Source organism: Vulpes lagopus, chromosome 11 (assembly GCF_018345385.1).
Source record: "Vulpes lagopus strain Blue_001 chromosome 11, ASM1834538v1, whole genome shotgun sequence".
NCBI classification, from domain to species: Eukaryota; Metazoa; Chordata; class Mammalia; order Carnivora; family Canidae; genus Vulpes; species Vulpes lagopus.
In genome coordinates this window covers 11900632-11961579 of record NC_054834.1, presented here as the reverse complement: position 1 = coordinate 11961579, position 60948 = coordinate 11900632, and the positions used below count along the sequence as shown (strand labels likewise).

Sequence of the window (60948 nt, the reverse complement as noted above, 5' to 3'; positions counted from 1 at the left end):
AAAGGCAGACGCTCAACGACTGAGCTACCAGGAGCCCCAAAGTCAACCAGTCTTTTTTTAAAAATATTTTATTTATTTATTCATGAGAGACACACACACAGAGAGTGAGACAGGCAGAGACACAGGCAGAGGGAGAAGCAGGCTCCATGCAGGGAGCCCGACGTGGGACTTGATCCCAGGTCTCCAGGATCACGCCCTGGGCTGAAGGAGCCACCTGGGCTGCCCCAAAGTCAACCAATCCTAAACTGACTTGTCTTCTTTGCTCATTCATGATTGAACTCCCAGTGGCCCAAACCAGAAAGTTCTGCTGCATAGCGCCCTTTCTGATCCACCGTCGCCCACTGCCACCACCTCAGTTCAGATTCCAGTGTCTGTTACCTGGATTATAACAGCATCTTCCTCCTCCTGCTCCCTGCCCAATCTCTGCACTCACACCTCAGGGAGCTTCCTAAGGCTTCTGCCTCATGGTGCCCCTCCCTGGTTTTCAAGACCCCGCTTGATCAGGCTCAAAATTACTCTCCTTAAACCCCAGCACTACACCCATTTTCCCTTGTCCCCATGTCCTTTATGTGGGAATGTTCCCTCCTGCTTTCATCTGTTCACGTCCTCATTCTTGAAACACAGATCAACTGTAAAGATACCATAAATTTGGAAAGCAAGTGTCTTTTTTTAAAAGTTGCTTCTTTTTTTTTTTTGATTCCATATGGTACATCCTAATATTACGAAATATTCCATATGGTACATCCTAATATTATGAAACATAAACCCAATAAACTTTGTTCTTGATGCTAAACTCCCAGACTCACACGCGCCTGGAGTTGTGGTGTTGTCAGGTGATGGATGAGGGTGGAAGTGTCACTGCAAGTGTGGCCTCAGGGCTCCGTCCCTGGGTCCTCCGCCCAAGGACAAAAGGGCTAATCCTCTGGTCCTCCGGGCTCTGTTGGAAGAGCAGGGGCTTGGACACGGTCATGGTGGATGACCAAGACCCTTTCCTTCTACTCTGGGGGAAGAAGGTGTCAGTGTCGGCAAGGGGGGGCAGCTCTGCGGGGCCCAGCCAGCGGGAGCATTGCCTTCCCGACCTCTCCTGGTAGGTGGTGACCCGCCGCACACTTCACACTTGGGTCAGTCCCTGTTCCTTCTCGCCATCCTGCTCCGCACCCCGCCCCCCTTGAAGACGCGGTGCCCTTCAGGATGCTAGTGGCCCCACTGCCACTGCATTTCCTGTTGGCAGCAGAGAGCAAGCGAAAACCAGGCGCAGCGGGCAGCGGCCCTGCAGCGGCAGCTCCCGCCGGTGGCCGCGCCTCCCAGGCCCGGGCCGAGGCTCCCCTCCCGCACCTCGGCACCTCGCACGGGGCCCAACCGCCTCGGCGACCGCGGCCGGCGGGGGGGTCACCGCGGGTCACCGCACTCGGCCGCGGTCGCGGGGCCCGGGGGCGGCGGGCGCTGCGCGGCGATGGCGGGGCGCGCTCGGCTGGGCGCGGCCCGGGGGGCCCTGCGCGCCTGGCTGCTGGGCGGCCTCTGGGTCTGCGCGCTGGGCGGCCTCGGCGCCCCGGGGACCCCGCGGCCGTGCCGGGCGCCGCAGCAGTGGGAGGGCCGCCAGGTTGTGTTCCGGCAGAGCAGCGGCCGCAACAGCCGCGCCCTGCTGTCCTACGACGGCCTCAACCGGCGCGTGCGGGTGCTGGACGAGCGGAAGGCGCTGATCCCCTGCAGGAGGTGCGCGGGCCGCGGGGCGCCGAGGTCGGGGGGGGGCGAGGTCGCGGGGCGCCGAGGTCGGGGGGGGGCGCGAGGTCGCGGGTGGGGGGGATCCCAGGTCGCGGGGGGCCGAGGTCGTGGGGGGAGCCCCAGGTCGCGGGGGGCCGAGGTCGCGGCGGGCGGGGGCGGCGGGGCGGGCGGCCGAGGTCGCGGGGGGAGCCCCAGGTCGCGGGAGGCCGAGGTCGCGGGGGGGGGGGGGCGAGGTCGCGGGGGGGAGCCCTAGGTCGCAGGGGGCCGAGGTCGCGGGTGGGGGGGAGCCCAGGTCGCGGGGGGCCGAGGTCGCGGGGGGAGCCCTAGGTCGCGGGGGGCCGAGGTCGCGGCGGGGGAGGCGGGGCGGGGGGCCGAGGTCGCGGGGGTGGAGCCCTAGGTCGCGGGGGGCCCGAGGTCCGGGGGGCGAGGTCGCGGGGGGGGGGGCGAGGTCACAGGGAGGAGCCCAAGGTCGCGGGGGACCCGAGGTCCGGGGGTGGGGCCGAGGTGGCGGGGAGGGAGGCGGGGCCCGCGGGGTCGGGCGGGGTCCGGGCGGGGCGGGGCGCTGGGGGCGGCAGGGCGGGGCGGCCGCGGGGTCGCGCACCGGGTCCGCCCGCTCCGCCGGGTCCGCCCGCTCCGCCCGCCCGGGGCTGCGGCGAGGGCCCCGCTCCTGGAGCCCCGCAGCCTGGGCGCGCCCCCAGGGCCCCTCCGGCCAGGAGCCGTCGCGACCGAGGCACGCAGAACCGATATATTTTAAGAATTACAAGAATAGGACGGCACCGCAGGGGGTGTGGGGGCCACGGAGAATACCGCTCACAAACCCCTCACCCCGCTACAACCATTGAAATCGCGGTTTACTCCCTGAAAAGCTTCCAAGCAGGCTGCCCTACTGTGATCACAAAAGTTACCCTCTCTCCGTACGCCCCTCTTAGGCTTGGGGAGCTCCGCCGGTGTTCACGACCGCTTGTCCCATGATTGACCTTTCCACAGCTGCTGTGACCAGGGGAGTCCTCTTTCTGAGGCCTGATTTCTATTTTGGGGTCACCACCTGTCAATTCCACTGGCTTTCCTGTGGAATTCCTGCGTGTGCTCCTCTGGGGGTTATGCTGGCCTCTCTGTGTGGCATTTGGGCGATGAGGAGGTGCCCCGTGATGTCCAGGGTTAAGGCTCTGAGCTGTAAGATCAGGGGCAGATCTCCTTGTCCTGTCACCTAAAGCTTTTGTTGAAGTGTGAGGCGTCTTGGAGAAAGTGCTGGAGGGACAGAACCTTTCAGTGCAGTGTATTAGAGGATGGACGCTCATGCGTTTGGAAAGGTAAACCTCGAGTGCTGAGGAGCGGGAGCTGGAGCAGCCAAGTCATCGTGGGGGCCTGGGAGGATCTCCCGGGCCTCAAAGGACATAGTAACAATAGCAAACAACAACAACCCGTGTTTGAGCACTTAGGATACCCTGGGCCTAGTGCTGAGGGCTTTCTGCACATTACAGGGAAGCCTCACAACAGTGTGACAGGGGACATTATAGGATCTCTGTTAGAGACAGGGAATCTGAGGTCCGGGGAGATTCGGCACTTTTTTCCAGGCCACACAGCCCGGACGTGAGGAAGCCAGGTGGCATCTGACCCCTGTGCTATTACCATGCTCTCATGCATTCATTCATCACGCATTTTTTTTCATGGCAGGCGCTTTGTATAAATAGAGTGGGTCCTGGGCCTCAGGGAGGTAGGGGTCTGTGGGTGGAGTCACAGGAAGGAGAATTCTCACCCGGTGAGATGAAGGGTGTGCTGAGTGTGACGAGCACTTCAGATGGGCAGGTAACCCAGGCTTCCTGGAGGAGCTGAAACGTGGGTGAGACCCAAAGCCTTGCACCAGTGACCAGGGGAGGAAGCCAGCTGCCGAGGGGTGCGGGTCTGTTCCAGGACATCCTGGAGCAAACAGGGTGGGGACCAGCCACTGTTAGGGCTACAGCACAGAGGACGTACGTGCAAAGGTTGGCATCTGCTGAAGGATTTCCCTGCAGTTGGAAGGTCATGATTGGGCTGTGGAGCGGGCAGTGGGTGTACGGTTGCGAATAAAGGAGAGCAAGAGGGGAAGGGAACACGTGATCTGGGACACTTGAGCAAGGTCTAGGGGAAGGGTGGGGAGTGGCCATGGTGATGGTGAGAAGCGGACCTGGAAGGGAAGTGTTGAAGAGGTTTATTGACAGTGGAGGTGAGAGGAGGGAAGAGTCAAGGGGAGGCCCTCATTTTTGGCTTCTGATGGCATGATAGAGATGGTGACACTGTTCACTGAGGTAGGGTTGGCTTTGTGCACTTCTTTTTTATGTATGTATGTATGTATTTATTATATTTATTTTTAAGGATTTTATTTATTTATTCATGAGAAACACAGAGAGAGGCAGAGACGCAGGCAGAGGGAGAAGCAGGCTCCCTGCGGGGAGCCCGATGTGGGACTCAATCCCAGGACCCTGGGATCACCTCCTGAGCCAAAGGCAGATGCTCAATCGCTGAGCCACCAAGGTGTCCCCCCCACTTATTTTTTTTAAAGATTTTATTTATTTATTCATGAGAGACACAGACAGAGAGGCAGAAACACAGGCCGAAGGAGAAGCAGGGTCCCTGTGGGGACCCCGGGATCACCCCCTGAGCCGGAGGCAGACACTCACCCACTGAGCCACCCGGGTGTCCTGGCTTCGTGCACTCCCGATCGATGACACATTGCTAACGTTTACGTGCCGCGACGCGAAGGCTGGCGCAGTGGTGGCGTATTGAACAATCGTGCGGCACACGGGCTGGAATGGCCCAGAGCGCCCTGCCGAAGCAGAGGAGCGTAGCCAGGAGGAAGGTAAGGGTCGATCCCCCCAGAGGTCAGGTCTTCACAATGTAAGAGATCACCTGTTAGAGTTGGACAAATCTGGGTCTGAGCGCAGAATCCTAGTGTGGGCCTTTGGGAGAAGGGCTACAGCTTTCTGAGCCTCAGTTTCCCTGTTTACAAAACGAGTATATAATAGCATCTAATGTACTGGATTGTGGTGGGGACTGGCGGAGTCTGAGTGCGGACAGCACGGGGTGCGTGTCTGACACCGAGAACGTGCTCAGTACCCAGCTGCCGTGGCCACCGTGGCCACCACCATGGTCACCATCCTGGCGCATTTCCCACAGCCCCGAGCCTCGCTGCCAGCCTGTGGGCCCAGAAACGTGGTCCAGCAGGGCACTCGAGGGCCCTTCCCCCCGGAGCTGCCTGCGGGGCTGCAGGCTCAGCAGCGAGCACGCCTGTTTCAGTGGGCGCCGTGGCTGGCACGGAGGCCCGGATTCTCAGGTCCACAAGACTAGATCATTCTCTCCCTGTCGGCAGAACCACGTGGGGAGCCAAATTATAATCAGGAGGTTGTGAGCAAAGAGTTGGAGCAAAATCACTGACTCTAATGCTTGCTTGCTCGAGGCCAGGCTGCATGCTCAGTGCTGAGCTTTCCATCGTGAGTAAGACAGGCCAGCCCAGGGGAATGGGGCTGAGAGGCAGCGATGCGCTCATTTCCCCCAGACAGATGCCTTGTCACTGGTTCCGTGCTCCCCATCTGTGCTCCCCCAGCCCTGCTGGTCCAGACTCCCTCCACTCTGCCTGGAGGCGCCGTGAGTCCTGTTCCGGCTCTTAGCAACCCTTCTTCGTCGAGGAGTCCACGATCAATTACTATGGTCTTTATATGTGTGCATTAGGTCTTCAGCAGGGTCACGGCCAAATTTTGCTGGCCTAGACGGTTTTTTGTCCCCATGTGGTGATTTCTCATTTCTTTGTCCTGACCCATCAAGTGTTGATTTCACAGCTCAGATTTTCGAAGGCAGTTTTATTCCCCTCCTTCCCGGTTTCTTGGCAAGGTTCTGCCTCCAGTCCCATCTCTCTGGCCCTAACTCAGAGGTAGAAAAGAATGTTTAGCGCATAAGTGCATTTTTTAAGCTCTTTAAATGTAGATTTGCTGGCACAGACTCAGAAGCTTTTTCAGGTATTAACAGGTCTGGCCAAGAAACCAGATGTTATTTGCAGAAAATATGGATGGGTTGTCTCTTCATATTTATTAGTAAGTTGAGAAGTAAGTTTTAGAATTGGATCAACTTCTTAAGATTTTTATTTTGCATCCAGATTGTTATGGAAAATCCCACTGATAGTTACTGTGGAATGACTAGGACTTTCCAGGCTCTCTTTTCCCTGAGATGATGGAAAAGATTAAACAACTTTACAAGCTTCAGATAAGGCAGCCTTAGCAGAGAATGGGGAATATTAGTAATTGATACTATTTTGTTTTCTGGTTCCAACCATCTTTCCTGACTCTTTGACCAAACTCACAAGTATTACATTTGGAAGACCGAGGAAAAGCGAGAAGATTATTTTCATGTTTCCGCGAACATGTTGAACTTTGTGGGAGAGGTGATGCCGAATGAACTTGGTTAGGCCACCGGTAGGCTTACTGCTCCCACTTACAAAATGGTGGCTTGGGGGTTGGAATTAATGGCTCTAATGACCCAGAGTGAGCAGAGAGGCATCAGGAGAATATGCATGGGGACGTTAGGGATGATATCTTAGAAGACTGATCCCACATGAGTGGGGATCTTTGGGAGGTAGAAGGTAAAAAGAGAAAATAGGTCTTGAATGGCGTGGCAAGTGGATTCTCCTTCAAATTCTGATCAGTTCATGTCTGTCTCTGTTTTCCTTGGGCATTCTATTTCTTGGAGAACAGAATATCATTTCTCTTCTGTATTTTTAGAGAAGGCCACCGGGTGTAGTGGAGAGAGCACGGACATCCACTGAGAGAGTCATGGGACGTCAGACATGGCTTCTAGTCCTGGCTTCGCCACGGCAAGATCCTCACTTCTCAGGATATCAGTTTTTCATCTTTGAATTTAATTTTAATGACCAACAGTGTTTACACTAACTAGCATTTAGGATAGGTCTTCTTCCTTAAAGATGAAATGATGCCAAGGAAGCACTAACTGTGCTTTTATTATATCAGACAGATTCCTGTTTCTTCTATGATGTAATGCACGTAATATGGATTTCTGCATTTTTCTTCTCAGTGTGTGTCTTCGTGTTGATAGAAATCAAAATGCTTTCTCTTCCTTCTTCTTTTCACCTACACTTGTGCTCATGGGGAGAGATAAGAGGGTCCCCCCTTACGTGCTTTGGCTGCAGGCTCAGAAGGCTCCCCCCCGTGTGGTGGCCCTGAGTGTTCCAGGGCATGAACAGCACTGCTTACCCATGCTCTCCCAGTGTGTCTGCTGTGGAAGATTAATTCCAAGGGCTGTTATCACACTAGGTAACTTCAACAATCGTTGTGTTTGAACAACAGGATAAGGCCGTTTTCCCCTCCAAACACAGCATTTTATTTTACTTTGAGACTATCTCATCCTTGCAGACAGTTAAGTACAGGCCCCCCCCCCGGCCCCCCCACCAGATCATTTGAGAGAGTTGCCAACTTGATAGCCCCACAACCCCGGAGACGTCTGCGTGCATTTCCTGCAAACAGGGCTATGCTCCGGCGTGACTGCAGTGTGGCCATAAAAATTGGGAAATTAACAGGATTCATTTCTACCATCTGAAATGTGGGTCTCATTCAAGTTCTGCCACTTGTTCATTTATGTGCTTTAGAGCAAAAGGACCCAGTTTATATTCAAGCATTGCATTTTGGTGTCCGGTCTTTTCCAGAGGGTTTTTTTTTTTTTTTTTTTCTGGCTGGAACATTCCCTCAGTCTTTCTTGCATTTTGATACTTTTGAAGATTACAAAGCACTTATTTAGTGGAATGCTCCTTGATTTGGGTTTGTTTCATGTCTCATTGCGATGAGCTTCTAGTTTTTCACCTGTGGTAGGAATACCACGGACATAGTCTGTTGTTCTTACTGCATTGTGATGTTCACGCGGATCCCCTGATGGAGGGATGGCAGGCTGCAAGTTTCTCCAGTGTGAGGTGACACTTTTTAACTTTGTAATCAATAAGTATTTTGTAGGGAGGTTTTGTTTTTTGTTTTTTGTTTTTTTTTTTTTGTTTCTTTTTTCCTTAGAGAAAAAAAGAGGGAGAGAGAGAGAGGAGCAGCAGAGGGAGAGGGGGAGAGAGAAACTTAAGCAGGTTCCACGCCCAGGGCGGAGCTGGACACAGGGCTTAATCTCATGACCCTGAGATCATGACCTGAGCCAATATACAGAGTCAGATGCTCAGCTGATGGAGCCACCCAGGCACCTCCGTAGGGAGATATTTTAAAACCACGTACACATCCCATTTTTCACGAAACTGAATTTATTCATTTATTTATATCAGCAAGGACTCAAGGATTCTCACTGGATTGCATTTGTTCTCATTGTTTTGATATTCACATTATCCCAGATCTGGCCAGTGGGAACCTCTTTATGTTGGCTTTATGTTCTTTAAAGATGTATCTCTTATTCTTTGAGCACTTCTTTGCTTTTTGCCTCAATAAAATGTCCCAAAATCATCTGTACTTTCTCTGCTAGAGTGTTGGAATGAGCCATTCTCAACTAGAAGCTCTGGTTCCTTTTACTGGAGAATATTTAGAAGCTAAGATCTCTGCTCTAGTTGTGCTCATAGCTAGTAGATGGCGTTGCTCCCAGATCCTTTCAATGGACAAAGCAAGGGTATGACATAGGTTTGAAGACACATGGTCACTTACTCATAACATATACATACAAATTTATGTGTACGTACATTGCTAATCAATATATATATTTAAACCAGAACCTCCGATTCCATTCCTCTACCTCATGGTTCATTTTTGTAGTTCCCTTCTCAGAGAAAATTAGCTCTCGTTATTCAGTTGCAGCAGGTAACCAATTGTGCACTGCTCTGATGCCCCCTCCCTACATGAGTGGGCCCCCTCACCTGGACTTCGGCTCCACACCCTAGGCCAGGCCATGCAGATGCCTACCTTGCTTGGCCCTACCTAGGGATTTTAGATTACACTGTTGAACGAGAGGAAAGGGAAGATGAGCTTCTGTTTTTTTTGTGTGTGTGTGTGTGTATATTTGTCTTCTTTTGGATTTCTCAGGGTTATATCATTGTAAATCCTCAGACTGCATCTATGTGGCCGGGGGAGGTAAATTAGTATGAATTGCTCAACAAATCGACCCATCTATTGATTTTTAAAGATTTTATTTACTTATTTGAGAGAGAAAGAGACAGAGCATGCGCGGGGGCAGGGGAGGGCAGAGGGAGAGGGAGAAGCAGATTCCCTGTTGAGCAGGGAGCCCACTGGGGGTGGGGTGGGGGGGAGTGGGGCTTGATCCCAGGATCCCAAGTTCATGACCTGAGCAAAAGGTAGATGCTTAAGGGACTGAGCCACCGAAGTGCCCCTCCAGAAATTAAGTAAATCACAACCCTGTTTTGCGTGGATCGGGCTTCCATTTTAAGAAATCACGACTTTCAGAATTTCAGGCGAATGACTCTTTTTGCCTTGACTCCCTCTTGATCTCTCTGATGGCTAGAGCCAGCATTTTCTTTTATTATTAGCTCAGGAAGTCTGGCTGCTTGGGGCCTTTTGATCCTCAAAAATGAACATGCTGATTTGCAAAATTGAGTTTTTCTTCAAGAAAGAGATTTTCTTGGAAGCCTGTAAAGTTTGCTTTGAGTCTTAATTCGGTGGGTCTGTTGACCCTGGACTTCAGAGCGTTGATGCTGGGATGCCGAGGAGAAGCAGGCAGTGAGGAGCGTCAGTGCCAAGGAAGACAAGGCCACGGAGTATCAGGACTGCTGGGGTGTAAGACTAACTCATAACTAAAAGCCAGAGGTGGTCGCCAAACTGCTCTGAAAACATCTTTACTCCTCTCTGTCAACCTCGAGCTCTTTCTTCCTGATTCTGTCCTCGAAGATGGCGGTCAGGGGCAGGGTGCCCAAAGATCTGAAAATATTCCACCAATTAGTGGTTTGTTTTTCCTGGAATAAATGCGATAGTGTTATATTTCCCCAATTCCAGTAAAAATCTTCTATTTTCCCCTTCATAATTTCTTTTATTTTACCCATCTTCAAAGAAAAAAATTCCTCTCTTGATCCCACCAGCCGGAATGCCATTCTTCCCTTCTATTTAAAGCAAATCTCAAGCTCAGTCCAGTTTCTGACCCTCATGCTCCCTCGAACCCCCTCCAATCAAACGTTGAGCGTCACAGCTCTGCTGAGCGGACTCTGCTCACGTTCCTGACCCAGTGACCCTCTATCTCCTTGTTCTGTGGGGCTCGTTTCCCCCATCTCGGTGTCTTCATGGGGTCTTTGGGACACCACATTCTTCTGATGTCCGTCCTTCCACCTCATTTCCCTTCCTTCTCAGCTCCCTTTGCCCTTCCTCCTCCTCCTCCTCATGCTGCTAATGGTAGAATGTGCCGGGGCTTGGCTTGCCACCCCTTTACTGTTCTGTCTACACCCCTGTCCTGGTGCCCTCAGCTCAGTCATGTCTCCAGATGGCATCTGTGCTTGGAGGACTCTGCACTCCTATGTCCAAACGCTGAGTTGAGCTCTTCCTTTGGATCTCTGGTTGTCCTCTCAGACTCCGCTTACCCCAAACTAATGCCTCCCCTGCAAACCAACAAATATTATTCATCATGCAGGTTTCTGAGGTTCAGCTAATAGCAGCTCCAGTTGCTCAGGATCAGCTCTTAGAGTCATACTTGAGTTGTCCCACTTGCCACAAGTAGTCCCTAAGCGGATCCTGTCAACTCCAATTTTGATAGAGACTCAGAGTCTGACCACACGTTCACTGTCATGTTGGAGGCCCAATCCCTCATCATTCTTGCCAGGGCTTTTTGCATGAGCCTCCTAACGGGTCGTCCTCCTTCTATCCCTGCTCACTTTCGTCTGTTGTCAACGTAGCAGCTTGAATGATTTGCTAGAAATACTGTGTCACGTCGCTCATCCGCTTAAAACCCTCCAGTGCCTTTCTGTCCGTCAGAGGGAGGGTCCTTACAAGGGCCTGGCCACCCTAGGGTCCCTTAGGATCTGCTGCCCACCCCCTCCATATCCTGTCTCCGATCACGCAGAGGCCCCTCACTTCCAGCTCCCTCCAGCCTCCGGCTCAGCAAGCTTCCCCCATTGCTGGCACTTGGGTTTTTGTTTCCTGTGCACAGAACACTTTTCCCCTAAAAAGCTGCATGGCCTCCTCCCAAATTAGGCTGTCTCTCCTCCCAACATTCTCATACATCCCACCTCACCACCTTACGTCAACATACTTACCACTATCTGACGTACTATTTAGTGCTTTTTAAACCCGGTCCCTCATCTCCTCTGCTTTCCCTTGCCCAAAGCAAGACTCCACCATTAGGAATTTTTATCTGGTTGTTGCTGTTCCCTCCAGCAACACGAATTAGATTTATTTTTTGAATAACTGAATGAGGGAATGAGTAATAATGGTGACATCTTATTCATTGTAGAAGGATCCCAAAATACAGGTGTGCAAAGAGAAAGAAGGTAAAAATTATCCATAATTGCTCAACCATATTGGTTACTCTTAATGTCTTCTGAATAGCCGAGATTATTTTTTTGAAAGACTTATTTATTTGAGAGAAAGAGGTGGAGAGGGGCTGAGGGGCAGGGAGAGGGACAAGCAGACTCCCTGCTGAGTGCAGAGCCTGATGCAGGGCTTGATCCCACAACCCTGAGATTATGACCTGAGCTGAAACCAAGAGTCAGGTATTCAACCCCTGCACCACCCAGGCGCCCCATCCTAGGTGGTCCTGAGATTCCCAGCACGCATACTGAAGCTCATACTGGTTCACGTTGGGCTTTTTTTTCCCCCTTAACACTACACTCTGCAAGCTCATCCACACTGACTAGCCCACTTCTATCATCTTCAAAGTCAAAGCCATCTTCAGAGGGCTTCTCCTCATTCATGTCTCAGCTCATTGTCTCCTCAGAGGGACCTCCTGCGACTCCCCACCATCCACTCCCCAACACACCTCAGTCTGTTTTCCTTAGGACATGATCCCTGGGTGACATTGTCTGGTCGGTTCATTTTTCTGGTGTTGATTGTCTGTCTCTCCTCCTTGAGGGAAGGAACGTTATCAGTTTGTTTTATCACCAAAACCCCAGCACCTAGAAGAGCTTGGTACATAATATGACTCAGTAAATGTGTGTCGAGTGAATAAATTCCATTTTCATGGCTTTTGGACTACTAGCATTGTCCCTGTTCATGGTGGAAAATCTGAATGACACAGAAAAGCAACTTAGGGTCAGGATCTCTCATCATCCTGCTGTATGGGACTAAGAATCCTGAAGTATACGCTTCTGGATTTCTTTTTCCCGTACTAGTGTATGTAATTTAATTTATTTTTTTAAAAAAGATTTTATTTATTTACTTATTCATGAGAGACACAAAGGGGGAGGCAGAGACATAGGCAGAGGGAGAAGCAGGCTCCCTACGGGGACTCGATGGGGGATGCGGGACTCGATCCCGGGACCCCAGGATCACGACCTGAGCCAAAGGCAGACCTTAATCACTGAACTACCCAGGTGCCCCCTATGTATGTAATTTTAAAATTACAATGGAAAACTGCTCTGCATTTTTTTTTTCTTAACAAAATATTGTGCACCTTTCTCAGGCTACTAAGTAGCCATTAGCAAAGCCATTTCTAGGGACTGTGTGGTAATCCAGCCAATGGGTAGAACCTAGCTTCTGTGAGCGGTGCCTTGTTCTGGGATAGTCCTGTTTCTTTCTCCTCTATTTCCCACGAGTCTAGACTCCTACACACATCACCTTGGATTTGTGCGCAATTGGATGTGTACCACTTTTTAAATATATTTTGTATACATGCCTAGATAAGAAAGTGATAGAAAAGGGATTTGCACATTCTTAAGGTGTGACACCTTTGCCCTTTGGGAAGGTTTCTCCAACTGACAGACATTTCAGCCTGCAGACTGTGATTGTTCCTGCTGCCCGCGTCATGGCGATATGGAGTCTGATTATTTTTGGTGATTTTTTTTCTTTTTTTTTTTTTTTAATTTATTTTTGGTGATTTCTAATATGATAAAGAAAACGGAAAGGCAAAATGACACGTCTCCAGTGATGTCACACCCCCTTGTGATTCTCACTCTGTTGTCACTATCTTTAATTCTCCACAGGGGAAAAAAAAAATACTCCACAGGGAAGGCCCCTATGGGCTGTTGGTTTAGCAAAGATACTCCATCATGTTCAGTGAATATTTTTGGACACTTGACGGGATGAGCACTGGGTGTTATTCTGTATGTTGGTAAACTGAACACCAATAAAAATTAATTTATTAAAAAAAAGAATTTCTTCTAATGATGGATATTAAACTTCAGCAACCTAGTGATTTATACTAATGGATTGCTTTATGTTAAACCACTTTGCACTCTTAAATAAATTCTAATTTATTATGATATCTTTTGATAGTCTGGTTTGGCTCACTGACATTTTATTTTTAAGATTTGTTTTTAATCAATAGCTGCAGTGGAGCTTATCCTTTAGTTTTTATTTTTCTGCTTTCTATATTTTAAAGTAGAAAAAGTTTTGTGAAATTATAAAAGAATTGGCAAGCTTCTTCCAGCCTTGAGGTTGGAAGAAAATTAATTCCTGAAGCTATTTGGACCTAACTCCTTTTGAAGAAGGAACATTGTAAGAATTTTTTTTTCCTTCTGGTTATCGATCAACTTAACTTTCTGCTTCATTCTGTGTTAGTTTTGATTATTTATATTTTCCTAGAAAAGCTCCCATTTCATCAAGATTATATTATCATCATCATCAGTTTGTATGTGATCTTCTCTGAACTCTGAAACTCCTTCACTTTATCTACATACATCTTTTTTTTTCTTCTCAATTTTCTTTTTCTGCATGATTATGTTTTTAACAATCAACTCGTGGATTTAAGGTATGGCTTTATGGTTTATTAAGTATTTATATTCTACACCGTGTATCTGCTTTGTTAAGAACAATTGCTGACATCACATGGCACTGCCTACCTAAATTTTGAAAAGTTTTTAGGCAGGCTTGTAGTGGAGCCCCCCTAAGAAGGCATACCACGACCTCCAGAAATGGATCCCCAGGTTCCTTTCATCCCCACGCTACTCCCCCTGCTCTTCCCTCATCAAACAGTATCTTCAATGTTTCTCTGGATCCTCAGTCCCAATTTTAGAGAATATCTCCCAATATGGGCATTGCAAGTTTCCCAAGTACCAATGGTTTCCTTGAGAAGCAGTGCCTGTGTGAAGAATCAGACCCCCAGCAGGGTGCCTCCATGGCCCTCAGATCCTCCCAAGAATGGAGAACTCATGGACAGATGGCACCTAAACAGAAGGCAGCTGCCCCTGGATGAAAAGGCTGTGATGCTCCTTCATGGAAGGCTGCTTTTCTTGTGCTAAAGTTAGATTGACTGGGAAAGTTCCAGAGTGTGAGTTGTGCCAATGAGTGGGAGCTGTCAGCCTGCCCTAAAAGGCGCACCAAAGTAACCCCTCGGAGCTCCCCCAATGTCTTAGTCTTTTGAGTCTGTTGTAACAAATACCAGAGACTGGGTAGCTGATAAGCAACAGAAGTTCACTGTTCAGTTCTGGAAGCTGGAAGTCTGACATCAGGGTGCCAGCATGGTTGTGTAAGGGCCCTCTTCTGGTCATAGACTTCTCATTGTGTCTTCACATGGGGGAAGGGGCCAGCTAGCTGTCTGGGGCCTCTTGTATCAGGGCACGAATCCGATTCGTGAAGGCTCCACCCTCATGACCTAATCACCTCCCAAAGACCTCACTTGTAACGCCATCACCTTGGGCGTTAAGTTTTCAACATATGAATTTGATAGGGTTGGGGGAGGGACACTGACCCTCAGATCGTAGCACCCGGAGAAACATCTCAGGAATCACCAAGGAAGATGCTGTCAGATGGGAAGATGGTGGCCCAGGGCCAAAAGGCACATCAGTTCTTGGGCTGACATAGCATTATCATATTATCACATCCTGAGTGATAGCTTAGGAGGAATGTATGAGGCACCACGAACCACCAGACTAGTTGGTGTGGCGTCCAGCTTCAGCCATGATGGATGCAAGGCCTTCTGAGGTTGCTTGAAAATACTTGCAGGGAGGACTGTGGTGAGCCGGATCATCTGCCCTGATTCCAGAGCCTCTGAAGCACCACCCCCTGCCCTGTGCCCCCCACCCCACATACTCACCAAGTCCCTTACTGAGGTACGTCTTCTATTCTCTAGAACTATAAGTCTTCCTTCCCAGAATGTGTCATCAAGAAGCTGATGATCCATGATGTCAAGTTGGGAAAGGCAGACATGCCTCTGAGGAAGACGCCCAGGGGCCACCATGGAGCTATCTGAGTTGATTGAAGTCAAGAGGGAGCTGTACCTCCTTAGGAATCCCAGGGACCACTCTTGGCAGAGGGCCCTGGGAGAAGCGAGGAGGCAGTGGCAGCAAATGTAGGGAAAGCACAAGAGGATGGAGCTCTTATTCCAGAAGGAACAGGGCAGTGGAGAATTTTACCAGCTTGCCTTCTGGGGAGCAGAGGGGCTGGGAAGAGAATTTGTTTCAGATTTAATATGTACCTAATACCTAAATGTCATGTCAAGTGCTGTGTTCTGATGTGGTTTATGTGTTTCCTCTGGTTGTGGGAACCCTCTCTCGCCTGAATCGAATGCTCTCCCTGTCCCCTTTGTCGCACACTCTATTTTGGACAGTGCCCCCCGCCCCCCACCAGCTCCAGGTATTGGGTGGCTTGCCCTTGGGACCCCTCTCCTCCCGAGAGCCTCCCTCGTGATGTGTCAGTTTATCCTAAGGAGTAAGGGGATGAAGCTTGGGAATCCACTTTTCCGTCACCGCAACACGACTTCTGCAAAGGACAAGTATTCATTTAGGTCCCACTTGGTAGGTTGAAAAGAATTTCAAGTGTTTGGATGGTTCTAGTGCTCCTTCTTTCACCGCGCTGAGCCTCCATGAGGTCAACTTCTTCACTTGTTAAACACAGAGGGATTTTTTATTGTGTGAGTGTTTGTAACCAACTTCTAAGTAGTGTTGCCGCAAAAAGAAACATAAATTATTTTACTCCTTTCATTATTCACTGCAGGAGCTTTAATGCTGATTTGCTTATCCATCTGAATATTTTGATTAATGTTTCAGCCAGCTGGAACAATCGATTTTCTTCAGAGAGGATACTGTGCAGCAGGAAACTTCCAGAGATTGTGAATGCCGGAGAACATCCACCCGTTGCTGTTTTGCATAAAGCTAATTTTGAGGTGTACACAAGTCACTGGGTAATACTAGTGTTTGGTGCTCATGGCACTTAGAGCTCTAGAAGAGAAGTCTGAGACCAAACTAATTTCGGGTTAGTTCTAATAAATGTCTTTCTGCCCTAGGTTTTGCAGGTTGCTTCTGCATCCTGGAACATTATTAACATCTCCAGGTTACATCTGGCTTTGCGGAGATGCCATCGGCTGTTTCTGGAGGCTTGATGCCCTGTCTTCTCTCTTTGTTCCTTGTTGAATATCTCTCTGCTTACATGTCTGGGTTCTCTTACCTCTGCTCCCCCAGATTTCTTATCTTCCCGTTAGCCCTTTTGTCACTTTCTACTTTTTTTTTCTCCTCAGGTTCTGGAATCATACCTTTTAATTCACTTCTTCTGTTTTGGGTTGGTTGGTTTGTTTCCAAGAGCCACAGCATCCTGTACCACCTCCACTGCATTTTCTATTTTGAGGACCATATTTTTCACGAGAGAGCTTTCTCTGTGGTCACCCATTATTCTTTGTTTCTTAAATTCAGTATGATGCCGAATCCCAGTGAAAGTAAAAAATAAGATTTACCTTGTACAGTCATTAACGGTTAGCTGCAAGGGTGTCTGTGTTTATATTTACACACGGTGGCAACTGATGTTTCTCCTGAGAAGTGCAGTATTGGCCGTGTGAACCTGACTCCCCTTGTACCTTCCAACCTTCTTTTTTTTTTTAAGATTTTATTTATTTATTCATTAGAGACACAGAGACAGGCAGAGACACAGGCAGAGGGAGAAGCAGGCTCCATGCAGGGAGCCCGATGCGGGATTCGATCCCAGGACTCCAGGATCACACCCTAAGCTGAAGGCAGATGCTCAACCACTGAGCCACCCAGGCATCCCAACCTTCCAACCTCCTTAATAACCACTGTGTACCATGGCAACGCGGGTATCCTGGCACTAATGAGGCTCTTCCTTCTAATGGTGAGAAAGAGACAGCCTGAACTATTGCTCATGAGACATTTGTTTTATTATCTTCCATCAGATGAAAGAGTATATGGCTACACGTTGCCAGTAGTCATCCTGAAACATTTTTGGAAAAAAAGAAATCTCTTCAGTTTCTTGAGCAGCCTTTTCTTCTTTTGAACTCTAATCCAAGTGGTTGGAGGCTCATCACCTTACAGCTCCTTAAATTGCACACATAATTATTCTTCGATTTCACTTTTCCTAGGGCTGCATTCTCAAGCAGCTTAATTTCCCTTTTGTTATATGTGGTTGGTATCAGCCTACACAATGAGTTTGTGTCTGACCCAACAATTTTGAAATAGTGTTCTCCTTTTATGTCTCATAATTACTGTAGGGTGTAACTCAATCTTGGTATACGCCAGAATGGCAAGTGGCTGCCGCTCAATTCTTCCTGCTAAGAGTCAGAGGGCTGGCATGCATTACTAATCTATTATATTGCATATTAGACAAATCCAAAGGTTGTCCAGTTTCTCCCATAAAAGCCAAAGGCCTTTTGTAATCACAATATAATATTTGCCCACTCCCTTTTCTGCAATTTAAGATATCTTGGATGGCCTAGCAGTTATCTTACCCCTGTGGAAGGAGGGGAAGGACAACAGTGTTAGTGACTTAGAACGAGTCTGGTAGGAGATCAGACCTTGAGTCCATTATTTGCTACTTAGTTATGCTCCGAGCCTCATATTTTCACATCTGTTAAAAAAAAAAAAAAAAAAAAAAAAAGCTAATACAGTGTCAGCCAACTGAATTTGCCAGTCTGTTACCTCTGCCTTAGACTGTTTTTTTTTTTTTCTTTTTTCTTTTTTCTTTTTTCCTCCCCTTGACTACTCTGATTCAAGACAGAAAAACAGTTGCCTCTTGGCTATCCAGGCAGTAGCTGTTCAAGTTTCTCTGCGCCTAGCCAGGCTACCTTGTGGGTTCAGGCATTAGCCAAATCCGTGGGCCCTGCTCACTCTGGAACAAAAGGCTCTCAGAGAGCCGTTTAAAAGCATTTGATAGATCATAAGTATAGAGCAGTGGATTTCACTTATTTTATCTAGGGTGCTTTCAACTGTACGTGTCAGGAAATCTGACTAACAGAGGCTTAAAACTATAAGGCTGTGTGTAGTTTGCTTCCAAATTCTGGTGATGCATGTTCCTAGGTCTGTCTCAACAATATCTCCAAGGCTCCTGCCATTCTCAGAGAAAGTTGGCTCATGGTTGCAAGACGGCATGCTGACGTGTTGCTCCATGGCTCCAAGGTGGCTATCCTCTTCCCACCCTTACGTCCAAAGACAGGAAATGAAGGAACGTAGAGCAGGACAGGGACTCTGCCTTTTGGAGAGAAGAGAAATCTCTGGCGGGAAGTGGGGGGTGTCTCTTCCTCCAATAGACTTCCTTTTCGATCTCCAAGGTCAGAACCAACTATACCCCTAGCTCCAAGGGACACTGAGGAAGTGAGTAGATGAGAATACTTTCTCAGCCACTGCATTGAGAGGCAGGCCAGAGACAAAGGGTGAGATGCTCCGGGCCTGCTAGAGAAGGGTCCACCGTAGCACTCAGACTGTTCTCTCCTTCATCCTCAATCTGCCTGGATGCACTAGCCCTTCTTCATCACACAGCCGAGCACGTCTTATGTGCACAGGTGAAACCAGCAGCTTCCTTGTCAAATGTTAACTGGTGATGGTAAACGTAAGCACTGGCAGGCTTCCTACAAAGCCACAATCCCTGCATTTGTATAACAATTATGTGTCTGCTGTGTCAAATCATCTTCGTAATAATGCTTTGAGCTTCAAAATTTTGGTCTCTCTTTACATATGAGAAATAGGAGATTAAAGTTATGGTCACACAGCTCACCAGTCGTAGACTGGGAACCTCGATTTCTTGACCTGAGCTTTTTTACAGTGCTGTTGATGCTGTCTGTAAGCTTTATCCTAAAGTAGGAAAACTAGACCGAAAGATTTTCTCCTGCCTTACTATAGTTGGGTAAACGTTTAGTACCTTTCTAAAGGAAGGAAATGAATGAAGCTCTACATCCAGTTAAAAATTCTTTTGTTTCTGGGGCACCTGGGTGGCTCAGTCAGGTAGGCATCTGACTCTTGATTTTGATTCAGGTCATGATCTCAGGGTCATGGGATTGAGCCCCGTGTTGGTCTCTGCACTCAGCGTGGAGTCGGCTTGAGATTCTCTCTCTCCCTCTTCCTTCACCCCTCCCTTCCTCCTCTCTCTAAAAAATAATATCCTAGTGTTCCCTTTGGGCAACAGTAGTATCTTGTAAAATATAAAAGAGGAATTTCCTTTGATCCAACAATTCCAGTTTATAAACTTTTCATAGCGTTGTAAACACAGAAAGGCAAAAGGGTTTATCTTCAATTTATATTCAGCTTTGTTAATATTAACAAATTGTGAAAATAATCTAAGTAGCCACCGAAGCAAAGCGTGGTGTGTGTGTATGCATGTATGTGTGTATCTTTACACACACAAGGTGTATATATGATGTATGTATATATATGATATATGATGTGCATATATATCTCACATCTCAAACACTAACAGGGCCATGTCAAAGCCACAAATACCAGCAGTATGGAGTTCCCACTGATGGAACATGGGACAATCTGTGCATTAAATGGCGTAATGACTTTAATTGTCATATACCGAATATATAAAAATTCTTGAGCTGAGGGTGATGACTGATAGATAAGTAGATGGATGTCATTTGTTATACCACTGGTACTATTATCCCAATCTCCAGTGAAATAATTGATTCAGGAAATGGTTTTACCCAGAACCATTAGGTGACAGTTACTAACAGGCTCTTCCCAGCATCACTAAGTATTCCTGACCAATTATCTGCTAACTGTAAAGGAAACGCCTTCATGATGGAGACATGTGGAGGAACCACATAACCGGGTGATCAAAGTTAGTAGCGTTAATAGTGCAACGGGACATCGTCTGTCTTCTGCTGTGATGCACCATGCCTTTATGAATTTCTTTCCAAAAGTCTTTAATCAAATCATGTCAAGCCTTTAGAATTCAGATCTAGTTTGGAGGAATGACAGGAGCTAGAAGAACAAAATTAAATGAGGAAACTGACAAAACTCTAGAATGGGGAATTTGTGCAGACCTGGAGTCTTCGGGGGAGTCAAGGCCATGATAAAAATTAAAAACGATAGGAGTAGTGTTCCAGATTTTTAAAACAGAAGAGACGTAACAACCCACTGTAATGTTTGAAATATGATTGGATTCTGGTTATAAAAGAACTTTAAAATATATATTTGGGGAACAATTGAATATGGACCAAATATTAGCTGGCATTAGGGAGTGAATTTTAATTTCCTAGGTGTGATAATGGTAGTGGCAGGGGGAGGCACAAAGTCCTTGTTTTTAGTAAATATAGAATATAGATAAAGCAAACATAGCAAAATGTCACAATTATTGAATCTAAGTGGTAGATACAGAGGTGATCATTCAACTCTTCTGCATTTTAAAAACATTTCATTGTAAATTAGGAAAAACTGATGTTATAAATCTGTATTTTTTGACCTGGAAGGAAATCACAGACAAATTGTTGAATTTAAAACATAGGTTAGGGCATCTGGGTGGCTTAGTTGGTTAAGTGTCTGCCTTCGTCTCAGGTCATGATCCCAGGCTCCTGGAATTGAGCCCTGAGTTGGGAAGCCCTGCTCAGCAGGGAGTCTGCTTCTCCCTCTGCCTCTGGCCTTTCCCCATGCCTATGTTTTGTCTCTCCCTCAAATAAACAAACAAAATCTTAAAAAAGTAAAACATAGGGTAAAAAACATCATATTTACTCATTTTTATGAATGTGTCCAGTACGCATAATGACAAATCAGTAGGGTATTTGCACAACATGTTCTAGCAGCGTTATCCATAATAGCCAGAAAGTGGAAACAACCCAGGGTCTGTACACAGATGAACAGATAAGCAGAATGTGGTCTATACATTCAGTGGAATATTAGCCTTACAAAGGCAGGGAATTCTGACGTGTGCTGCAGCACGGAAGAACCTGGAGGACGTCATGCTGAGTGAGATAAGCTGGTCATGAAAGGGCAACTACTGGGACACCTGGGCGGCTCAGTGGTTGGGCGCCTGCCTTTGGCTCAGGGCATGATCCCAGGGTCCCGGGATCGAGTCCTGCCTTGGGCTCCCTGCACGGAGCCTGCTTCTCCCTCTGCCTGTGTCTCTGCCTCTCTCTCTCTGTCTCTCATGAATAAATAAATACAATCTTAAAAAAACAAAAAACAAAAAACCCCAAGAGGACAACTACTCTATGATTCCACTTAGATGAGGTACCTGGAGCGGTCAAGTTCATAGGGATAGAAGTAGAATGCTGCTTGCCAGGAGCTGGCGGTGGGGGAGAAATGAGGAGTCAGTTAATGGGCCTAGAGTTTCAGTTTTGCAAAATGAAAAGAATTCTGGAGATCGGTTGCACAATAATACAATACAAATGCACTTAGCACTTTTGAACTATATATTTAAACATGGTTAAGATGATAAAGCTTGCGTTATGTGTACTTTACCACAGTTGAAAGAAATTTAAACAAAAAGATCAATCTGTGTTTAGACACAGATGCACAGAGCTGTTATTTCTATATGTTTGAGTTTCTGGGTAATTTTTACTTCATTTTCCATTTCTGTACTGTTTGGATTTTTTTTTTTTTTTTTACTTTGAACATGAATTGATTTTACATAGCCCAGAAGATATAAAACTTCTGCAGGTTTTCAGTGTTTTGGTAGAGCCTGAATTTTAAGGAAATTGGATTTTTGGGAAACCAGGGACATGGTCAGGGCAGCCTGAGAATTTTGTCAAAAGCAACCGGGACCCTTGGTCCCACAGGGAGGGGGCAAGAGGGCCGGATGGGGCAAGGCTTCTGCAGGCAGCACGGCGGGAAGCTCAGCCTGCTGACCCGCTTGGGGCCGGGGGTTCGCAGGCTCCTGCTGACCGCGGCCTGCCCCGCTGCGTTGCCCTCCAGGCCGGGCCCAGCACCTCACCTTGCACCCCGGGGTGTGGTTAGTGGCTCCGGTCCTCCCAGCTTCCTCGGCTGCAGCGCCAGGCCTTGATCTTGCTGCCGGATCGGGTTTCTGTTGGAGGCGTCGCGGCCCTTCCCGCCGCATCGCAGGCAGATGATTCATTTCGACCCTGGCTGAGCTCTGCGCTTCCACCTCGGGGCTCCGTCGGGCTCCAGCCTGTGTCCCCTTGGCCATGGAGGACCTTCGTCCTCGCTGTGACTGACGCTCGCAGCCAGGCCCGGGGTATATGCAGCTGCAGCAGCGGCCCGAAAGCTGCTTTTCGGAAACTTCGAGTCGAGCCCTCCGTCCTCGCCTTCAGATCCATTCGGGAGTTTGAGGAAAGCAAACAATCGTCCGGTCGTCTTTGGTTTCCCACCAGGTTACTGTTTTCTCTTGCACCCGAGGCCCTGTCACCATAAGCCCAGTTTCAGGTTATGGCCTCGTGTTCAAGAGTGAAATATCGTGAAAATGGGCAAGTACAGCGAAGGCTGCAGCGAACACCTGCGCTCCGGCCACCCAGCAGGAGTAAAGGGTGACGTTGGTGAGGACGCTTGCAAGGCCAGCATCCTCGTCTTGATGAGACTGTCCCTCTGGGTGCGGGCAGAGGCGGCCTCAGGGCAGCAGCCAGGTGACCCTCCCCGTGCCCCGCTGGTGGCCGGCCGCCCCCCCCCCCCCCCCCCCCCCCGCCACGGATCGCTGGGCCCGCGTGTCTCTGCCAGGACAGCTGTGCTGGCAGCTGGCCTCCGGGCCCGGGCGGGGCGGCGGCGGCCTCGGCTGTGTTAGAGACCAGTCCTGGTGATGATGAGTCACGCAAAAAGTTCCAGGCGGGAGAGGAAACTTCATTACAAGGAAGGCAACCTCGTGGCTCTGCAGGGGGATCTGCGGACACCGGGCCTCGGAAAGGAAGGGCATCCCGCAAATGCCCGCTGTTGGCCTCCCAGCACGTTCTTCCTCGTGCTCAGGTCGCATGTTGCAAACAGCCTCCCACAGCCTGTGGTTTGCATAGGACATGTCCAGACCTGTGAGGAGACTGCCTCGAGGTCCCCGCTTGGCAACTCCACATGCTCATGGGACAGAATCAATCTGATTGTGTCACCCTGGGTCGCATGCCCACCTCGGGTCCAGTAAGGCCTGCGAGGGTGGCCCGCTCCTGGATGGCCAGGATGGCTGCCCGGCTCCCACTGCTGTGACCCGTGGATTCGGGAGGCTGAGGGCTGTTCTCGGGAAGGAAGCCCCCCCGCCCCATGGTGCATATCTCCTGCGGTTGGAGAAGCACACCACTGGAGGTTCTGCAAGAATGACGAATGCCCGTCTAGGCCAGACACTTGGGACTTGGGAGGCTGCAGGCGGCCAGTGCTGATGGTGAGGAGAGTCGAGAAGAGAGCCACCCCGAGGGCACACAGTGCAGATGTTTTGTGGGACCTGCTGTCACCGAAAGGATCGGGGAACAGGATTAATGTACAGAGTCCCGTATTGATGGATGAATGGACAGTCCTCTGAAGTCGATAGTAGTGTGTCTGTACTCCTATGTGATGTGCCAGGAACTGCACTGGGCAAGGGCCGCGGGGACAGGCCAACCCCGGCTCCTGCAGAGGGCTCACAGTAGAAGAGGTGGCTCCACTCTCCTGTGAGCACTATCGCAGCAAACGAACTCTTCCTTTTCCTCCTGCAATTGCTCCCACTTCTAAAAGGAGAGAGTTTTACCCTCATAAGCCATTTTTATTTCCTAGAATGAAGCAGGATAGATATATCTAAAGATATAAAATGAGGTCATGTTTATGTTTTCACACTGGCTTGTAACCCTAGTGGTGGTGCTATTATGACCATGTAGGCAGTGATCATTTATAAGTTTTTCTTTTCTTTTTTTTAAAAAAGATGTTATTTATTTATTCATGAGAGACACACAGAGAGAGAGAGAGAGAGGCAGAGACACAGGCAGAGGGAGGAGCAGGCTTCCCGTGGGGAGCCTGATGCAGGACTCCGTCCCCAGACCCCAGGATCACACCCTGAGCCCAAAGCAGATGCTCAGCCACTGAGCCACCCAGGTGTCCCTGAAGGTTTGTCTGAAGAAAAGTCTTTTTAAGCTTCAACCTGGAATGGCAGACATTTGCCCTGGAGGCAAGTGGAGGATGTGGGGTGCAGTGAGTCTCACCTGGTGGCTATCTTAGTTTGCTCAGGAAAAGCACCCTCCCACCCCAGGTGTTGGGAATTTCACTGTGTGAGGTCAGGGTCGCAGCTTCACTCTGCTGGGCCAGCCGCAGTGACCTGAGGTTTGGACTGACAGTCAAACACACAGAAGTCCAACTTGCTCACCCAAGATTGCTTAGCTTTGAGATCCACACAGGACTGGGGACAACTCAGTGTTCAGCATCATGGGGGGAGGGTGTTTGCAGACTCCCCGCCCAGCCTGGGAATACCTTTGGCTTGCTCCACACATGGGATGTACTCAGGAGACATGAGGCCAAGAGCATGTGGACAAACTACATGGGAAACCAGTCGCTCTGGGGTCCCCTCACTTTTGTTTGCTCATCTCAGCCTCCTCCAGTTAATGGGAGGGGGGCCCTCATTCTCATATAGCTGTGGGGCTCAGGTGTGTGGTCTGACCTCAGCAGTTTCTTGATGTGCTCCATTCAGTGTACCCCAATGATTCGTGATTTAGTGCTGCAAGGAGAGCTCAACCAAGCCAAGGGGCAAATCCTCCTAGGTCCCTGTGGCTAAAAGGTCACACACCAGCCATTGACCCAGGGCCGTGTCTTTCTCATGTTTGTAGCCAAAGCACAGGATCTGGCATATAGTAGGTACTCAGTTATTCAATATTCAATTTTGAACTCTGAATTTTTAATTATTTCGTGTTTAGGTCGTCAATGTGTCTAGTGCTCATAAATAAGTAAATGATTGCCTAGCAAGCAAAACTATTTTTTCCAGCTTGTTCCATTCTAAGAGTAATTTATATCGAAGGCCTTTGGGCTGTATGCTGATAAAAGACATGATGATTGTAACCTGAAGTCCTGATCCACTCTCTTTATATCTGTCTTTCAGATTATTTGAATATATTTTGCTCTATAAGGATGGAGTGATGTTTCAGATTGAACAAGCCACCAAGCAGTGCTCCAAGATCACCCTGACGGACCCCTGGGACCCTCTAGACATTCCTCAGAATTCCACGTTTGAGGACCAGTACTCCATAGGGGGGCCCCAGGAGCAGATCACGGTCCAAGAATGGTCCGACAGAAAGTCAGCTAGATCATGTAAGGCTTCATAAAATAGCCAAGTGCTACATCTCAGGAAGCATGATGGGAAAAGAGTTTAAGTCCATCAAGGAAGGTAGTTAGGGCAATGCATAAGCTTAATTAGATTGTTTGGCATCCCCTGCACCTACTTGGAAGTCCCCACGTGTACTCGGCTAGTTGTTTAGCTCCAGGATCTAAGCATCATATTTGAATGTGGGAAATAGTGCAAACCCGTGTAAAAACTGTTCCCCCAAAGTTAGCATAAAATTATCATATGACCTAGCAGTTCTGCGTACAGGTATATATCCAAGAGAATTTAGAGCAAGGATTCAAAAAGATATTTGTGCACCCATGTTCATAACAGCACTAATCATAACAGCTAGATGCTAGAAACAGCCCAAGCGTTCATCGGCTGGTAAATGAATACCCACAATGTGGTGTAAACAAACAATGGAATATTATTCAGCCACGGATAATATAGGATGAACCTTGAGGATGTTATGCTGAGTGAAATAAGCCAGTCACTAAAGGACAAATACTCTGTAATTCCACTTATCTGAGGTCCCTAGCGTAGTCCCGTTCATAGAGACAGAAAATGGATGGGGGCTGGGGGGGCGGGCAGGCAGGGGAATGGGGAGTTCGTGTCAGAGGGCACAGAATTTCCACTGAGGAAGATGACCAAGTTCTGGAGACGGATGGTGGCGATGGTTTCAGAACAACATGAACGTACTTAATGCTGCCGAACCTTACTTTATTTTTTATTTTTAAAGATTTTATTTATTTATTCATGAGAGACACACAGAGAGAGGCAGAAACACAGGCAGAGGGAGAAACAGGCTCCATGCAGGGAGCCCGAAGTGGGCCTCGATCCTGGCACTCTGGGATCGCGCCCTGGGCCGAAGGCAGACGCTCAACCACTGAGCCACCCAGGTGCCCCTGAAACATACTTTAAAATAGTGAAAAGGGTGAATTTTATGTATATTTTACCCCCAGGATAAAAGTACAGGTATTTTGCCCACCTTCTATGTTAAAAAGTCAACTTCCCTTCCTCTTGCAGACGAAACCTGGATTGGCATTTACACGGTCAAGGATTGTTACCCCGTCCAGGAAACCTTCACCAGAAATTACAGTGTGCTGCTGTCCACGCGGTTCTTCGACATCCAGCTGGGCATTAAAGACCCCTCCGTGTTCACCCCGCCCAGCACCTGCCAGACGGCCCAGCCGGAGCCGATGAGCGAGAACTGCTCCTGGCAGTAGGCCCGTGGGCGCCCCCACGGGGTTCGGGGCTTTCGAGAAGTGACCACCTTGGCTCAAGGATCGTGATGGGAGGAAGATAAACCGTGATCCGGGGTTCTTTGTATGTATGATCCTGACTACTCAAGCGATGTTGACGAAGGGGATGGACAGCGGTGGGAATGCGCCTGGAAGAGACGGCTGACCCGGGGATGCGCTGTCTGCGCTGGCAGGTGGATCTGGAGCGGGGGCACACGTGAGCTGGGGGGGGCAGGGGGGAGGGTTTCATTACCCGCGTTGCTGAGAATTGCTGCATTGCTGCCACGTAGTGATAATAAAATGCAGGACGATTTTGGTCCCGTTTTATGATAAATTTTTGAGTTCTCTGCAGACAGTGGCCTCTTTCTTGCCTGCATCAGGGTGGCGGCCGCTCCCCCTGCCCTGCTTCCTGCTCCCTTGACCCCTGACCAAGCGATTCCTTAAAAACCCCTTCCAGACTTAAGAGCTTTGTGGCATGACCCGATTGATAAAAATCTGGGGAGGAGATGAAAGGCTCTAACACAAAGTGATTACACAAGAGGGTTTGAAAATCCTCACGTGTGTATCTGGGTAAGCGTGGGCCACGTGTGCTTCCTTTTGTCTACGCAAGAGTATTGATGGATGTGCCGAATCCTCCTCTATTTGTCAGGAGACCTGGAAAGACAGCTAGTGTTCTAAAAACAGCGTTGACCTGGGGGGCAGGGGACTGATGTCTTCAGAATCCGGCCTGCAATGCCTTTGTACTTGAACTCCTCCCAGTAACTACATGCACTCTGCTTGCCCTCGTGGGGTTCCTCGCGGGGGCCCTGTTTCCGCAGCCTCTTTGCGCCACTTCTGCTCATCCTTCCCGGGTCAGCTCACGCTTGACCTTCAGAGAGCTGCTGCCGGCCGGGTTGGGTGCACCCTGTAGCTTCTCGCCTGCTTCCTGGGCAGCATCGCCCACCAGCCTGGCTGTGAGCTCCTTGATACGGGTCACCACGTTCTGTCTACTTTTTCTCTGCCCAGCACCAAGTAAGTGCCTGGCACGCGGTCAGTGCCCTAAGCATGTGTAGAGTGGAGAATGCCAGCCTGTCTGGTCACTGGATTCCTCATCTGTTCAAGGGTTGGGTTCGCTGACCTCTTGGGAATAAAATGTATTATTTTGGGTTCTTCTCCTACTGTGTTTCATCTGGCTATGACGCTGAAAACAATCTGTATTACTCCCAGTTTATTTCAATAAACAAGTTTAATTGCATTTCTAAGTGTTCTTTGATACGTTCACTTTTGTCCCATAGGTGAGTTATCTTGGTAATTCGGGCGTTACAACTCCTCTCTGATGAATAAAGTGCTTCGGGTGATCTAAGCCATATTCATTATCCCTCTCTCAAGGGCTTGCTCTTCTTTTTTTTTTTAAGGGCTTGCTCTTCTGTGTTCAAAGTCCAGTTGCCTGGGGCCGAAAGCCTCTGAGGTGTTCTTGGTCCATTTTTCTCCATCAGTCCTCATAAGCGATCAATGTCCTGAGTCCGGCAGAGTGGCCCCTGTCCGTCCCCTCAGCCACCATCCGGGTCTGGGCTCTTCCCATGGCTGGCCTTTGCAAGAACTTCATAGCTTCTCTCTTGCCCTGGTCTTTTCTCCTCGAAGCCAACCTCTGAGCGGCCAGTCCCAGGCCAGTACTGAGCCCGTTACCTCTAGGGCCCGTGCCCGTTCTTGGAGTCTCAGAGCAGAGGGGAGCCCAGGCAAGGCTGGCATCTGGAATGCACTGGTGGGTGAGGACTTTCATAGCTGCCTTCGAGGCGGTCCAGCTGGAGCAAGCCTTCGTGATGCTGTTTGCCAGCTTCCTCTCTCTCCCCCACAGGATGGCTCCTTCACCCCCATCCTTTCCAAACTGCACAGATCCCCTCAGCCTTGGATTGTGGTCTTTGCCCACCCCAGTGCCCATCCCTTCTCACAGGAGAAAGGAAAGGAGCCCCTTTTACTTCATTCAGGGACATAGGAGGTGGGTGTCCTTTCACTTCTCTGTTGGCCTATTTTAGTAGTTGAGCCATTTAGCAGATGTGAACAATAAATATGACCCTCTTGCAGAAAGATTTTACATCTTGTGGGATTTCAATCACCTCCGCTGGTGTCCTGCTCCTGTGGGTCCTCACTGTGTCAAAGTGAAGGGGGGGCTCCCCAGCACCGTGCCCATGGCCCTTCAGGTCAAAACCCCCCTACCCCCCACATCCTTTCCAGTGTCCACGCTCACACTGCTCTCTCTTTGCCAACTGCTGCAGGAGCCTGAGAAGTAAGGCCTGGGTTACCGCTGGATTGGTAGGAGGCCTTCCTTAGTCACCAGTCTTAGATAAAAATTCTCTAGTGGACATCATGGTCAAAAAGAAGACGGCTCATGTTAGGCAGAGACTTGCCTCTGTGAACAAAGAGGAGCTCCCCGTGTCTCACTCATCGGCAGACATGGCATTCCTGACCGAGAGCCGAGCTGGGGTGGAACACCGCTTTGTGCATACCCCTCCTCAGGCGTCTCGGACCTGTAGGCCACACTGGAGCCACTTCTACCTCTCCCAAGACAAAGTACCAGGACCCACACAAGTGCTGGGGTCTTCTCTCCCCTTTGTCCTCAACTCTGAAGGCCCAGGCCTAGTCAGAGCCATGTCTCGCACTCCCTGGGCCCATGTAGGGTCAAAGGGGCCTGGTCTTTCCGCCCCTAGTTGCTCCCTTATCAGGGTGACTTTCTTGCAGGAAGTTTTGCTATTTGAGATAATGCCACACTTCCTAACATTGGAACACATTTTAAAGCTATTTAAATGTTTTTAAAAGACCAAAGGGTTTAGATCTCTGAGGACATGTCTCACAAAGTGCTCTTAATTTCCCACCGAGGCTAAATTCCACGCCGTTTGAAAGCTCATTACTCACCTCTTGCTGGATATCCTTTACGAATTCCCCCAATGTTCCCTCTGTGATTTAAGTCACTTTGCCTGTATATTCACCTGTAGCACAGAGGGTGGTTTTCAATTTTTCAAAGTATGTAGATCTTGTCTTCCCTCCATCTGTTGAAAGTACCTTAAAGGTAGGAATGGTGTCCTTCTTGTTCCCCTTGAATTAAGAGGACTTCAGCTGGACGAGGCAAGGAGCTTCTTCAGCCAAAGTCTGATGAATAAAGGCTGAGGAGCTTCCTCAGCCCTGTAGACCAACATCTCTTTAAAAGACAAACTTAGCTTTATATGTGGATATTCTAGATCAATAATCTTTTCTACTAAGAACTAGGCTAGGATAATAACAATTGAAATTTTTATTTGTTTTAAAGCAGAATTTTTAGCTCAGCTGCATGTGAATAATAAAATATTGGGCCTATAATTTGTTGTATATTTTATTCAGGGGAAGTGATGCTTACTTTTATGATATCCCAATTTAAAAATTCACATTGTTTCCATTAGAGCAAAAATTCATGCATATTTACATTATCTACTTCATACTTAGAGGTGGAAAATGTGATATAGCTTCAGCAATCAAAACGCAGGTTATAATTATTCTATAACTTAGGAATAATTTGCGGCGAATATAACATACACAGTATTTTAGTTATCTGAGCATATATATGTGGGCCAAGCTGCACTGTGGCTCTCTTATTCCCGATGGCACACTATATTTACTTTGACATACATTTGTTCAAATCACATAGCTAAGTATTTTTATCCTTCCTCAGGATAATTTTTTAAAAAGATTTTATTTATTTATTCATGAGAGACACACACAGATAGGCAGAGACACAGGCAGAGGGAGAAGCAGGCTCCCTGCAGGGACCCCAATGCAGGACTCTATCCCAGGACCTCGGGATCATGACCTGAGCCAAAGGCAGATGCTCACTGAGCTACCCAGATGTCCCTCTTAGGATAATTTTTGATAGCAAAATAAGCATTCTTTTTACTAAAACATGACTTCCATCATTATAATTTTCAGGTGAGCTCTATAGTTTCAATAAAGAAAATGATCAAAAACAAATAATCAAAGGGGGATCATGTGAGCTGGTTTTTCGTATCTGAAGTACTTTATTTAGTAACCTCTCAGTCTGATTTATTAGTTTTCTCAATCTAGAGAAAGGCTGGGAAAAGACTGGTGCTAGTTTCCTAACCAAAAGGATGCACCAACCTATTGAAAACTCTTAAAAAAAGAAAAAAGAAAACTCTTGAAAATTTTCCACTTAACTAAATATACAAACTTATTTGATTAACAGTACAGTTGTGGGCTAGACATGTGGTTAGTTGTATATATCACAGAAACGCAGGGTCTCTTGGTTTTATTTCACTCCTTGTGGTAGCAATGATCCCTTTGCTGTGGAATCATGGCATATTTGTCCTACCTTATGGTATAAAGTACATCTCAGCAAAGCCAAGTATCTCATCAAATTCTGTTTTAATATTCAGAATTTCAGGAAAAACAAAGTTGTGTAAAAACGAAATTGAAAACTTTTGATGAGAAAAAGACTAAGATAAAAGTTATTTCTGAAACATTCTGTGATCACACTGGTTAATGGGTATGTGTAATCAACAGTTGCAATTTTGTCCTTTTTTTTTTTTTTTTTAGCAAGGCTCTTTGTTTTGGCAGAACCTTTTGATACCAAAGTGTTAAGTGATCTTTCCTTACTAGCTCCAGCCCCTGAGGGCTTGGGGATAATAATAAAGTGAACACGATGGATTGATCTGTCTTACACAATCATGGGAAACTTTAACGACCTATGGTGTACATTAGCATCATGAAATAACTAAAAATGATGTCTCAAGCCCAATAAAGCTGCATGCTTTTAAGAACTTTCTTTCTGGTTAAGCTTCCAGACTTTCACTTACAGTCTTTCATCATTTCCTCTCAAATCAGCAACCACACACAGTTTCAAATCGCCACAACTCACACTATGTAGAAAGCAACTGATAGCACTGCAAAGACTTCAGAAGGATCCCAATATTCCTGAAAGTTTGGCATGAAAGACATTGCTAAGATCTCTGTATGTCCTACATAATATCATCAGATATTATGATTACAGAAATCCTGTACATTCTAGCTCACACTATGTATGTCCCAAACAGTAATGAGAACTGAAGAATAAGCATAGATTGAGGAGGAGAAAGGGGGAGGGAAGATGAGAAAGAGGAGAAGAGAAGGAAGAGGAGGAGATGTCATTTGGTTCATCATGATAAATTCTCAATCCAAAGTTATTGATGTGTATTGAATAAACATGGGAACAGCTCGAGCCACTACTGGAGTAGCACCTGAGTGATTTTCAGATCAGACATTTCCCCTCTAAGTTACCCTAATATGGAGCATTTCCAAAGTGACTGTTCTTCCTTAAACCATGAACCATTGTACCTTTCTATCAGAGATTCAGAATGGTTCCTATGCCTATGGATCTATGCACCTCATAGTAGATGTTACCATTTAATGAAGAAGGAAAAATAGCCTGAAGGAGGAAACCTACTCGTTTGGGGAATACTGCTTTTCAATTCAATAAATATAAAGTGATTTTTATTTTGTCTACTAAGAACAATTAAAGTTTAGTATTCTGGTGTGTTCAAATGTGTATTATTGAACCTTGTGGGACACTTTTCAGTTTAACTTTTATGGAACTATGTTATTATGCAGATAGTTTTTGGATAACAGTGGGTTTCCACGTGATTTTGACAACTTGCTTGTCTATCTTTCTCTTCCTTAAACCCCTTATCTTCCCGGTTCAGACATGAGAACTTTGTACTTCTTGTGTCAAGGGTTAGGCAGAGGGGGAAACAATTCAGATAATTCATAGCTTGGATAATACAAGAATGATAGAGTTTATTATGGTATTTACAGTGGATGCTTCTGGAATGGAGATAAAGTTTTTCTCAGATTCTTGCTATATATAATATTCAGTATAACCTGTATGTTAAAGAATAAGTTTGTTAACGAATTTTCCATTTAGTCGAATCCCATATATCTCTGGAAGAGGCTAAGACATAAATGGGTTAAACTTAGTTGACGCCTAACTTGGAAGTGAGGTTAAGCTCTGTGACTCAAAGAATAGAACCAACTCATAATGAATGGATAAATGAGCTCTTCAGAGATTCACGCCATGGAAAGAGAAGATCTCCATGTTCAGGGCTGAAAAACTGGAGAAATCATAAAGTTCAATTAAAGCAAGATTGTCCCTGGAATGCAGCCCCAAAGAGGTGCTGTTAGAAAGGGGTTGATACACTGGAATGTCATCATTTTTGTCTAAAGACTAAGTGAGCAGAAAGAAGTTGGTTTACATGGAGTTTAGTCAAGAAATCTGGCAGTGTTTATCTAACTGCGTCCAGGAAAGAAAATAACAGGATCTAACAGATATGTGGAGAATGCTGGGGACAAATATGAGATTAAAGTCATGTGTTGCTGCTTTGGCCAAGATCCAGAAATACCCCCCTTTTACTTCCCTCTTCCCGTCAAGGGTCCATGCGGGAGCGAGCTCAGAAGACAGAGCCAACCAAATCATCACCATTACTGAGCAGGGGACTTTGGCCTCCAGGTACTTCTGTAGAACTCCAATGAACTAGGCTGGACTAACTGGAGGACTTAGAAGCCAAAGAAGCTGCAGCCCAGAGCAAACAAAATTATGAGGTCTGACTACTCTACTACAAATCCCAGCCCAGGTAAATCTTATTATTTCCAGCTGAGCAAAAGGGCACCCAGAGCAGACCCACTGGCAGCAGAGGAAAGGAGCAAGGACCCAGGCAGAAAGTGTTAGCCTCAGTGCCTAATGCTACCTTCCCTAGACCTTGGCAGGGAAGAACCATTGTCAACCTGTCTGAAGGAAACATCCACAACCAGGGGAATGATTTGGCCATTGGCCAGGGCTATGGTTCAGGAAGAATTTGATAAACTTGGTGGCCTGGCATATTCTTACGGATTTGGTGGACTCCTTCCTGATTGGAAATTTACTTCTTAAGGAATTTGTCATCACAGTTGACCTTATAAGGGGCAGATTTCAGTATTCCACTCACTGGAAAGGCTAAAAACACCATTGTAGAAAATAATGCATTGTTGTTCTCGTTTATACACCCGTCTCTTATCAAAGTCAAGTTGCTTAGTATAGGTCAGCTTCAGGGAAAGGCTGTGTGGTGGAATGGGAAGGGCAAGAGTTTGAAATTGTACAGAATTGAGTTCAAATGCCGGTTAGGCCATTCATTACCTTGGACAAATTATTAGAACCTGTCCATGAGCCTAAGTTTTCTGTACTTAACTTCTTTAAAGGGTTTTGTTAGGATTAAAAGGAATCCCATTTATAAAGCGTGTGGCAGATAGCTTTGCAAGTAATAGACACCCAAAATACTAGATATTTCCTACCTTTGGTGTCTTTCCCCTGAGTCTGACCAATCCTCCGTGGGCCAACAGAATTAAACTTTTGTGACCCTGAAAATCTGCTAAGGATTAGACCTGGGTTATGGTGACCCATAAAGATGGTGCCCTCTATGGGCTCACATTGGCCCATTAACTAGCCTGCTCTCTGAGATAGTGTCTGCTCTCCATTTTTTCATGCCTACAGGCAGCATTGTGTGCCTACCCCTAGTCACACTCAGGTACCAGGAGGGATAAGATAACCTTAGTTTGTAAAATAACAGTGACTTTCTCTTAATAAATATGGTTCCCAAGGTTCTTGCCATTTTGCATACAGTGTGTTAAGGATATAGAAAATAAAAATAATATCAACCTCAATCTTAGAGAACACTAACCAGTACTTACTTTTTGTCAAGGTCTCTACTCAGAGTTTTATGCTGATTATCTTTGATTATCCCATTTAATCTCTGCAACAACCTTTAAGCTAGATACTATTAATATTATTATTCCCATCTTATAAATGAAAAGATTGAGGTTCACTTTCAATGCCTTTGACTTGCAAGGATAATTGGTGACTATTTTCAACTATTATTTTATCTACGAGGTGTGTGCTATTAGCATGGTACTTAAGAGTCACACTTACTAAATGAAGAGAAGGCAAGTATGAATACATTATAACACAATTCTCTACAGCCAAGTCTGAACATAGGCTGAATATAAAACTATGTCAATATCACCTTTGTTTTGCCAGCAGGGCCTGTAGACTTCTGGGTTGTGGTGACATCTTCTTATCTTTCCCCCAATTTTATGGTCAAGTGTCCATTTAAACAAACAAAAAGATATAAAGTTATAATAGTACTGGAAACAAGAAGTAATCCAACAGGAGTTTGCCAAGGTGTGCAAGTGTTATCACTAACTAAGCATCAGAGGGGTTGGCTGAGTGAGGATTATGGGTATTTCATTTCTTAGGTTTTGAAGAGCAATAGTGCAAGCATGAATAAGGTAGAAGAATGTTCCCACCCATGATTACCACTTCTGCTAAAATCTGGCCTGATCAGTCAGAAAGCAGCAGGTGTCTCCCCTACTGGGAAGGAGCTATTTCTTGAGCTCTATCACTTGTCCAAATTAATTAAGCATTCATTAATTAAACATTTCTGAGACCCTTCATTAATTAGCATTAATTAAGCATTTCTGAGACCTTCATTTGTTAAGCATTACTGAGACCGTCCTGTGTATAAGACTCTCCCTTCTAGGCACTGGGATACAGTGAAGGACAAGATAGGCACTGTCCTACCTCAGAGAGCTTCATTCTGGTGGTGGCGGGTGGGCAGGCAACAGATGGATCATTCAGAAAGCCAGAGAGTTACAAGAACTACACAGAGAATGAAAAGAGAGTGATGGAGCAGAGTGCAAATTAATAGTTACTTCAGGTGGAGATGGTCAGGGCAGCCCTCTCCGACAAGGTGCCCTCAACTAGACATCTCAACATCAAGAAGCAGCTGGTCATGCAAATATCCAGCATCTGTATGCAATGAGTTCATCTTGTTTGAGGAAATGTACAGGCCCAAGTGGATGGGGCTTTGGGAGCAAGACCTTCCAACAGAATGTTTCTAGATGAGGCTGAAGAGACAGACAAGGGCCAGATCCCAGATGCTGGGGGGCCAGAGTGAGGAGTGCAGACTTCATTTCAAGGACAATGGAGAGCTGACAGGAGGTTTTCAGCAGAGAACTCACAAAACTTGACCTGTATTTTAAAAGGATCCCTCTGTCTGCTGTGTGGAAATGGATTGTAGGAGAGTGGGAAGGAAAGCACAGTGGAAGCTATTGCAGTGGCCTCGGTGGAGAGATGGTGGCAGCTTGCATGAGGGTGGCCGCAGGGGGCTGGGGAGAAGGGAGAACAATCAGGATGCATTTGGAAGTAGATAGAGTCAGTGCGACGGGTTGATGGATTAGATGTGGAAGGCAAGGAGGAATTTACCTACTAGTCTACAGAGACAAGTTGTTCCACTTAATATAGAGATTCTAATTCAATCCCAATCCCAATAGGGTTTCCTTTGCATTTTGACAAAATAATCTTAAAGTTTATCTGGTAAAATAAACAACTGGGACTAGAGAAGGGAAGAAAACATCTCATAGGGAAATGAGATGTTATAAAATGATGTTAAATAAAAAGTTGGACAGACTCTAGAATTCACAGATAAATAATTAAGTACAATAGTCTTGAAATAGACACACAAATTTAAGATTTCATAATGAAACATTGTAAGACCATAAGTTTTTCTTACCAAAAAACTATTTGGAAAATCATGCATTTCTTTTAGAGACAAAATCTATTTGTAGCTTTGCCCATACCATACACTGAAATAAATTGTAGTGCATTAAAAAAATGGATGTGAAAACTGTGTGAAACCACTTCAGAATTGTTCTTAAGGCTACTAAGATAAAATGTAGGAAAACATATCTTGGATTGAAAAATGTATTGAAGGAAAGCACACAGGAGAAACAGAACTGAAAGTTGTGTGTATAAAAAAATACAAAAATTACATATGTGATATATACATAATATATGTAATAGATATATAATATCACATACATAATGTATATAATATAAAGAAGATGAAAGGTAACTGATGGAGAAAAATATTTCACGATGTACTTCCTATATAATAGATTTTACAGATCAATTAAATTATTTATGGTTTATTAGGAAAATAAGTGAAGAACACAGATACACAATTAGCAAAGAAAGAAAAATGACTAATAAGCATTTTGTAGAGACCAGCTTCAGTAGTAATCAAAGACAGGCAAGTTAAACATAATATCATGACATTTTCACCTTCTTTGATTTACAAATATTAAAAAGTCTATACTCCTCAGTGATATAGAGGATTAATGATGAGATAAGTACTCTGGTATGCAGCTGCTGACCTGTACTTTCGTGCGTTTCTGGAAAGAATCTTGGTGATATGAAATCAACAGTCCTAAAGATGTCTTATGCTGCCATCCCCCAACTCCCAGTTTCAGGTTTTAATGAATCACATGGCCATTTCTTGGAGAAGACTCCACATTATTTATTTATTTTTTTTAAAGAAAATCTTGGCACTCCTTTGATTTACTTTTGACAGCTGGGGCAATCTTCTATCCATCAGTTTTCTATCTGTTATCAAAGGGTGTTATTTCAGCCTGATGGGCTATTAAAATCTTGGAGTCTTCTCTTTCCTGGCCATGAGATCTTTAGACCCTCTTTTCTTCAAAGTGTATATGTTCAGGCAAAAACACCCATGTCCTCCACAGACTTTCCTTTGGCCAAATTGGGGTGGGAGAATAAAGTAGAATTCCTAGAGCAGTGGTTCTCAAATTGCAGCATGAACTGAAATCGCTGGAAAGAGTTAATAGAACAGATTGCTGGTTCCTGTCCCCATATTTCTGATTTGAATAGATCAGGCCTGACAATTTGCATTTTGAAGCTCCCAGGTGATACTGATGCTGCTGGAAAATTACTGGTCTCAAGGAATTATTTCTAAGGTGAGCAAAAAAAAGAGTGATCAGTTAAAAGAAGTAAGATCATGGTGAAAGATCCATACACTGAAAACTATAAGACACTGATGATAGAAATTGAAGACACAAATAAATGGAAAGATATTCCATGCTCATGGACTGGAGGAATTAATATCGTTTAAGTGTCCATACTACACAAAGCAATCTGTAGATACAATGCAATTTCTATCAAAATTTCAATAGCACTTTTATAGAAATAGAAAAAAGTCATAGAAGATCCCAATAGCCAAAACAATTCTGAGAAAGAAGACCAAAGCTGGAGGCATCACGCTTCCTGATTTCAAGCTATATTACAAAGCTATGGTGATCAAAACAGTACGGTATTTGCAAAAAAACAGACACATTGATTGATGGAACAGGATAGCCAAGAAATACACCCATGCATATTAGGTTAATTAACATGACAAAAGAGCTGAGTATATACAATGCAGAAAGTACAGTCTCTTCAAAAAGTGTTGGGCAAAGTGGACAGCCACATCCAAGAGAATGAAACTGGACCACTTTCTTATACTATGCACAAAAGTTAACTCAAAATGGACTAAGGACCTGAACATAAGACCTGAAACCATAAAACTCCTAGAGGAAAATATAGGTGGTAAGCCCCTCGTTATTGCCGTAGTGATGATTTTTTTTTTCTTTTGGATATGACACCAAAAGCAAAGGCAAAAAGCAAAAGAACAAAAACAAAAACAAAACAATGAAGTGGACCTATATCAAGCTACAAAGCTTCTGCACACCAAAGGAAACCACAAGCAAAATAAAAAGGAAACCTACTGAATGGGGGAAAATATTTGCAAACCACTTATCTGATAAGAGGTTAATATCTGAACATATAAAGGGCTCCTCCGATTCAATAATAGAAACAAAGAGTCTAACTAAAAAATAGGTAGAGGATCAGAGTAGACAAGAAATAGATACAGATGGCCAACTGGCACATGAAAAAGTACTCATCATTAATCACCCGAGAAATGCAAATGAAAACCACATTGATATCACTTCATACCTGTCAGAATAACTATTATTAAACATGCAAAAAATAAAAAGTGTTGATGAAGATGTGGAGAAAGGGGAACACTTTTGCATTGTTAGGGGGAATGTAAATTGGTATAGTCACTACAAAAAACACAGAATGGAAGGGATCCCTGGGTGGCTCAGTGGTTGAGCGTCTGCCTTTGGCTCAGGATGTGATCCTGGGGTCCCGGGATCGAGGCCCACATCCGGCTCCCTGCATGGAGCCTGCTTCTCCCTCTGCCTGTGTCTCTCCCTCTCTCTCTGTGTCTCTCATATGATAAATAAATAAAATCTTAAAAAAAGAAAACAGAATGGAAAGGGGTGCCAGACTTCATTTTCCTCAAGTGTAATCCGTGTTTTAAATTTTTCTTAAATTCTCTGTAGCTATTCACACGAGTAAAAGATCAATATAGATTTGCTAATTGAACTAAATTCATAAAACAACAGATTCTGAGAAGAAAGAGACTGTAGAAAGTTCTAGGCCATAACCACAGCTACAATTTAGGATTTAGTGCTTAGCCCCATCAAGGAATGTCGCTGAATCTCCATCTTTCCATTATTCCAGTTGTAACTGAGGATAAGCTGAATAAACTTTGAGGTTGAAGATTTTAATGACTGTAAAGCTCCTTTAAAATTCTCTGGATGTACTCTACCTCAGGATGCCAATAATAATGGTAGATAATCATGGGACTGAGATGGTATAATTCAGTTCATCCTGGTTCTTAATGAAGCTGTGGTGAAATGGGAGGGGGGTGTGAGAGATGTAAATAATAGAATTAGCTTTTACTGGAAAACAATTTTTAAAAACCAACAGTTCTCATGTATCTGCCTTGGAGGGTTCTTTTTTCACCCCCTTTTTTTTTTAAGGGAAGATGATTTCTTGGAATGAGATTTTGTGGTTGGTTGGGTATTGAATGTTCTTTGTCTTTTAAAAAATATATATATATTTATTTATACTGATGTATTTACTTTTATTCCAGAGACCTTAGACAATATTCTATTTTGCCCTGATGAAGCTGAGACTTTGCTACTCTTTCTAGTTATAATAATAGTAATGGCTAACTTGTTTATAACACTTACTGATCACACTAGGCACTGTCCTAAGTTCTTTTTTTTTTTGAGATTTTATTTATTTATTCATGAGAGACACAGAGAGAGGCAGAGACACAGGTAGAAGGAGAAGCAGGCTCCATGCAGGGAGCCCTACGTGGGACTTGATCCCACCTGAGCCAAAGGCAGAGGCTCAACCACTGAGCCACCTGGGCATCCTGGTCCTAAGTCTTTTACAAGTACTAACTTACTTAACTCACTTTAGGATTTAGTGCTTAGTCCTATTAGATGGATATTTTTATTATCTATTTTATAGTTAGGGAACTGGAAGCACAGCAAGAGTAAGTGGCTAGTTCAGGGCCACGGAGCCAGGGAGCGATACAGTTGGGATTCATAGAAGTCAGGCTCTCACCCCCATCACCGTGTAGAACTTTGGGCCTTAAGCAATGAGACGAACTACAATGAGGGATGGGGAAGCAGTAGGCTTTTAAGTCAAACCACCCATGTGAAATTCTGGTCCAATCTATAGACCTCTCTGGGCCACATTTTCCATAGCTGTAAAAATGAGAATCCTAATAATCACTTGACTGATTTGGCAGACTAAAAGGTGATGTAAGGGGAAACACCTGTAATAGTTCCACGAACACAGCGGGTGCTCAGCATATGTGAGATTCTGTCTTTAAGGAAAAGAACTGAGAATAAGGAGAATCTGCTTTCTCTGGTTCCCGGACATCTCTGGGTTCTCTTCCCATTGTCAGAAGCCTGGTGCTGGAGATGAGAGCAGTATACAGGTGGCCTTAACTCCCAGGGCCCACGGCACTGCACGTTTGGAAGAGCTGTCACTCACACCCACACATATTATGACTCTAAAATTTCACCTGAAGGGAGACAAGAGGCAAGTCCTCAACTGAACTGAATTTTCTGGAATTTTTCTACGGCAGGCGACGCAGGGTTATAATTTTAAGTTTTACCTCCCTCAGGCCTCAGTGAAGCAAAACCAAAGACCTTTTCAGCTTTGTAAAAAGCTGCAAAAAGGAAGCAGAATTAAGGCATAAAGATCCAGAAGCCTTCAGACGTCAAGTCTCCACCACCCCACAACCCGGAATGAGATTAGCCTAGGGGAGCTCCAAGCTCACGCAGGGTGTGGGCTTCCCTGGGCCACCGGCCTGCAGCTCACCATCGAATGCCTCCCCCCCTACACCCCCGCACTCTTCCTGCTGCCCTTCCACCACGCACTGCCTGTGGAGGGCCTGCCTTCGACAGCCCCAGACCTTATCTGTGAGGATGGTACAAGGAAAGGCCTCGCTCTCTGGCCAATAGGACACATCCATTGGACACTTGTGTATGATCCAGGGGGGCTGTGGGCTCCGCACCACGGGTTTGGAATAGGGCATCTGCCAGTAACACAGGCCTCTGCCGGTTGTGCCTGTATTCCTGTCCTAGGAGCTGGTGCTGCGTGGGGCACTATTCCCAGAGAAGTGCATGAAAGTGGTCATTTCGTCTCCACAATGGGCCTTATTATCTCTTAGGATGAAGCAAATAAGACTCCGATTAACAGCCTTGCTGGATTTCCACAGCCAGTAGCCCTCTCCCCTATTGCCAATCTGTCATGGCCTCCCACAGCTCCTGGTAGCTCCATCACACAGCTAGTTGGGGACCTTCAGGTTCTAGCTCCTGCACACCCCTCCAGTGTCTACCTCCTTGCCCTTCCCATTCCATACTCAGGATGTGATAAATTGTGTTCAGGTCTTCAAATGTATTATATTCTGTTGTCTCAGGACATTTGCACATGTTTCTGCTGCCTGGAGCCACCTGTTTCTCTCAGCCACTGGTACCAGGGTAATCACTGCTCAGAATTTGGGGTAAACTTAGATCTAGTTTTCTGGTTGACTAGAAGTGGGTATTTTACCTCCCCCCCCCCCCATTTGCTGTGCAGTACACTCTTTTTTGCCTATAACACAACATTTTACTTTATTGTATGGACTGATGTGCCTTGGTTTCCCCTTCTAGATTTAAGGCTCCATGTGGCCAGACTTTGTTCATGGAACAAAGTCATGAAGCCAGATATGAAGTAGGTGATCAGTAAGCTCTTTGAATGAGATTGACTTGATTTGCTGTCTCATCCATGCTACTGTCCAATCCCTAAAAATCCTAAAATCCCTACTGATAATTATCATCCGTATGACTTAATTAAAGCTTTATTATCTCTATCTTTGACTAGCAAGAGCAAAAAATCCTTCAATACCCAAATCCTTAGTTCTAAAGGAGTTAGAGTGGCAAACAATGAAAGGAAAGCAGTCAAAAGGAATGGCCTCTCTTTAACTTCTTTTTTAAAAAGCTGTTCTCCTGTTTCCCTCGAAGCCACTGACACATGTATAACCCTGGTCTCTCTGTAACCTCATAACCCCGGAAACCACACATCATGTGCTTCAGATCTCACATATCACTCATGCTCAGAGGCTGGGTAAGAATGGAAAAAGCATCGATTTCAGGGTAAAACAAACTCAGGCTGTATTCCCAGCACAGCCACTCTCTAGATGTGTGAATTTGTGCAGATGTTCAGTCTTTCTGGGTCTCGATTTCCTCTGTCTGAAATGAGGATACTAACATCTACTTCACCAAGGGGTTATGAGGATTCGATGGAGAAACAAAGGCCAAGTGTCCGGCTAAGGCCAAACATGTAGCAAACAGTCACCGAAGCCAATGTTCCACTCTCTCTTCTTTCTTTGTCCTTACCCTTGGGGTGGGGGGTGTTGGGTGCTGGAATGTTAGGGCGTCTGTGCAGGAATGATTCGCCTGGGCTAATCATTAGTGGGCCTGAGAACACCCTGAAACTACATGCAGAGTTGCGTAATACAGGGGACCTGCACCAGTTTCCTGAGTACCACCAGCTTGGTGACGTAAATAATAGAAGTTTATTGCCTCGCAGTTCTGGGGGATAGAAATCCAAAATCAAGGTGTCAGCAGTGATTCCTGCTAAGGCCAATGAGGGGGAACCTGTTCCGAGCCTCTCTCTCAGATTCTGGTGTCCTTAGGTGTTTCTTGATTTATATGTAGATGGTGCTCTTGCTGTGTCCACATGGTTTCCCTCTGTATGTGTCTCTGGGTCCAGATTTCCCCTTAATATAAGGACATCGGTTATGTTAGATTAGGGCCCAACCTAATGGCCTCATCTTAAACTTGATCATCTGCAAAGGCCCTATTTCCAAATAAGATCACATTAACCGGTACTGGTGGTTTGGTCTCCAATACAATCTTTTAGAGGAGACACAATTCAACTCTTAGCAATATCCGCAGCTTTAATTGGGTTCTTTTTAAAAAAATTTATTTATTTGTTCATAAGAGACACACACAGAGGCAGAGACACAGGCAGAGGGAGAACCAGGTTCTCTGAAGGGAGCCCAATGTGAGACTTGATCCCAGGACCCTGGGATCATGCCCTGAGCCAAAGGCAGATGCTCAACCACCGAGCCACCCAAGTGTCCCTTTAATTGGGTTCTTAAAGGAGTTTGTAGCCTTTCTAAAGAGTAAGAACTAGTGGCTAGAAAATCTGCTTCATAGCTTAGCTTATATCATCCTAACCACCAAGTTCATAGGCTTGACACGTGCCAGGGTGTATCTTGAGTACCAAATCATGGAGAGGCGTCAAGGTGATTTTGATGGGGTTACTTGGGCATATATAAACGGGCAGAGAATACGTAAAGTCTCTTTCCACACCAGACTTGATTATGATCGGAACAACTGTGTTTGGTTAAAATCTGGATGGCTCTACTCAAGAATTACCTTCAGTCTTACACCCAAAAAATTTACAATCCAGCGGGTAAAATATTTTTTTAACCAGATAACACAAATGAATGTATGCTTATATTGAGATTAGTTCTAGGATAGAAAGAAATAGGATTTTATTATAGCATACAATTGAGGACTTTGGCTTGGCCTGGATCGGTCACAGAAGGCTTCATGGAGGAAACGATGCTTCATCTGAGATTGTGAAGATCAAGTAAAGTGCACTTTGGAGGGAGAGAACTTCTCCAGGCAGAGGAACAGCATGAACAAAGGCCCTGTGGTACAAGGGAACATGGTACATTAGAGGAACTAAAAGAAAGCCAGGAAAGGCTGGAACAGCGAGCTAGAGGTAGGAAAATGAGAGAACGGAGTGAGATATGGCTGAAAGGCATTTGGGGGCAGGAATCTGGGAACTTAGGAGAAACCATAGAGAGGCTTCTCCATCTTACTCAACCTGTATGTTAGGCTGCACTCTTAATTTCTTGAAATTTTTAGCCTTGGTTCTTTTTAAAAAATTATTATTATTATTATTATTTTTAGCCTTGGTTCTTTAGAGATACTAGTTTATTCTGGCAAATTCCTATTACTCTGGCTAGCCTTTCAGTGTCATTTTTCTCTGTCCACTCTCTCCCTGAGCGATATTATCCCGTTGCATGGTTTCAGCTACTGCACTTTTGCAGATGCTTCCAAAACTTCTCCCTGGACGGGAGTTGCCATTTCCATCTGCTTACAAAAGAAATAGTGCGCAATTTGGGTCATGTGACTATCAATATGGTCTGTTTGATAACTCTAGGTAACTTCTTTTTCGGGGATGTTACCAAATCCACACCATTTGGACCAGCAACATGGATTTGCTGCAGGGCAAAGGGGGAACGAGCTACCTTTAGGGAGGCTGGAGCAGTGACTGGCAGGGTGCTCTCAGCCAGGCCTCCCCAGTCTGCCGTGGAAACTGTCGATAGGTGGTTTTCCCTTGTGCTCTCTCCTGACATATAAAACACATGCTTTGAGTTTGCTGAGGTTTCTACTCATCAGGGTTGTAGTCACCCTCTGCTTACGTCCATGTGGGCATCGAGCATCACCCTCACCGAGCTGGTGTGGGAGGAAGCCAGTAGATTAACGCACTAGAAGGTCACTGTGGCGAGGTCTCTGTGAGTGCTGGAAACTAACACCGAGTAGGAAGTCTTGGTGGGTCTGATGCTCAGGGAGTGATGCTCCCAGGGGATCTACTGCGGAAGGTAAAAGGGAAGAACAGGGAAGAAAGAGAGGAGGGAGATGCAGGGAGGCAGGAGAAAATTCAAACCAGCATTTACTAAGCATCGCACAATCCCCTTACATTTCCCAGATACACTTTATTTGATCCTCACAAATAGTCTAGAAAGGTAGGTATTTTTTTATCATAATGTTTACACACTCAGAACCATAAAAGGGGTCTCTTGAAAGAAAAAACTAATAACTTGTCAGATGAGTTGAGAACCAATCAGTTTTCTTTCTCTTGTAGATGATGATGTGCTTTCAACTGGACCACAAAGCCCAGGTCCTGGGTTTGGTGAATGAGCAAGAAGGCCTGAGTCATATTGGTTTCTGTCACTCCCATGAGGATCCAGCCACACCATTGGGTTCTCTGGGCTCTTTCCTCAAGACGCTCTGTCCTGAACCTATATATTTAAGTTGAACCAACTCAGCCAGAAACCCAAACCACATGGCTGACGGCAAGTACCGGCAAGCCAGGGACCCAGCGGTTTAACAGGACACCATCACCTCTGTCCCATCTCTGAAATCTCTCCTATTTTGTGCATTCCCTCCTGATTTCCAGTCAATTTTTTCCTCCTGATTTGGCTCAGTTCATACTCTGATATTTGGACTGGTTTTTTACCGGCTGTGACCTAGTACTAATTAAGGATTTGCCTCCTGGGCCACTCTGGTCATACCGGCTTATTTTAGGTCCTTAACTGCTTCATGACTCTGCCTGAAAGCATCACTTTCATACTTATCTACCTGGCTGATACTTCACATGTTCTGGTGCTGAGCCCCTTAAGGGCAGGGGAGAGCTCGCAGAGAACCATGTAGGGGAGATCTTTGAAGAGGGCTTGAGGCTCTTCCAGTAGCAGCCTCCTTAAATAAATTGGACCTGCCCCATAGCAGGAATGTTAGGGAATTTGGAAGGAAGTTTGTCTAGCAAGAACCATCTGCTCTAGTCATCATCAATGGAATGTTTTGGGCAAATGCTCATTTGCCAGTATGAATTCCCTTTTTCCTCCCTTTTTTAAAATTAAATTTAATTTGCCAACATCTAGTATAACACCCAGTGCTCATCCCATCAAGTGCCCCCCTTAGTGCCTGTCACCCAGTCACCCCATCCTTCCACCCACCTCCCCTTCTGCAACCCTTTGTTTGTTTCCCAGAGTTAGGAGTCTCTCATGGTTTGTCTCCCTCTCTAATTTTCCCCCCACTCAGTTCCCCTCCTTACCTTATAGACCCTTTCACTATTTCTTATATTCCACTTATGAGTGAGACCATATGATGATTGTCATTCTCTGATCGACTTATTTCACTCAGCATAATACCCTCCAGTTCCATCCACGTTGAGGCAAATGGTGGATATTTGTCCTTTCTGATGGCTGAGTATGAATTCCTTCTTACTCTACTCAGCCATCGTGTCCTTGGGAACTCCAAAAGGTTTTTGCAAACCTCCATTAACAATCACTCCTCAGCAGTGAGTTCCCATGTTGGGTAATCCCAATATATGCATCTCTAGTTCTTAATTTTTTTTTTCTCCCTCCATGCCCAGCACTTTGTCCCCATTACCTGCACACTGCGAATTCCTGGAAGGGTTCCATTATCACAGTCCCCTCCAGCCACGACTTCCAGACACTACTAAATCATGCTCGGCCCCATCACTTGCTGTTATTATATAGATTTTGGCGCTGATTGACACGTGGATCCAACCTTCCCCCATCATTTGCACTAACAAATGATGCAAGGTCTTTGCTGCAATTTTAGGCAGATAGAGGGAGTTTACAGATAGCATGGCCCACGGCCTAAGATCCAACGTGACAACTTAAGAGGCTCTTGGCAACTGCCCCACGTTGCTTGGCCATCTCTTTCAGCTACCGTCTCTCCTTCCCTTTTTTTCTCTCTGGGTTCCAGATCCCTGTCCTTCTCTGACTGAGAGCAGTTGGCTCTCTCCTTTGCTTCCTGTCTTCCCTCACCAACGCTCTCAGTGACTGTCTCAGCTGTCATCCCGAGGGATCTGTCAAGGTAGTTTGCTAAATTAAGGCAGCTGCTTCCCAGACAGCCAGCGACCAAGAGGAGAGTCGCCTTTGCCAGAAGGTAAACGCAGAGCAGTTCTTGTGACCACGGGGGTCGTGCACCGCAGGGATGCAAACGCAGACCCCCAAAGGGCAGCGCTCTTTCACACTACCCTGCAGGTGTTTTTGCCTTTTTTTTGATTTTTCAAGAGACATACTCCAGTGTGAGCGCTCACGTCTCTTTGGAAGAAGCATGTTTGAGTCACTGGGTTTCTCGTTCCCAGGGCGCGGCCAGGACACAGCACACAGCCCCAGTGGCCCTGCCCAGCCCGGGGATGCTCTCTGCGCAGAAGGCTCGCATCTTCCCCGCTTCTCTGCCCAATAAAGGAAAGACCCACACACTTCAAGGTCATCCTGGACCCTAAAATTTGGGCAGGGCGTATATGGATTCCTTTGCCTGACCAAGCAAAAGCAAATCAGGCAGCCATGAAGATAATTTTTTTTTTTTTAAATCCTCCACATCAACATTCGAGCTGCACCGTGTTTCTGGAAACTCAGTGGACCCTGATGGTCGGGAGTCATGAGCTTGGCGACTGGAAGGAGGAAAAGCAGTGGACGTTTGATTGTGGTCGTCGTAAGTAATTAAGATACTCAAGCATTAGTAGACTTACATGTGACTGGGGCCACTCACCTGGTTTATGCCTTTCAGTGTTTAAGTCTCTTTAAATTTTTCTCCCTGGAGTGTTTGGAGAAACTTGATCATTATGATTGAGGGGCTTTCTGAATTATGATCATTTCCAAATCTACTCCTGTCTTTAACTCTTTAGCTCCTTTAAGTGCTAATAAATGTAGATTGAATGATTGAATAAACAAATGGATGTGAGAAAGGCAGAAAGAGAGAAGGAAATGGGGAACAAAGGCAGGAGAGAGAGAGAAAGAGTTGATCTTAGAGTAATTCTTTTGATTAAAACATTATTCCTGGGGCACTTGGATATAGTGTTCACTTAGATAGTAAAACATTATTCCTGGGGCACCTGGGTGTCTGAGTCTGTTAAGAGTCTCTATTTTCCCTCAGATCACGGTCTCAGGGTTGTGAGAGGGAGCCCTGTGTCGGGCTCCACGCTCAGCGCAGAGTCTGCTTGAGATTCTCTCCCCCTGCCCCTCCTCCCACTTGTGCTCTCTCTCTTTCTCCATCTCTCAAAATAAATAAAAATTTAAAAAATTATGTAGAATAATCGGTATTACAAAATAAAAATGTGATATTTAAGGAGAACACTCAACCCATCCGTAATAAAAATGGCTATTATATTCAGGATGATATACTGTATCATAAAGCAGCTCAGGATATCTTATAAGAGCATTTGATTAATAACAGAAACAGCTTTTCCGGTTAAAAACTCAGAAAAAAAGTATGAGGGAGTGCCTGCCTAGAAACAAAAATCAATATTTGCTGTCCATTCGAGGCCTGTGCACATATGTTTTTTTACTTTTTGTGGGAAAGGGGAAAAATGATTCTGGATGGCGCTACTTCCCATTTCCATGACAACACTCCCTCAAAGTTCTCACAGTACAGTAATATTGTTTTAAAGACCCATTGATCAAATACTGTTTTATCTAAAACTAAACTAGAAAATATTTAAGGAGGAAAAAGCCAACTGGTGGTTTTATCCTCATAATTTTCTTTTCCTTCTCCCCCCCTCCCCTTCTTCAAAACTACCGATCAGCATAAGTACAAAAGAACCACGATCTAACCACAGGGTTTGATTCAAGGAAGGCAGAAATTTCAGCTCATAAGCCCCAAAATAATGAAGCCAGTGATTCAGTAAAGAAAAGGAAAGTAACATTCTCGAGGAGAAAATGTGACCGTCTAATACGGAATCCGTTTTCTGCAAACTGCCCTGAAGCCTTGACAATGTGATCAAAAGGAATGGTTTCCCAGGTAGCTCCCTGAAGGCTGTTCTTTCTGTTCCCTGCCCTGGAGTTGTATCTGGTGTCATCGCCAAAGTGAGGCCCACGGCTGCTTTGGAACAGTTTGAGCTTAGCCCTGTTTGAGCTGAGACACGAACTTGGGCCTTTCCGTTCAAGCCATGTATGTCACTGATTGTCACGTGTCCTGTGTGGGGCTGTGTCTGTGGCTTTGCCTTACACACATTTTAGGACAGATATGAAGCAGTATTCGGATGTTGGAAACCAAAGGACACAGATGGCCAAGTCTTGCAGAAGCAAATTACTAAATTTTCATTTCTGAACAATGGTGCAGCAATAATTTCAGCAGCAAGTACTATTTTCGGAGCTTTTACTTTGACTCAGATATTTTGCCAGAAGTCTACATGCATCATTATATTCGATGACCATCATTCTAGAAGGAAAACATTATTATTATCACATTCTGTTATGCAGAAGAATCTGGGTTTCTACAGGTAAATTAATGTACTCAAGTACTTAAGGGCATACTCATGGCTGAGCTGTAGTATGAAGCCAGATTGCATAAAAAGCTTCTATGTGTGTGTGTGTGTTTTTAAATATTTTATTTATTTATTCATGAGAGAACAGAGAGAGGCAGAGACACAGGCAGAGGGAGAAGCAGGCTCCCTGTGGAGAGCCCGATATGAGACTCCATCCCAGGACCCTGGGATCACGCCCTGGGCCAAAGACAGATGCCCAATCACTGAACCACCCAGGGGCCCCAAAAGCTTGTGTTTTTAACTGCTGTGTGATATTACATATTTATTAAAGAGACATATTTTAAAAATCAGATATAAATACAAATACTTGTGTTCCATAACATTTAAGGTTTTGCCCATTGTTTTTCTGAGTTGTGCTCAGGCTTGGAACCCCCAACCCTGGCTGTCAGAGATGGCCCTCCGGCTATGTTTCCACTCCCATCTGCAGCCACTCCTGCACCCTCTACTACAAGCACCCTCAATGGCACATCTTCTGAAATATACTTTTTGCTGTTTAAGCTGTGCCGTCTGCCTTGAATGTCCTTCTCCTTTTCCTCGCAGCTCTAATCCTGCTGAATCCTTAGGATCTAGCTCAATAGTCACCTTCGCTCAGTAACTGGGAAGTGGCAGGATGTTGAAGTCTGGTTATTGAATTACATTGTGAACCTAGCATGTGTTTTGGTAGAACTGATTCTGGTTTGGGTGAAGTTGTCCTGGTTTAAGGAGTCTTTGTGTTTGCCAAGAGAGGGCAGACAGTTCTAATTTTTGACATCCACTGTAATTCTCTAAGAACAGTAGAGGACAGGGAGAGGCAGGGCTGCAAATGAAGCAGTGGTCAATTCCTTTTTATTTAAGAGAGAAGACTGAACCATGAGGGAGGCCAGCGTGTTCTTCCACTAAACGGGAAAAGTAGTTTGCCCAACGTGCCCTGGGTCCTCAGGAAATTATTTATGCTCTGCTCCCCTTTTTGCAGTTTAGCTTTATCAGAATGACCATATAGCTGGCACACTGGATTTCTGTGCTTTTTGCAGGCAACAGTAATAAGCATATATATGCATTTGCTTTTTTTAAAAAAAATCACTGTTGTTGGTTATCATATTAGGGACCTTCTGTGCAGTAATAAACAATCCCTAAATCCCAGTGACTTAGAAAAAAACAAAACAAAGCAAAAACATTTATTTGTGAATAATAAAAAAAAAAAACATTTACTTGTCTTCTGCATTTACACATTGACAGCTGCTCATCACCTTGGCAGCTCTGCTTGTCAGTCTCTTCATTGTGGATATTAGGCTGAAGGAGCAGTCTTTATCTGAGACATTCCATCCTTGTGGCAGACAGAAAGGAGCAAGAACGTGATGAAACCAATCAGTGGCTCTTCAATCTCCTGCTTGGGTGTGGGGTATGCCCCACACACTCACCTACCACTGATCAAATCAGGTCACATGGCCGGGTCAATGGGAGTAGCACATGAATGCTTCTTCCTCTTCCTAGAACTTCCAGTCAAATTGCAGAGGATAGGGATATATGCTTTTCAAAGAAGGGTGAGTGAGTAGTTATTAATGGCTATACAGTCTGTCAAAGCTATTTAGATACTACTTATAATGTGTTTGATGTCTATTGCTAATTGTGATGGACTAAATTGTGTCCCCTCAAAATTCACATGTTGAAGTTCTAACTCCCGGTAGCTATGAATGTGACTGTATTTCAAGATAGGGACTTTAAAGAAGTGATTAGGTTAAATGAGTTCATTAAAGTGGGCCCTAATCCATAATATGACTGGTGTCTTAGAAGAAGCAGATATTAGGACACAGAGAAGGAAGGAAGGAAGGAAGGAAGGAAGGAAGGAAGGAAGGAAGGAAGGAAGACCATATGAAGATAGCAAGAAGGTGGCCCTCTATAAACGAAGGGGAGAGGCCTCAGGATGAAACCAACCTCCTGACACCTTGATTTTGGACATCTAGCCTCTAGAATTGTAAAAAATAAAATTTCTGTTGTTTAAGCAACCCAGACTGTGGTACTTTGTTATAGCATCAGCAGCAAACACTGATGAACATATTAGCATACTTAATGACATTGATATTTCCTCTCTTTATTCAACTAACACCTGTAATAATAGTAATAAGCCCTAATAAATATTAAGTATTTACTATGTGTTAAGGACAGCATTAAGCATTCTACATACATTATCTGTTTTATTCTCTCAAGACAATTCTATGATGTAGGTACTAATATTACCCACATTTTGTATGTGAGAAAATGTTATCAGTATGATGGGAGGGTTTCAGAAACTTGTACAAGTCTGTCCCCAAGTGAATAGCTGCAATCTCATTCTACATCATCTGATTGCAGAACCAGCTTCCTACTACTTCCATCAAGGGACATTAGGACATTTCATAGTATGATTAATCTCAAGAAAGTTAAGGGAATATAAAACTGTGAGTGAGCCACAATGTGTGTCTTGAGGAGTTCACATTCCAGTTAACAAAACAAGAGATGAAAATAACTATACTCCTAGGGAGGATAAGATAAATGTTATGTGAAAGACTTTGTCCAGAATTGTGATTTATCACTTGGATGAAGAAATTGATGGCATGATAATAAGCGCTGCTGCTGATGCAGCTGGAAGGGGCGGCGTATTCCTTGGATAACAGACTCAAAAATTTAAAAAGAAGATAAAAGAAAGCCGTCTTTTCAGAGTTGAATGACTGGCCAAATCTAAAGAAATGATGTACAATAAATAAATAAAATGGACTTCTAAGTCCAAAAAATAGCTGGATCAGAATTTCAAAAGTGAATGTAAACTGTTAGGTGGGCAAAGGGCATTTTAGCTTTACTAGTCAGCTGTGCCACTCGTTGCAGACTAAATCATTCAGCAAACATTGATAGAGTGCCTCCTCTGTGTTTGGAACCAGAGATAGAAGGATGAGCAAGTAGAAATCAACACTCTCAAGGTGTCCCCAGTCCAGTAGAGACAGAACATAAGTATATCATTATAAAAGAATCTGATAAGATCTGATAAGATGCTTTCAAATGAATCTGAATACAGAAGAGAGAGTAAATAACTTTCATATGGCCAGTGAAAGCAAGTTGGGATGACATTTGAAGATGTGAGGGGAAGAAGGAACTTGCAGAGAAGGGAGTTCATGACAATCCAGAAGGAAGGATCAGTACATAAAAATTCAACAGTACGAGAAGGCTCAGATTGGGAACAGTTCAAATATAGGTTTAATCATAGGCTGAGACATATGATGATGCTGAAAAATTGGGCTGGGGTTGGGTTTTGAAAGACAGTGCAGTCAATATTACAAAGTTTGACCTTTCTCAAGTATATAGCAAGAGGGTGATGAAAATTTCTAGAGTAGCAATATCATAACGTTTGATTTTTTGGAAGGTTGGTTGTTGTAAGTCATGCGGAAAAAAAGATGCGAGGATAGAATAGTTTCAGTGAGATCAGTTAAGTGGTTATAATTCTCCAAATAAGAAAAGTTGAAGCCTGTCCTAAGCATGTTCTACTAATATCCATACTAATGTAACAGGAGCGTCTTGGCTTGAAATGAACTTTTGAGTCACTTTTCCCACCCAATATCACCCAAATTCAGGTGCTGGTTCCTCTTATACCATGATAGTTCATTCAGATGTCTAGGGTTCCACTTTATTTTAAGGGGCCTTAGAAAGTTCTAGACTATTAAAAAGGAATGCAGTAGAGTTAAAATAGACTGAGTAAAATCTCAAGATACACATGGGTGACATTCCTACTAGGATATACACGGTCAGAGAGTGAGGTGCAGACAGCTTTCAGTGGAAGACCTACATGCTAACTGTTCCCAGGCAGGATGACATGCAATGCTCTGTTGAATGATGATAGACAGCTCTCAGAATTGACTTGGCTCCTTCATCTGTTCCTGAATTGGCCATAAAGGTCTTTCTTCCAGTGGAGATTGAGTTATTTCTAAATATGATCTCTGCTCTTCCCTCTGTGATCCCTCCAGGTTGTTCAGAAGGTCACCATGACCTTCATCTTTGTCAGGTTCCCAACCTTTCTATCCACTCCCTGGAAAACTGCAGTTCTAACTTGTTATTTATAAGCTAATTTTATAACTTGATCTTTTAAATCTTAGTGTTTTGGTTCTCAAAAATTATTCCCTGAAAAGCTTGGTGCTTATAAATCAAGAGCTTTCTAAATTATCATCTTCAAAAAATTCACTGTTTTTCTTTATGTTGAAACAACTCTCCTTAAATTCTCCTTTTCCTATTCCCCTTAAGCTAAAGGGTGTTTCTAATAGTATGGGTCCCTACATAGGGACATACTAGATCAGGCAAGTACTGAAAAGAAAAGCATTTTAATTTTTTTCAACATATAATTTTATTAAAATAATTGTTTTTAAATCTAGTTAAAATAAATGATATTCTAGGAAAAGAAATTTCCCAAAATTGACTCAAGAAGAGATACAAATTAGAATAGGTTAATAACCATAGAAAAAAATTGAAAAGGATGTCAAACTACCTATCTCAAAATAAAGATGCCAAGTTTTATGTGTGATGCCTTCAAGGATCATATATAATTCCTGTAATTAAAAACAATGCTCTGAAGCATTGGTTTGCAATATACCTAGGTCAAGAATTACTTGGGGAGTTAAGTAAACATATAGACTCCTGTTTTCCCATCTTCATGTTCTCTTTGAAACTTTGATGCAGTAGTTACAGGTTGGGACCCAAGAATCTGAATTTTAAATAGATGTTGGAGAACCATGCTATCCTTTGAGAAGCCTGTTTAAAGCCATGGTCTTTAATATGAAGTAAGCATGAAAAATCCAGTAGGGTGAGGGAAATATTACCACTTCTATATATTCTTTTCCTAATCAAAGAAAGATTTTATAGCATTTGTTTTATTGATTGACTTGGCACTTCTCTGAGTTTGTAGGTCAGGTAGCCAAACTACACACATGGCCCAGCAGAGAAAGGTCCTCTTGAAGAAAAATATGGATATCACCTGGTCCCCTCAATGTCACATTTACCCTTACATATTGCACTGCAGTTGTCCTGGGTTATATTATATAGTTGTTAGTAAATGAATCCTTACAAAACTGACAAGCGGCATGATTATATTCCTGAATAGAAGCCACAGATGGAAGAGAACACTCCTAATAAGATAATATTTTTCCTGCTGTGGTTCAAAGAAAAGACTTCATTAATCATAAGACAAAACCAAAGATGATCTAATCAGATAAGAAAAACATCAGCCCAAATAATGTTAAATGATAAAAAAATGTTACTGGCAACTAGGAGCCTACACATAGTATCAACAACAAATCTTAACTCCAAGTGTATATGGTACTTTGTATATTAACTATGAAAGGATGAGATCATCAGGATACAGGACATTTAAAAATCTAAGTATCGAGAATGTTATTAATAATTTCAGTTATGGGTGTAACTTACAGTTAAATGGAAATACATATATTGCAGTTATATTTTAATATCATTTTTTTTATTGGCTGATAAATGCACATCATCAGAGATGTCAGACCTCTTCTTCAATCAGGGCTATTCAAAGTGCAATCCATGGACGGGCAGCAGTCATGAACTATGTATTGCAGGTTCATGATAAATATAGCAAGTAAGAGTCAGTGTTCAGATACTTTTATAGTAATTTGACAGAGTAATTTTATGTCTAGTGAATCTAATAATAAATAAATTTAATTTGTCTTTTGATTGCTTTTGTTTTTAAATTTCACTTTTCTAATAATTCCTTCTTATTTTGTTTTGACAAAAGTAGCAGTGCATGATGGATTGGAAACTAAGGAAAACAAGCCTTTAACCACAAACATTTGAAAAACACTGTTCTAGAGTATAAAAAACATATAAAAGATCCTAACATTTTATAAAGTTAGCATAGCCCTGATACTAAAACCTGACAAATATCTCACAAAAAGAAATATACAGTGGGATATTATGCAGCCATAAAAACAGATGAGATTGTGCCATATGTAACAACATGGATGGACTTAGAGGGTATTGGCTAAATGAGGTAAGTCAGACAGAGAGACAAATACCATATGATTTCACTCATGTGAAATCTGAAAAGAAGAAAAAATCAGAATCAGACTGACAAATACAGAGAACAAACTGATGGTTGATAGGAAATATAGTCAATGATACTGTAATAGCATTTTATGGTGACAGTTGGTAGCTACACCTGTGGTGAGGATATCAAAATGCACAGACTTGTCAAATCACTATGTTGCACACCCAAAACTAGCATAACATTGTGGATCAACTGAAGTGAAAAACTTTAAAAAATAAATATACAGATTAATCTCAATTATGTTATAGCTAAAATATTAGCAACTCAATCCAGCCTCAAATTAAAATACTAACATGCCATGACCAAGTAAAGCATTGTTTTCTCATTACGTTTCAAATTATAAAGGTAGTGCAATATTGCCAAATTCACTAAGATAGGTTGTTATACTAATTGTTTAAAAGAAACAGTAACACAATTATCCTAAATACACACAAAATATTTTATCAACAAAGCAGTTTATTAAACAGTAATGAGTACAATTTTTCATAATTATATATCTAAATATATTTATAGGAATAAGTAGAAAAACATCTGGGACATTATAAATAAAAATGTGTACAGTGGCTATTTTTGTTTTGGTTCACCTTTCTTCTATTTCCCCAGTTTTATTGAGATATAATTGACATATAACATTGTTTGAAACATGATGATTTAATATACATGTATTGTGAACTTATGGTAACACATCCATCACTTCACATAATTATCTTTTCTGTGTATGTGTATGGTCAGAACATGTAAAATCTACTCTCTTAGTAACTTTCAAGTGTCCAATACAGTATGGTTAACTATAGCCACCATATTGTATTTTATTTTATTTTTATTTTTATTTTTTTTTCATATTGTATTTTAGATCCACAGAACTTATTCATCTTATAAACTTTGCATCCCTTGACCAAAATATCCCCATTTCCTCCACCCCAAGCCCTTGGGAATTGCTGATCAACTATTCTTTCTATGAGTTTAGCTTTTTTAGAGTCCAAGTGTGAGATCACATAGTACTTGTTTTTCTTCATCTGACTTATTTTCTATAGCATGATGCCCTCAAAGTTCATCCTTGTCACAAATGGTAGAATTTCTTTCTTTTTTTATGGCTGAATACTATTCCTCTATATGTGTACATGTGTGTGTGTGTGTGTGTGTGCACGTGTGTGTATGTATGATATCATTTTTATCCATTCATATCCATTTTCATCCATTCATTTTTATCCATGTACATTTAAGTTGCTTCTGTGTCTGGGCTACTATGAAAAATGCTGCAATAAACATAGGAGTAAATGTATCTTTGAGATACAGATATCATTTCCTTCAGATATATACATGTAAGTAGGATTGCAAGATCATATGGTAGTTCTATTTTTAATTTTTTGAAGAACCTCCATATTGCTTTCTTTTTAAAAAAATTCTTGGGACACCTGGGTGGCTCAACAATTGAGCATCTGCCTTCAGCTCAGGTCCCCTCCAGGAGACTGTTTCTCCCTCTTCCTATGTCTCTCTGTGTCTCTCATGAATAAATAAATAAAACATTTAAAAGCACTTTAAAAATTTAAATTCAATTAATTAACATATAATGTATTAATTGGTTTCAGAGGTAGAGGTCAGTGACTCATTAGTCTTAGATAGTACATAGTGCTCATTACATCACATGCCCTCCTTAATGTCCATCACCCAGTTTTCCCATCTCACTAACCCCCACCCCTCCAACAACCCTCCATTTGTTTCCTATGATTGAGTCTCTTATGGTTTGTCTCCATCTCTGATTTTGTCTTGTTTTATATTTTCCTCTCCTCCCCTATGATCTTCTGTTTTTTTTTTTACTTAAATTCTACATATAAGTGAGATCATATGATAATTGTCTTTTCCTGATGGATTTATTTCACTTAGCAAAATATCCTCTAGTTCCATCCACATCATTTTAAATAACAAGATTTCATTTTTTTGATGGCTGAGTAGTAGTCCATTGTGTATATATATATATATATATATATATATATATATATATATATATACTACATCTTCTTTATCCATTCATCTGCACTAGCCAGTAGTATCCAATAGTACATTAAAAAGATTATTCACTATGACCAAGTGGGATTTATTCCTAGGCTGCAAGGTGGTCCAACGTCCACAAATCAATCATTGTGATACATTGCATTAATAAAAGAAAGAAAAGAACCATATGATCCTCTCAATTGTTGCAGAAAAAGCATCCTTCCTTGATTAAAACTCTTTATAATGTAGGGATAGAGGGAACATACCTCAGTATCATAAAAGCCATATATGAAAAGCCCACAATGAATATCATTCTCAATAGGGAAAAACTGAGAGCTTTTCCCCTAAGGTGAGCAACACAGCAGGGATATTCATTATCACCACTGCTGTTCAACATAGTACTAGAAATCCTAGCCTCGGCATTCAGGCTACAAAAAGAAATAAAAGGCATCTGCATCAACAAAGAAGTCAAACTCTCACTTTTTGCAGATGACATGATACTCTATGTGGAAAACCCAAGACTGGACTCCCAAATCTGTAGAACTCATACAGGAATTCAGCTAAGTGGCAGGATATAAAATTACTGCACATAAATCAGTTGTATTTCTATACACTGAGACAGAAGAAAGAAAAATTAAGGAGTCAATCTCATTTACAATTGCACCCAAGACCATAAGGTACCTAGGAGTAAATGTAACCAAAGATGCAAAGGATCTGTACTCAGAAAACTATACAACACTCATGAGAGTAACTGAGGAAGGCACAAAGAAATGGAAAAACCATGTTCATGGATTGGAAGAACAAATGTTGTTAAAATGTCTATGCTACCTAGAGCAATCTACACATTCAATGCAATCCCTATGAAATATTATCAACTTATGTCCATACTGTTTTCTAAAGTGGTTGTACCAATTTACATTCTCACCAACAGGGCACAAAGGTGTCCTTTACTTCACATCTTCACCAGCATTTGTTATCTCTTGTCTTTTTGACAGCAGCTATTCTAAAGATGTGAGATGATACCTCATTATAGTTTTGATTTGCATTTACCTGATGACGAGTGATGCTGAGCACCTTTTTATGTACTGTTAGCAATTTGTATGTCTTCTTTGGAAAGCTATTCAGATCCTTTGCCCATTTTAATTGGATGATGATGATGGTGATGATGATGATGATTATTGCTGTTGAGTTGTATGGATTCCATATATATTTTGGATATTAATTCCTTCTCAGTTATATGGTTTGGAAATATTTTCACTCATTCTGTAAGTTGTCTTTCATTTTGTTGATGGTTTCCTTTGCTGTGCAGAGCCTTTTAGTGTGATGTAGTCCCACTTTTTATTTTTCCTTTTGTTGCTGTGCTTTTGGTATCATATTAAAAAATCATTGCCAAGACCAATGTCAAAGAATTTTTCCTTATGCTTTCTTCTAGGAACTTTATACTTTAAATTTTTATATTTAAGTATTTAGTTCAAGTTAATTTTATGTAAGTGGTATAAGATAGCAGTCCACTTTCATTTTCTTGCATGTATCTAGTTTTCTCAACATTTTATTGAAGAGACTGTCCTTTCCCTACTGTATATTCATGCCTCTTGGTTGTAAATCAGCCATATATGCATGGGTTTATTTCTGGGTTATCTATTTCGGTCAATCAATCTATGTATTTGTTTTGATGCACATACCATACTGTTTTAATTACTATAATGCATATAATAATATGATATGTAATACAGTTTAAAATCTGAAAGGGTGATGCCTTCACCTTGGTTCTTTCTCAGGATTGCTTTGGCTATTCAGGGTCTTTTGTAGTTTCATTCACATTTTAAGGTTGTGTTTTTCTATTTCTGTGAAAAACTGCCATTGGAAATTTGGTAAGAATTGCACTGAATCTAGAAGGCTTTGAATAGTATGTGTATATTAACAATATTAATTCTTCAGATCCATGAATATAGTATATCTTTCAATTTGTGTTTTCTTCAACTTCTACCACAAAGTCTTGTAGTTTTCAGTGTACAGAAATTTCATCTCCTTGGTTAAATTTATTTCTAAGTATTTTCTTGTTTTTGATACTATTGTGAATGAGATTGTTTTCTTATTTCTTAACCAGATACTTCATTGATATAGAAATGCAACTGATTTCTCTATATTTATTTTTAATCCTGCAACTTTACTAAATTTGTTTATTAGTCCTAATAGTTGTTTTGGGGAGTCTTTAAGATTTTCCATATATAATATCATGCCATCTGCAACCAAAGACAATTTTAGTTTTTCCTTTCTGATTTGGATGCCTTTTACTTATTTTTTCTTGTCTAATTGCTTTATCTAGAAGATTCAAAAACATTATATTCCAAAACATTCATAGTGGTTGTTTTCATTTTGATTCACATTTTTGATAGCTGTTTTCTAAGCTTTCTGTAATGAATATAATTTTATGTATTAGGTAAAAAAAATAGTTATTATAAACATATAGCTTTGCATGTGTATGGAATTTAAGTTCCTATAAAACATGTACAGGATTAATGTTACTCACTTAGAAGCTTTTGCATTTCCATCAACTTGTTTTATGTATGTATGTATGTATGTATGTATGTATGTATTCATCCATTCATTCACTCTTCTCTCATGCTTTCTATCTTTATTCTTATATACAGAATTTTGGGAGAAACTCTGAGATTGATTTTTCTGTTCTTACAGTCACTCTGCCACTATCTACATTTTCTTAGAAGAGAAAGTATGCATAAATCCAGACTTAGTTTTTTAGAGAAAAAAACCATACTGTCTTGGAGATTAATCTGGTTTTATACATACATTTTCTTCTTTAAGATTTCAAGGAGTGGGAACTGAGGTAGGATAGGAGATATAAAGGCCTATTTGGGTTTTAAGGGCTCTGTTCCAAATTCCTGAGGTTCAAACACTGTTCTGCCTTTGGAGTTCTTGGAACACTCTAGTATCATTATAATCAAGTCTCACTTTTCACTTGTGATTTCTTAATTAAAGATGAATGGATAAAGAAGATGTGGTTTATGTATACAATGGAATATTACTCAGCCATTAGAAACGACAAATACCCATTTTCTTCAACGTGGATGGAACTGGAGGGTACTATGCTGAGTGAAGTAAGTCAATCGGAGAAGGACAAACAGTGTATGTTCTCATTCATTTGGGGAATATAAATAATAGTGAAGGGGAATATAAGGGAAGGGAGAAGAAATGTGTGGGAAATATCAGAAAGGGAGACAGAACATAAAGACTCCCAACTCTGGGAAATGAACTAGGGGTGGTGGAAGGGGAGGAGGGCGGGGGATGGGGGGAGTGGGTGATGGGCACTGAGGGGGACACTTGACAGGATGAGCACTGGGTGTTATTCTGTATGTTGGCAAATTGAACACCAATAAAAAATTAATTTATTAAAAAAAAAGGCCTAGTGAAAGTTAACTGTGCCCGTTACCTTGTTCTGTAGCCTCATACTTTGTTTTAAACAAACCTTTTATTTTACTTTATATTTTAAAAGATTTTATTTATTTATTCATAAGATACACAGAGAGACAGAGACAGAGACAGAGACAGAGACAGAGACACAGGCAGAGGGAAAAGCAGGCTCCATGCAAGGAGCCCGGTGTGGGACTTGATCCTGGGTCTCCAGGATCACACCCCGGGCTGAAGGCAGCGCTAAACTGCTGAGCCACCCAGGCTACCCTATTAGGCCCCAAATCTTTTCTTTTAGAATGGTTTTCGATTTACAGAAAGGTGGCAAAAATAGTTCAGAGAGTACTCATATAATGAGAACCCAGTTTCCTCTTTTCTTACATTACTCTTATCTTACATTACTATGGAACATTTGTCACCTAATGAGCTTACATTACTCTTATCTTACATCACTATGGAACATTTGTCACCTAATGAGCTAATATTGATACATTATTACTAATTAAAATCCATATTCCAGTCAAATTTCCTTAGTTTTTCCCTAATATTTTTCTTCTGTCCAGATTCCATCCAGGACACCATATTACATTTAGT

At 43.8% G+C, this 60948-nt stretch overlaps 1 protein-coding gene across 1 annotated transcript; it reads left to right on the top strand.

Moving 5' to 3' along the window:
- The first annotated feature begins 1227 nt into the window (after positions 1-1227).
- On the top strand, positions 1228-27677 carry EPDR1 (ependymin related 1). Its single transcript, XM_041723511.1, has 3 exons — positions 1228-1713; positions 24981-25189; positions 26229-27677. The coding sequence occupies exons 1-3, from the start codon at positions 1454-1456 to the stop codon at positions 26426-26428; spliced, it is 669 nt and encodes a 222-aa protein (XP_041579445.1). The 5' UTR covers positions 1228-1453; the 3' UTR covers positions 26429-27677.
- The last annotated feature ends 33271 nt before the right edge of the window (positions 27678-60948 follow it).

Coding starts and splice junctions, on each gene's coding strand:
- EPDR1 (XM_041723511.1), top strand. CDS start 1,454: ATGGCGGGGCGCGCTCGGCTGGGCGCGGCCCGGGGGGCCCTGCGCGCC. Junction 1,714..24,980: donor GCGCTGATCCCCTGCAGGAG/GTGCGCGGGCCG, acceptor TCTGTCTTTCAG/ATTATTTGAATATATTTTGC. Junction 25,190..26,228: donor CAGAAAGTCAGCTAGATCAT/GTAAGGCTTCAT, acceptor TTCCTCTTGCAG/ACGAAACCTGGATTGGCATT.